Consider the following 72,089-nt stretch of genomic DNA (forward strand, 5'->3'; position numbering starts at 1 on the left):
GTAACACAATAAAATGTGGAAAAGTCCAAGGGGGGTGAATACTTTTGAGAGCCACTGTATTTATTGTGTATGTGGCAGGGTACACCCCGCCCCTGTGCATATTTTGTATTTGTGTTATTAGTAGTTCAAATGTATGTATGTATTGGTGCACAGGGTGTGGTTTTATTAGTGTTTAAAATGTATGTATTTGTGCACAGGTGCTTTAGGTCGGCAGGGAAGGATTGATTGCCTTCCCTGCCAAAGCAGTTCACGTGCAGGCTGTGTCTGGACTCGATTGAATGATTAACAAATTGTAAACATATAAAAGCAATTGCTACCCGTGCTGGTTTTACACCAGCACGATACTTGTTTGTTATGTATGTCTGTTTGTTTTGGCCATCGGGCTGTTTATTAACTGTTTTGTTTCTGTTTTATTTAAACCTTTTACTTATTAAATACGCGCACCAGCGCTTCCACCTGCAGTATTGTTGTCTGTATTTCCTGGTCTGATGTCACCCACAAGCCATCCATGTGACAATGTAAAAAAATTATTTCTAACAGAAGACTACAACTGGTCTTTTTAATCTTTTGATGTCTGGTCTAATTCTGCTTCCAGTCTTTATACTGTACTGTTACTTGACTTGACCAGTTATGCTGGTGAAAAAGTATGCGTCATAGAGTAAAGGAAACTGGTAAGTGTCAACAATAGAAGACTATGGGGGAGGGAACATCATTATACAGGGTCTGCTCCTGCTTAAAACCCCCAATCTTCCAATTTGAAGCCTGAAAGTCAGATAACCTCACACCCTGGACTGGAATAGTGGCATGTTGAGCCATGTCCAACGCATTGGAAAGGGAAACATAATTAAATGCTTAATTTTAGATCTACAGAGTTCACTCGAAGTACAATTCCTTATTTAATCCCTAATCCCTACGTACAGTACATGCATGGTTTCCTTAAAATGTTCCTTCACTTACTGTTGTGCTTCTCAACAAGGTAAAAAAACAAGAATAACTTTAGTTTGGTGTGGTTTGTGGCACAACGCAAGATAATTTATATGCTGCAGATTAGCATCTAAACACAGTTTGTACTACTGGAAAGTAGACTTTTTGCACTGGGGCAGGGGTTCTTAAACTGTGTGCAACTGTTCCAAGGGAGGCACTGCCTATCTCTACCACCATTTGTTTAGTTAAAGATGCAGCTCTCTTTCATTTAGAGCCCTGGTGTTTGAGGGCATGCTGATGTATACTGCCACATATGTGATTTAAAACAATAATTTCTATAATTGTGTAATCACCTGGATACACTATGTTAGTTGTACATAACATGTGATCCAGTGTAAAGATCTGATCACTGTTAACTAATGACTTTTCCATTTCCTTTTTATGAAGCACTATTTATTATTCTATTACAAAGCAAAGGTCGTGTAAACTTTAAACCGGACCAACAATAAAGAATGCTTATATCCTGTAAATACTCCACATAAAAAAAGAAATACCTTATTTTTGTGAGGAAATCCTTGGTTTGTTGATCTGCTTGTAATGTGGTTGAAAGGATGTGGCGATCCTGATACAGTGCTCCAATCTGTCACATGCCAGGCGATTCCGCAGCTTGTTTTTAATAACATTCATCATGGAAAACGTAGCTTCACATAAGGTTGTGTTTGAGAACATACAAAGCATTTTTAGGCTTGAAGATGCCAAACACAGGTATTTATCTCTTGGTACCTGCAGCCAAAAGTCAGCCCTCTTGTTGCTGGATTTGTAGCACTGTGCAAAGAAAGATCAGTTTGAAACTCCAGAAACTCTAACTTCACAGCTGCCTTGTTGGAATAAAATGGTTTAAGACTGGAAACCAATTCCCTCACATTGTGTTGGAAGGAGCATCCAAAAAATGTGAAAGCTGACTCAAACAGCAAAATGTCTGTGAAGCAACTGTCAAATGTATCTTCCAGCTTGGCACGCAACAAATGGGGAAAATGCATAAAGTCTTTGTTGTTTACATCATCTTTAAAAAATTGCAATTTTGCTTTGAATGCTTTTTCAACAGAAAGCATTTCCATTGGGGTTTTGTCCTTTCCCTGCAGACTAAGGTTCAAGGCATTGAAGTGAGCAGTTACATCAGTAATGAAAACTAACTAACTAAGATGAACGCAGCTTCTGGGCGAGCAAGCTGGGACCCTGACTGATCGGGGAGGCTCAGGCAGCTACCAGGCTATGAGCGACCTCAACACCACCAGTTACGACCTGGTCAAGCTGGCCATTCTCCGCTGCCTCAACATTACGGCAGAGACCCACCGGGTACAGTTCAGGGAGTACCGAAGATCCCCGGAGACACAACCCAGGGTGGTTGCGGAGCGGTTGTCCGACCATATGGTACACTGGCTGACCCCCGAGAAGAAAACCAACCTGCAAATGGAGGAAGCAGTGGTTGTGGTGCAGTTCTGCCATGTGGTCGATGCCGATACCCAGGCCTGGATACGGCGCCACAATCCTGACACCCTGGAAGCCGCCATGAAACTGGTCGAAGATTTCGAGGACTCCCTAGTCTCTGCCCGGACCGAGATACTGTCGGTTCACGCCTTTCGGAACAGCCGACCCCTACCTCTCTCAATGGCAATGTGGCAATGTGAAAACCCATGCAGTAGTCGACACAGGATGTGAGCAAACCTTAATTAGAACAGCTCTCTTGGGCAGTGTGTCATGGCGGCCATGAGGTCAGATGGCCATCTCCTGTATCCATGGAGACACGGCGGCATACCCCACCCTAAAAGCATACTTATCGGTAGGACCGATAAAACGTCACCTGGTAGTAGGGGTGGCGGAAAGGTTACCACATCCAGTTATTCTGGGCTGAGACTTAAAGAATTAATGCAAATAATGGCAGTCTCAGCCGCACACATAAACGTGGCAGAAAAAAAGAAAAAGGAACGGATTGGTGATGTGTTTCCTTTTCAAGACGACATGTTTTCTCTTATTTTCCGTCCTAGAAAAACAAATAAAGAGAGAAGGACCGCAAAATGGGAGGGAGCATCACTGAGACAAGGCTGGGGTCTGGTGGGAGAGTGCTTGAATGGTAACAAACGCCAATCAAAAGGAGTCGGAATGTAGTGTGACTGAGAGGGTGAGGTTACTGGGCCACCCAGGGCAGATGCTACTCCAGCCCCTCTCAATATACCGGACATGTGGTACTCAAGCGCGGACATAGTGTGGGGCCAACATATTGACCCGTCACTAGTGCATGCTTGGGGGCAGGTACGGTCTATTGAAGGTAAGGATGTTGATGGTGCTGGGGCGCTAGTATATCCACACTTCAGTATCAAGGGGCAGTTACTGTATAGGGTAAATCTAGCTGTGGGCACAGGACAGCCTGTAACACAATTATTGGTTTCCCCATCTTGTCGGACTGAGGTCATGAGTCTGGCGCATGATATCCCTTTTGCGGGGCACCTCGGAGCTGACAAGACAAGGGAGTGGAACCTCCTCCAACTCAACAGCAACAAGACGGAGGTCATGCTCATTGGCTCCAAATCCACTCTCTCCAAACAGCACAACCTCAACATCACCATAGATGGTTTCCCGGTCCCTTTGTCAACACAAGTCAAAAGCCTCGGTGTCACCCTCGACAGTTCCCTCTCATTCGAATTCCACATAAAAACCATCACCCGGACAGCATTCTTCCACCTCCGCAATATCTCTAGGCTCCGATCCTCACTTTCACACTCCAGCACTGAAACCCTCATCCATGCCTTTGTCACTTCTGCAACACTCTCCTCACTGGTATCCCCACCAAACTCACCAACAGACTCCAACTGGTCCAGAACTCTGCTGCCAGAATCCTCACCCGCACTAGATCAACTGAACACATCACACCAATCCTCATACACTGGATCCCTGTGCAATACCATATTGACTTTAAGATACTCCTCACCTACAAAGCCCTCCTTAACCTGGCACCCACCTACCTCTATGACCTTCTCCCAGTCTATGCCCCCTCCCGCTCCCTCCGCTCCTCCTCTGCTGGTCTCCTTGTTACCCCTCCATTCCGCCTCTCCACCATGGGTGCCCGGGCCTTTAGCTGCTCGGCACCCAGGCTCTGGAATGCACTCCCCCCACACATACCACATGTAGACACAGTCATCTCATTCAAAAAACCTCCTGAAAACACACCTCTTCCAGGAAGCCTAAATCCTAAATCCTTACCCTAAACCGGGTCCGTATCCTATTTCCAACCCTACCCCCTTAAACCCAACCCTTACCCTAAATCGGGTTCGTATCCTCTACCTAACTCCTCCCTCCTCTTTTTATCTGTCCTGTTTTGTCTTGTCTTTTGATTTTAGATTTTTAGATTTTAAATTGCACTGTTGATTGATGCACTTGATTTTATGACTTTATGGATTGCACTTGATTTTAAGTAGGCCTAAGTGGCAGAGCAGGGCTCTGCCCTTGTAAATATTGGCAGGGATGGGGTTAAATTCTCCTCCCTTCCCAGGTTTATTGTGTCAGGTGGGAATCATTAACAATCAATCAGCACCCAGCCACCTGACATAAATGGAGGACTCAGCTCCTCATTAGGGAGAAGCAAGTGTGTTTTTTGTTGCTTGCTGGTTTTTTCTTTGTGTGCTGTTTTTTTTTTTTTTTTAATTTTTGCAGTCCACTGAAGGCAAAGCTCAGCCTGGAAGATTTATTTTCTGTAAGTTTTACTTTGTGTTTTATTGTTTGCGTTTTAAAAACCTTTTGTTTGGCCCTCGTGCCTGTTTATTTTGTGTCTTTTATTTAATAAAAGTTTTTTGTTTGAACTGCAGTCTGTCTCTGGGTCTCATCCCTTGCGCCACCCTGTCACAGCCTACTTTTAATGTAAGATGTCCTTGAGTGTCCTGAAAGGTGTCTGCCAAATAAAATGTATTATTATTATTATTATTATTATTATTATTGTTAGGTAGGTCTTCATACTGATGAGTGAGATATGTAGCCACATGCCCAGACTGCCAGCGAGTAGCGCCTGGTCAGGTGCGCCCCGCCCCTTTGGTTCCACTGCCGATTATTTCCACTCCTTTTGAACGCATTGCAATAGACATAGTGGGCCCTTTGCTACCTTCTGACTCTGGGTATACGCATATATTAGTAGTGGTAGATTATGCAACGCGATACCCAGAGGCATTTCCGTTGAGGTCCACTAGTGCCGCTGCAATAGCCACCGAGTTAGTGCAGATTATGGCTAGAGTAGGGATCCCCAAGGAGATCTTGACTGATCATGGAACCAACATTCTGTCTAACACATTACAGCAGGTATAAAAAATATGTCCCGTCAGGACATCAGTTTATCATCCACATACGGACGGTTTGGTGGAACGCTTTAATCAGACCTTGAAGTCAATGCTGAGACGGTTTGTAACACAAGAGCAAAAACATTGGGCATCACTTCTTCCCTACCTCCTTTTTGCAGTGAGATAGGTGCCGCAGAGTTCAACAGGGTTCTACCCCTTCGAGCTCTTGTACAGCTGACAGCCTTGATCTGTTGAGAGGGGTTGGAGGAGCACAAAGGCTCGTCCAAAAATGTAGTGAAGCATGTGAGATGGCCCAGGACAACCTCAGATCGGCTCAGCACCGACAGCAGCAGCATTACAACAAAAATGCAGTAATTCAAACCTTTCAACCAGGAGACAAGGTAATGTTGCTACTTCCCTCATCAGAATCAAAATTGAGCGCAAAATGGCAGGGGCCATATGAAGTGATTCGGGCTATAGGGAAGGTGAATTATGAAATTAGACAGCCCTTTCGCCGTAATGAATGTGAAATTTATCATGTAAATTTATTAAAGCCCTGGCAGGCAAGGGAGGTCTTGTTTATAGCCCCAGGCAATATAGAGGAAGATTTAGGCCGATGTCCAGAGACTCCTCCTAAAGGGCTGTTTCACTTTAAAACCATGCCGTTTGGGCTACATGGTGCACCCGCTGCCTTTCAGAGACTGATGGACCAGGTTTTACGCCCACACCATGAATATGCAGCAGCGTACATTGATGACGTGGTTATTTACAGCTCCACCTGGGGAGATCATTTGGCTAGGATTGCAGCCGTCCTTCAGTCTCTATGGGTAGCCTGGCTGACAGCTAACTTGAGAAAATGTGCGTTTGTCAAGACAGACTCAATATTTGGGATTTTTAATGGGGAATGGAAGGGTGAGACCAGTGGTTACCAAAATCCAGGCTTTGGTCGACGCAGCGATCCCCAAAACCAAGACTCAGATGAGGTCACTACTGGGATTATCCGGTTATTACCGCCGCTTTATCCCCGAGTATGCCACAGTGGTTAACCCTTTAGTTGACCTCACCAAGAAGAGTGCTCCAAATTTAGTTAAATGGTCAGCTGAGTGTCAGGGGGCATTTGTTTGATTTAATTGTTTTATTGTTTGTTTAATTATCACCGGCACCTGGCAATGATTGGAAATTAGAGCCAGGTGCAGAGTATAAAAAAGAAGCAGTCAGTTTGCTCTTGGCTGCAGAGTAGAAGGACATGGGAAGGAGTACTCTGTGTCTGAGCAGTCACTTTGTAAGTAGTATATACTGTCTGTAATAAAGTGTTGTGTGTTGGAATTATATGTCAGGTAAACAGCTTAGCTGTCCTGCACGTTAGTCAGGGACCTGCATATGTGTAGTGAGTGCTCAATGAGAGCTAGGTTTTTGTTTTGTTTGTTTATTTTTGTTTTGTAATAAAAGTGCTTCACTGTGCAGTTCTGTGTCTGGGTCTATGTTTTTAAAGGGCAAACAAGCCGATAACAGAGGCAACGTTACAATATATATAAACAAATGAATGTACAAACCTGTCACATGCGATTTCCAACTCCGTCATCAGTTTTCTGAGACAAAGCTTGTCTCTTCAATAATGTTACAATTTATTTATTCTCGCATGCCAAATCAGTCTGTTTTTATTGTGCAGTTACACAGCGCTTCCAGTTTCACCTGACAAAAAATGCAGCCAAAACAAAGCAAACAAGACAAGCTATGGTAATGTAAAACAGTTAATCATTAAACAGTTGTAGATACTAACTGTGGCAAAGTGGTTTGCAGTGCGCAGGTGTAGAGGTGATGCAGTGCTCAAGAGAATGACAACAACAATGTTACTTGTGAAATTATGGTTTATTTTGTAATCCAAATTCACTTGACAACAGTAAATAATAAAGTTAACTGGCAATACACAATGATGCGTATTGCTCAGTGAAACCACGGTGTTCAGTTCTGAAATAATAAACACAGTCCTTAATACACACACAATAAATAAACACGATCACAAGTCCACAGTGAGTGCTGTAGTGCTTGTGGTACAAATACAATTAATCGTGAAACAAGTGCAGTGATGTCTGGGTTTGTGCTGGCCTTGTTAGCCGTCTAATAGCAACAAACAAGTATATATTTAGACACAACAAAACAAACAAAACACTCACGATATATAACACGGTTCTCCTTCCGGGTTAGCGTTAAAGAAAAAGATCACCTCACTATGTCCCCTTATATAGCATCAATCATGCCCCCTTAGTTAACGAGTGCAACCGCTCCTCCAATCCGCGGCTGCCACATCGTTTCCCTTCTGGGTCGATGATTTAGTGTACCGTAGCTCCACCCCCTTTCTAGATGGCCATCCAGTCCAGGGCACTCTGTTCCCTTTACACAGCGCCCTCACAGGTCGGGAGGGAGATTTATCACCAAGAATCATTCTGTCTCTGTCACAGTAACATTTTGATTTAATTTTGCTATTAGGTCGTTAACAGGGAATTTTACATACTGCTACAATACGTACCAGATTTAAAAGTATGTACTATATTTAAGTCCACGTGTCATCTCTTTTGGCAGTGATATTTTCAGAATCATATCCTTCTGAATTTAAATATTTCTTCTGTTGAAAATATAGTACTGTACCAACAAACCAATTACAGTACATCTAAATGGAAGCCTACTTATTTTAAAAGACAGTCCTTTCTGCGATGTATTTTTGACATTGTATCTTTTTTGTGTTCCCTTAAAAATGGACAAGGGTTGGAATGGGCCAAAATGAAATAATCAGGTATGCGTCACACGCGTTTTACGTCACAATTTTATAGGGTCGGTATGTGAGTGCAGACTGTACACTTATTTTTTTTTAAACGGTGTACATTTTACAGCTGTTTTTCCTGATCTAACATCTTGTCCCATGATAGCTGACTTTCATACCTTGATGACTTTTTTTTTTTTTTGGAGGGCAACATTCTTCCCCTGCAGTGCTCTCACTGAAAAATAAACACATTGCCTTGAGAGTTAGTCTGTATTTTATTTTAAAATAATAATAAAATATTGTACAGGTAATCTCATATATAAGCATTTCATTTCTATCATTATAAACATATTTGTCTATCTATGTTTTAATAGTTTCACAAATCGATGGATTGGGCATGTCCAATAAATAACTAATATCACTTCTCTTCAAATCTAGTAATAAATAAATAAATAAATAAATAAATAAATAAATAATTTTTTTTTTTTTTTTAAATATAGCGTTTAAATCTAAAAAAATATGTAAATACGGTTAATGGCAAATTAGGTTAGCAACAGTAAAAAAAAAAATTTGCCAGGGACAGTTTGTCTTGAAATGCTTATACAGTAAACTTCACGTTTATGCCAGCAAGTACATGCCTGACCACAAAGTAGACTCAGAAATAATTTTATAAATTACACAACATGATTTTCTCTAATTCGTTAATACCTTAGTGACTATGGTGTTTTTTTTTTGTTTTTTTTTTGTAACTTCACTAAATTGTTGCATTTAAATGTCAGGTTCATGTTAAGAAAGCAATATAACTTATTGGCTAATTTACAAACCACATAAATAATACCTTAAATTTAAAAGATTAATCTGTGCCTTGCCAGAGTCTCTCTGGCAGCCATTTTAGGGTTTCTTTGTAACCAATAGAAGATCAGCTTTTTCCACAGCTAGCCAAACAGAAGTGATAGGGGTGTATGTAAAGACTGTTAAAAATGTTTGTGTGTAGGTGTTAGACTTTCGCAATTAAGTTTTCAGAAACGTGCGTTTTTTAGAAATATATCCGGAGTGTTTTTAGCAAAAGAACAAACATAGGAAAAATAAATAAATAAAAACTATTTGTCCAATGGGAGAAGTATAACGGCAAAAATTCTTGTCCCTCACACAAAACTTGTTGTCCAGGGCGTCGGACTCGGACGATATGAATTGCACACACATACATACATTTTCTTCTACACAGCAGAAGAAGGGCGTTTGTCCAAAACTTGCTGAAATATATTTTTCAATCATATAAATGTTTTATGTACATGTGAAAATCCCTTTTAATATATATATATATATATATATATATTTTTTACATCTTTCATTTTTGTACACTGCAGTTACACCTCCCACATGTACGTGTCTGCATTACCATGTTTCATTACTATTTATTATACTAAGCAGTGCTCTTTGATTACGTTTTGGTTTACTGAAACTTGCATTAAGCATTTAATACTATACTAACATTGTTTGGATTATGGATCAATCTTATCATACTGCTATTTGCACTTCAGTTACTGTGGTGCAATATAGGCTTACTACTAAAATACTATACTCGTATTATTACTAGTGTGTGTTAAAATGCGAAGGATTTATATGGTGAGATGATTTTTGAATGTGTCTACCTTTAATTTTAGTCTAAATACATATTTCAAAATTACATCAGTTGTCGGAGGCTAGATATAGCATATATTTCAAATACATATATCAACGAAAGATAGGACTAGAATAGAGCAGAACGTAAAGTAATACCCTCACCTGCCCCAACACTTTTTGGTTCTGAAAGCTTGGCAAGTGAGACCAGAATGGGGTGTGGCAAGGGGTTCGCTTCTTTTTGGGCTTCATTTGAAGAATGAGGTATAATGTGTTTTTATGCAAATTAAAAGTGATTACTGCTTTTGAAGAACTTCTGTTTCATGCTTCTATTCTACTTCACCTCAATATAATGCAATGTACATTATAGATATAAATAACTTTAGCATAACAGAGGCAGAAGTGTTAAAGGGACCAGGAGCTCTTAAAATAAACAAATCCCCTGGGCCGGATGAGATCCTCCCAATAGTACTCAAAGAAATGAAAGAAGTTATTTACAAACTGTTAACAAACAGTTTCTTGACACAGGGGTTGTACCGACAGACTGGGGAATTGCAAACGTAATACCAATCCACAAAAAGGGAGACAAAACTGAACCAGGTAACTACAGACCAATAAGCTTGACTTCTATTATATGTAAACTATGGAAACTATAATAAGATCCAAAATGGAAAATTACCTATATGGTAACAGTATCCTGGGAGACAGTCAGCATGATTTTAGGAAAGGGAGATCGTGTCTAACTAACCTGCTTGATTTGAGGATGCAACATCGACAATGGATAATTGCAAAGCATACGACATGGTTTATTTAGATTTCGAGAAAGCTTTTGACAAAGTCTTGCATAAAAGATTAATTCTCAAACTGAACTGAACATAAGAACATAAGAAAGTTTACAAATGAGAGGAGGCCATTCAGCCCATCTTGCTTGTTTGGTTGTTAGTAGCTTATTGATCCCAGAATCTCATCAAGCAGCTTCTTGAAGGATCCCAGGGTGTCAGCTTCAACAACATTACTGGGGAGTTGGTTCCAGACCCTCACAATTCTCTGTGTAAAAAAGTGCCTCCTATTTTCTGTTCTGAATGCCCCTTTATCTAATCTCCATTTGTGACCCCTGGTCCTTGTTTCTTTTTTCAGGTCAAAGAAGTCCCCTGGGTTGACATTGTCTATACCTTTTAGGATTTTGAATGTTTGAATCAGATCGCCGCGTAGTCTTCTTTGTTCAAGACTGAATCGATTCAATTCTTTTAGCCTGTCTGCATACGACATGCCTTTTAAACCAGGGATAATTCTGGTTGCTCTTCTTTGCACTCTTTCTAGAGATTTAAATTCAACACTTCTCACAATATATCCAAGCATCTTGTTAGCCTTTTTTATAGCTTCCCCACATTGTCTAGATGAAGACATTTCTGAGTCAACATAAACTTCTAGGTCTTTTTCTTTCCCTTCTTCAATTTTACCATCTCCCATATGATATTTATAATGCACATTTTTATTGCCCGCATGCAATACTTTACAATTTTCTCTATTAAATGTCATTTGCCATGTGTCTGCCCAGTTCTGAATGCTGTCTAGATCATTTTGAATGACCTTTGCTGCTGCAACAGTGTTTGCCACTCCTCCTATTTTTGTGTCATTTGCAAATTTAACAAGTTTGCTTACTATTATTTGTTTATTTAGCAGACGCCTTTATCCAAGGCAACGTACAGAGACTAGGGTGTGTGAACTATGCATCAGCTGCAGAGTCACTTACAACTACGTCTCACCCGAAAGACGGAGCACAAGGAGGTTAAGTGACTTGCTCAGGGTCACACAATGAGTCAGTGGCTGAGGTGGGATTTGAACTGGGGACCTCCTGGTTACAAGCCCTTTTCTTTAACCACTGGACCACATAGCCTCCTATACTATACTATACTATACCAGAATCTAAATCATTAATGTAGATTAGGAATAGCAGAGGACCTAATACTGATCCCTGTGGTACACCACTGGTTACGTCGCTCCATTTTGAGGTTTCTCCTCTAATCAGTACTTTCTGTTTTCTACCTGTTAACCACTCCCTAATCCATGTGCATGCATTTCCTTGAATCCCTACTGCGTTCAGTTTGAGAATTAATCTTTTATGCGGGACTTTGTCAAAATCTTTCTGGAAATTTAAATAAACCATGTCGTATGCTTTGCAATTATCCATTGTCGATGTTGCATCCTCAAAAAAATCAAGCAGGTTAGTTAGACACGATCTCCCTTTCCTAAACCCATGCTGACTGTCTCCCAGGATATTGTTCCCATATACGTAATTTTCCATTTTGGATCTTATTATAGTTTCCATAAGTTTACATATAATAGAAGTCAGGCTTATTGGTCTGTAGTTACCTGCTTCTGTTTTGCCTCCCTTTAAGTGGATCGGTATTACATTTGCAATTTTCCAGTCTGTCGGTACAACCCGTGTTTAGTGACTGTTGCATGAGCTTGGTTAGCGGGTTGTAAATAACTTCTTTCATTTCTTTGAGTACTATTGGGATGATCTCATCCGGCCCAGGGGATTTGTTTATTTTAAGAGCTCCTAGTCCCTTTAACACTTCTGCCTCTACTATACTAAAGGTATTTAAAACTGGATTTATTGTTTTAAAAAACAATAAAACATAACGTTTAAAATGTTGTAATACATTTATAAAATAAAAATACCTGAGCTTTATTATGTGTACCGATGCGTACGTTTATCTCATCTCTACCAGAAAACAATCCATAATTATTAAATGACTATTGGAAATGTAATTACAGTTTTATCAGAATTAATATAGGTGGTCTGTTATTACCATTTGCTTATATTCATTCTGATAATAGTCAACAGAGTTTATGTAACATTTTATTACACTTATCCGTTTCCCGGATTTTAACATTTCACAAACTGGTTGGGAAATGTCAAATCACTTGGTCGTGGTCTTGACACAGGTCTGTAGTGAGGGATTGATTACTCTAGTCTTCTTGATCAGCTGGTATAATAATATCAACTACAACTCCCAAAAGCCTCTACTTCATCCTGGTATTTTTGTCCCTCTATATGGCTGACGTTTTTCTCTGTGTTGTACATAGACCTAAATATAAGGGGTTTTGACTTTGCACGAACATTGTATTAATTATTGAACTTGAACAATGTTTAAAAAAGCGAAGAGGGTAAACTTCAGGCGTAGAAATGAATCCGACGAGGAGGAAAAAGAAGAGGAAAAACAGTCGCCGCCGCAGCCTCAGTTGCTGCAAGAACAACCACAGCCATGCGGGGCCGACGATGAGCCTTCAGTCCGATGTGCTGTAATCAACAACCCTGAGATTATCGCACACTTTAATGTCAGCACGGATATGAACCATGGAAATGGATTTCAGACTAACACAACGAGGATGAACTTGAAGGAAAAGAAGAAAAGTAAAGAAAACAAAGATGTGCCAAAAGCGAGTTTGCTTAGCTTTCACGACGACGAAGGTAGGCGGAATCAAGCCTCTTTATTAATTCATGTGTGAGTGGGTACATTTAAAATAGGCTCCGCTAGATACAGTAGTAGAAATCTAAGTGTTTTTTTTTTTTTTTTTTAAACCGCCACTAAAATAAATACCGGTGTCGGGTCAGAAAGTAGCAGTACATCTTCAGAATGTGGTTTTTAACGAGTACTGTAAAGTGCACCTCGCATCCACGGTTAGTTACGTTTAGTAGTCCACGTTAATTTTTGCAGTTGCACATGTGACATAAAAGGCGATGGTTACAAAATACTGTACATAGTTACCGGTATATGCCTACAGTGCATGGTGCAGTTTTACGTTGCCGCAGTGTTTCGGCCAACAAGACCATGGGTGTTTTTTTTTTTTTTTTTTTTTGTAATTGTGGCTTAAGGAAATGAGTTGCTTTTTAAGACATACATTGCCACGGTTTACAAATTCTGTATGTATTGGCCAATACTTGCTGCCAAAAAATATTATGCACTCAATGCAAGTCAGAAAGAGCTGCAAGGTACAGTAGTATTTTACACATTGATGATTGTGTAAGAATGTAGCTGCATGGTACCAACAAAAGTGCAAATGGCAGGTTGTCCAGGGTATATCTCTGGGTACAACACCAAGATAACAGCCAGTCATGTGGGATACTGTCTCAAAGGTAGAAGTGAAAAATGTAGCCAAAAACATTCTGGTCATTCAGTCTTCATACAAGTGGATGCAGTGCAATCACAATAGGCTGTGTGCTCCAGTGGTTAAAGAAAAGCTTGTAACCAGGAGGTCCCCGGTTCAAATCCCACCTCAGCCACTGACTCATTGCGTGACCCTGAGCAAGTCACTTAACCTCCTTGTGCTCCGTCTTTCGGGTGAGATGCACTTGTAAGTGACTCTGCAGCTGATGCATAGTTCACACACCCTAGTCTCTGTAAGTCACCTTGGATAAAGGTGTCTGCTAAATAAATAATAGTATCAGACCATGCCTGGCATCCTTCGAGACATCTTATATCAGATCTTGCTTCCACAGGTTGACTGACAGTAAGACTAATTCAGAAACCCAACAAATGTATGCAGAATTATTATTATTATTATTATTATTATTATTATTATTATTATTATTATTATTATTATTTTAAATCAGGATTTATGGTATTAGACCTTAAATCTAGTATTCCACTTACTGCAGTCTGCTGTATGTGAAATATGTATTCACATGATTGTGGCATTTCCTGTTACATGCAACTTTGTTAGTATGCTGAATTCTGAGCCTGGGTCGTTGTATATTCCGTCCAATCGTTGAAATGAAAAAATTAAAACAGGAAATTGACTTTTTATTTTGAGCAGAGAAATAAAAAAAAAGTGTTTTTTTTCATTTTCTGATTTGAAATCTGAAATAAAAACAGACTTGAGCTTGTTTAACCATTTCAGATATTGCTTGTTGCAATCAAGTATTTGAAAAAAAAAACCCCAATGAAACAAATAGTACTCTATTTTTCAACTGATACATGGAGTATTATTTGTTTAATTCTTTTTTTAAATGTCTCTTTCTCCTGGGTTCTCAGCTTTGATTCAGGATGGCCCAGAAGTGATTGAAGTATTGCTATGGCAAAATTAGAAAAGTGAGCTCTCAGAATAAGCATTTGTAGTTGAAATTCCTCCATTCTATTAAAAAAAAAGTTGTGTCCTCTTTCATTGTAACTGGCTTATTCCCCCTTGAAAACAAACACTTCCATTTTCCAGTGTCGCACAATTGTCAATCTATCCCATTTGTTTGCTAGAAACCATGCTCATATTACCTTTCCAAGGCACAGCTGGTAGTGAGCTGACATGCATTGGAAAATGCATGTTGAGTGTAGTAGAAGAATAGACAATTGATAAATGCAATTAATTTATTTCAAATATTTGTTTTAAAGCAAAATCTTTTTTATTATATATTTAATAACCGGAAAAACACTTGATTCACATTTTGTATTTCTCTGATCAAAATCAAAAAAAGATAATGGTCAATTCCCATTTATTTTTTAGTTCAAAAAGAAAAAAACTATTGGAAGAAATATACACGGACCCACTAGTAATTGGTGTGCATTAGCACTGGCTTTGGGAGAATTCCACCAGTATGCTACATACTGCAAAAGTGACTTGTGTATTTGGAATACACCTCTAGCAATAGAGGCATATTTGGAATGTGAACGATCAAATGCAGAATATTGAGTTTATTTATTTATTATATTGTAAATAGCCTAATTGCTGAGTGTTGTACCGTTTGACCTCATGTTATTTGTCAGAGGTGCTGTAGTTTTGTTTAATAAAAAAAAAAACCCACCTCCACCACACATTTCTTATTAATCCTGTCTTGTTTTTTTAAGAGAGTAGCATTTATACTTTTGTGTACTGAGATTTTTTATGTTGTGGCTCTCGTACCCTTTATCTTTTCTACAGTTTATCCCCAATGCTATTTGGAAATGAAAGATGGAGACCGTGGCTATTAAGTTGAATCACTGTATTAGTGAAGTGGTGCATACAGCAACAGAGATCATTTAGTGGACAACAGTAATGGAGATCGGCCTAATCTTCCTTCTCTTTTCATACACATGAAGTTACATCCCACTCGCTGAAAAATCGCGCACTGTTAACTATGACCTGTTTCTGTGCTTACACAATTACTCCCTCTCCTCCTAAAGAAATGACCTCATTTAAAACAATGCAAGTGTCAGTCTTTTTTAATTTCTTTATTTTAAGTGCAAGCAGTTCAAGTCTAAAGTTTCCTTAATTATTAACTAAGAAAGTAAATCAGTCCAACTTGTGCTTGGTCATATGATGAGACATTCGTCACTGTCGTCCTGAGCGTGTGGGCGAGCCCGGTGGTTGTCTGTCTAGGAGGCAGCTCTGGAGACAGATTGAAGGAGATGTCTGCACCTTGACAAAGACCTTGTGTTGTTGGTCAGGTGCAGGGGTTTCGCTGTCGCTCGTCACTCTCGTAATTTGTGAATGTTTTTTGTAAGTGACGACAAAAAAAAGTGTAATCGTCACTAGTGACGATCGTTTCTGTTTGTACTATAAAAAAAAATCCCTTTTGTTAAAGTCACACACAACGTCTCTTTCTTCAAAAGGGATTGTTTAACCATAGAGTCATTGCTGCTGATCAGATCAGCGCCTCAGCCTCTCGATTCATTGACTCTGCAACGTTCTCATGGCGTGGTAGGCGACGTAAATGCAGTCAGCCATTCAACGCCTCAGTTTCATGTTGCTTGTCAGTTACCACGGTAATTGAAAAAATAGGAGCACGCTAAAAGAGCAATGTTCTTGTATTGACGGTGTGCTATAGACTCAAGTAAATATACAGAATGTCGTAAAAAGTCAAGCACTCACCAAGTATCTGCTGTTAAGCTTATATATTTATTATTATAACATCATAATCATAAAAAACAGTGGAGCGAATTCATGCAGAGGCATTGCGGTCACTGGCCTTCGTCAGTGCAGTAACAATTTAAATCAAGCACATACAGGTGAGACATTTATGTCTAATTCATTAATTATTCAATTATCTTTCAATAAAGCAATAACAATCAATACTTTTAGTGCCCAATTCAAATATTTGAAATAGGTGAGTAGGTTGAAACAAAAGTAACAGAGTGTTTAGTTTTAGCTGTCTTAAATTGGTGTGTAAGTAACTGGTCTCTATTAAGAGACATGCATTTAGATAAAGCTTTGTCTACCCACGTATGTTTATATCCTTTTGTCAAAAATCTTTTTTTCATTTCATTAACTTGTAATACAAAATCATCCTCAGAATCACAGATACGTCTTAATCTAAGGAATTGACTATATGGCAAATTGCGTTTCAAAGAAGGAGGATGATAACTAGAAGCATTTAAAAAACTGTTACGATCTGTGGGTTTCCTATATAAAGTCAGGCGATGCCCCACCTTCACAACTTGAAACATCTAGAAAAGTAACCATACTCGAGCTAATCTCTGAAGTAAACTTGAGTGTAGGTTTAATGTTCTTGACATATTCTTCAAACTTATTCAACTTTATCTTTAGGTCCAGTCCATATGACAAATATACCATCAATGTAATGTAACCATAACTTTAGATAAGATTTAAAAGGATTATTGTTGTAAATGTAACCGTGTTCAAATTTACCCATATATAGATTGGCATAGTTAGGCGCCATTACTGAACCCATTGCTATTCCCTGAATTTGGAGTTAATAAATATTCTCAAATCTGAAATAATTTTTATTTAAAATCAAAGAAAACAATTCTATCAAATATGAACTAGGGGGCATCACCTGAGAACCACGGTACCATGTTACCACAGTTCCCATGGTAACCTAGACCACTTTGTGAGACTGTACTAGGTGCTGCTGTAGCTTTCAGCCTCACATGATTCTTTGCAATCTGACAGCTTCTGCTGCTGCGCTTTCACGACTACAGAGAGTTCTGCTCAAACCTTTGCATCTGCAGTGAAAGCGGTAAGCTTGTGCGCTCGAATTAAAAAAACAAAACTGTTAGCCAATACTGTAAAATGTCGCAGAAGAAAATCCACTCCTTTTTTCAGCGCGGCCACAGCAAGAGTGAAATAGAACAAACAGAACAACAAGTTGTAGAAGATGAAGACTTGGATTCGGAACACCAGACAAAAAAGATCAAACAAAGTTCACAAGCGTCAGATAAAAGAAAAAGAAACAAGATGCAAAGTTTCAGCCTTATTGGAAAACTCTGTTTCTATGGGTTGTGTATAATATTCTAACAATGTTTTTTCTTTTTCTTTTTATTGTAAGACATATGTACACAAACTCAGTAAACAATTACATTTTTAATGTTATTGTATACCATAGACTGGTAGATTTTAGCTGAAGCGTTAACAAAGTTCTGAAATATTGTACTTTCATTTAGGAAACCTGAAATGAATATAGAAATAAGTTTGTTGGTTATGAAACATTGGCTTATTTGTGTGCCATTGCCATATGAAATGTTGCAAAATAATTGGAAAAAATAAATAAGTAAATCCTGGTATAAGTACTTCATAATGCATTCTGTGTCTGTAGCTTTTCAGGGCAAATAAATCTGGTTCTTGAGTTTAAGTTCTAAAAGTTTACAGCTGTAAATGGTCAATTTATTTAAACTGTAGAGATTTTTAAAATGGTTTAATTAAATTGTTTTGGTCAATACAGTGATTTCAGGTATAAAATAAAAACAGGATTCATAACACCCTTGAAGACATGAGCTGTGCGCCAGTAGTGCCTACTGAATATCTGGAGTGACTAATGTTTTTAGAAAGGATTAGTTACTGGTGACTACAAAAATCTAGAACCCAGGGGAAACCCTGGTCAGGTGCTCCCTCCTGTGGCTGGTGGAGTGTAGGCAGTTGATCAGTAGGTGGCAAGAGTCCTTCTAGAGCAGTCAAAGATGGTGGAGCTGTAGTTGCTGGAGACAGTGTTCCGTGATCCATAGGAGGAGCAAGATAAGGATTCAGGTGGTTGTTATGGAGCACGTTTTTCATGTGATCAAAAAGACAGGGGTGAACCCTGTTCTTGCATGAGTTGTAGTGTTGTGAACCCATTCAATCTGATGGAGATGGTCATCCCAATCAGTTCCTCTGTTGAACAGAAACTTTGCAAACTAGTCTTTTTATGGTACGTTTCACAAGCTTGTCGCACTGCAGGGTAGTGTTCTGCAATACCTCATTTAGGGAGTACCGATATGGTATCATGCACAGTATCATGATATTCAATACTATCACAATACTTTGGATCTTATGTCCATTACATGTTAAATGGCTGCCAAATTCCTTTTTTTGCAAGTGCAAAGTGCATAAGAGGCCAATACACAGTTAATAATGCTACAGCATGGTGGGGTGGCTGTTGTTGTTGTTGGCTTTGAGCTAAAATATATATATATATATATATATATATATATATATATATATATATATATATATATATATATATATATATATATATATATATATATATATAATATATATATATATAATTAGGGCTGTCAAGCGATTTAAAAAAAATTTATCTTAGTTAATCCTCAGTTTTAATCGCATATTAAATTGTTACAATTGAATTTAAATTTGTTTTATTACTGATGCTATTGTTTTATTATCCTTAACTGTAAATAAAATTGTTTAAAATGTATTTATTTAACCAGGAAATTTACCCATTGAGACCACCACCAAAATGTACTAGGAGCAGTAATTTAGAAATTACAAATACAACCAACACAATAAAATGTGCGGTTCAAGCTTGATCAGCAGCATACAGAGATCAGAAAACATAATACATAGGATATCTATTTTTAAATGTGATTGTGAACTGAAATAAATTATTATTTTTTAAATAAAATTATAAATATGTAGCTGTAGTAAGCACTTCTAGGAAATGAACTGTTAATTGTGAAGAGAACATACAAAAAAAAAAAAACTGTCATCATATCCAAAAACTGCAAACTAACAGTTGTTAGGCTTTACATACTACGCACAAAAAAATAAAAATAAAAAAAGGAGCAACACAGCCTAACTCATGTATTATCATGATCATACTTAGCTTGATATGGGCTTGCAGCGATCCTGCATTTCTGTCGAAACTGGTGGGTTTAATTTGTTGTTGTTATTGTCTGTAGCAAAAGAGCTGCTAGCGTATTTTGAGAGATGAAGGCGTATTCAGCACGCAGCAGACTAGATGTACTTGTGTTTGATACTGGAACTCACTTTGACAGTAGACAAGTAAGCGTCTTCCTGTCCAGTGAGTCTCAATTGGCCGAGCGCCGCCCGGGGGGGGGGGGGGGGGAGGGCTAGGTCGGCCAGGGTGTCCTCGACTCACCGCGCACCAGCAACCCCTGTAGTCTGTGCCTGTAAGCTGCGTTGTCCTCCGACGCTGTAGCGCAGGGGTGGTAGCGGTGAGCTGAGCCTAAAAATAATTGGCCATTTCCAAATTGGGGAGAAAATAATAAAAAATAATTGGCAACGACTAAAGTGATTTAAACAAAAAAAAGAAAAACCCATTCATTTTTAGTGCTTTGCTCCACTTAATGGTTCATTCCAACCCGAACCCGACCCGCTTTTGCGGGTCATCCACGGGCACCCGCAGTTACCCGACCCGATGCAGGACGCTACCGTAGGTATCGATGTACTGCGGAACACTACTGTAGGGGGTATGGTCAAGTGCGAGGTTTAGTGATGGCGTGAAACTGACACAGATCTGTGATTAAGACTAAAATGGTCGCCCTTGGTCACAATGTAAGGCTTCCGGTATTCCATGTTCATAAATGCAGCAAGACACAGATTTAGCAGACTGGTTCTGCAAGTTTGACAAATTTCATGTAATGGTCCATGACCACTAAAACATAGTGATTGTCTTTTTAGGAGATAGGAAGTTCCGCTGGGTCAGCTGCTACAATGTGGTGGACACAATGGGCCTTGTTGCCATGGTACTGGGGCTCGTGATTGGCAAGCCAAACACTTGGCAATAGGCAGAAATGTCAGAAGACATAAATGCCAGCAGCACAACTGTGTAGCTTGATCCAGTGTTCTTAGCAATGCATGCTGTCCTGATCCAGTGATGTTGAATGGCCATGAACAAACTGTAACACTTATAGAACTAAAGCTTTTGGTATGACAACCTGTAACAGATCAGATTTGGATTGAGAGTGATGGGTTCAGCGACATCACAGTGCATCTTTCATCAAGTGATGGCTGAACTGTGTCCACATTTTCCTGAGGAAAGGATGAAGCCTCCAAAATGTGTGCATCCTCCCTTGTTCAGTACGTTGAAAAATGAACTGCAAATCTGGGTCAGTTTTGGGCATCAGAGATAACAGTAGGAATGGGTGTCTGTGTAGATTTCGATTCCCTGACAGCAGGAACAGCATGCCTGGAGACTGGCATTGAGAGGTCTTCTGGACGGCAGGATAATGAGTCTGCATAGCTTACAAAAGTAATAAACACAAAACTCAAGCCTGGAAAGAAAACATCTGTTCAGGTTAACATAAGCATTAGGCCTTAATGTTTTTGATTTCTAATCACTTATAATTCTACAGATGAATTGGAAAAGGAAAATCCAGTTGCCAGTGGTTGGTCTGGTCCAGTTTACATAATAACAATAGTATCCAGTATAAGTAGTTCAGGGCTTGAATTTCATTTTTGTGTGCTGCAGCAAAAGAAAAGGCACTTTTGCATATAAAAAAAACAGTTTTACTGCATCATCATTCACACTGTTGTTGCTTTTAAAATAAGCTGCTTTCAGGAGACCTAACAGCTGTTCATCACTGTGAGACAGAGCACTCTCCATTGCTTTTGCCATTGCCTGAAATAAAGTTTTTTGCTGCAGCAGAAGAAAAAGGTATTTTTCTTTTTAACCAGCGCTCCAATTCTTTTTTTTAACTCTTTACCCTGTTTCTGCCTGTTTTTCACTGTTTTCATTTATGTATGTTTAACTATTGGAAAGTTGTGTACTGCATGCCTGTAACATATCAAATGAAAGGCCAGAAAATGTTCTTTCATATTATGTAAGTTGCAACAGGATCAGGCATACTATATGTGGTAGAGATGAGAATATATGTGTAAAAAAAAAAATACACATTTTTTCCAAAATAATCATGTTTGGTCACTGCTATATTATTGTAATCATAGATGGCTAAAAAGAAATAGAAAAAACAACAACACTGCAACATTGAACCTCAATATGAAATGAACATGGGAGGGGGGGGGGGGGGGAGCTGAGCTTCTGAGCTTTCCAACGATACCGCCCCTTTCTGTCTAGCTGCTACGGAGCAATAGGCTCAAAACGAAACCTAAGCTGTGAACTCTCACCTGATGAGAGGCGTAACTTCAGGCGATCATAGTTCCGGCTAGGAGTACTGCATACACACGTTGGCTGTGTCCCGAACCATTCCCTTGCACCCTATACCCTTTGACAAGTGTACACTTCGCGTGACGTTTTACTGACATCACAGAGTGTGCACTTGGTGAGCGAGGGAGTTGGGTGTAGGGTTGAGCTAAAAGCATTAAATGGGACGCACTTCAGTATCATCATTCAGCGTCTTTACCTTTGACTGAGCAAGAAGCTACGCAGTCTTTTGTTGTCAGATTGTAGTTTGGAAGAATGGCTGTAGAATTTACACTATTCCTATTCCAAAGAACTGTAGCAAGGATTACAGCAAGTAGGAGATGTCTTTGCCGCACTATTGCCACATCTTACGAACATGTACTTCATAATGTAGCCAAATATTTCTGTTTTTTTTAATTTGTTTTAAATAAGATATCTATTTTACTTTAAATCCAATAGGTAATATAGTTGCTTTATATTCAGCATCACTACGAAATGGCTAAAGGTTCTAAACTAATTTATTAATCACTGTGTGCAGGCATTTCTTTTCCCCGTGAAGAGGACATTGTTTGCCACACGCAGCTGGATCAGTTTTAGGGTCTCTTCCTCTGTCCCTGTATTTCGTAAAAAATAATAATAATTTTGAAATATATTGCTCGCTTATATCATCTGCTAGTTTTGTAGCTACCCATCTAGTTCATTCATTAATTAATTGATAGATAATTAATTCCAGCAATCGATAATGTACTGAAAATAATTTTTGCTGTACTTTCTGATCATATATTTAAATCATGATCATAGAAATTAATTTTATTAACTAAGCGACTCATTACAACATACATTTCACAAATAATTTGCTTGTTAAATAACTTAATTACATTTATGTGCAGCCACGTCTGCCATATTTGTGAATTGTTCCCACTTGTCTCTGCCTTTAACGCAAAGAGTTCTGGGACTTCAGCACAAAAACACTTCTGCAGAAGTCAACTGTTTTGTACACTCAGTCGAAGGGTGCAGTGAGGGGCACATAAAACACCCTTCACTCGTTCCCTAAAGAATTGGGACAACCCTTAAGATGGCGAGCACAGTACTTCTGCCCCTCAAGGGAAGGTAACGAGTGAGGAAGGGTGTGGTTTGGGACGCAGCCGCTGAATACGTCTTTGGAAAGCCCTGTACTTTTAAACAAGTCAGGTTGGCGGCTTTTACGGTGCCGGAGTAATATGTGCATAACCTTCGGTGCCCTGGCGCCCCAAAATGAATGGGGCTGAGTTAAAGAGAAAGTCACTGCTTGCAAAACACCTAGATAGACTTAATAGCGTCTTTTTTTTTTTTTTTTTTTTTTTTTTACAAAACTGTTTACTTCCTGCAGTGTACTGAGTTTCTATAATCCTAAAAGATAGCGGCCGAGAATCATGTACGAGAGAATAAAGTCGCGTGGTAGTTAAAATATCCAGCACTACTTTTATTTTAACCAGAACTACTCCGAATGCAGCTCATAGTGTTTTGTCACTGACACCCACTTCCTTATAGATTGTTGTAGCGTTTCAGCATTCTAAATAGGATGAAAAATACAGTAGCTTGGTGTCTTAAAATATCTCTGCAGGATTTTCCCGCACTGAAAATTGCAGATATGCAGGAGCAACTTCGAAAATGCGTGATTCCCGCAATCGCGCTCTGAAATTCAATCCCTGTTAGTTATTTTAAAATGGGTTGGTATAATGCAATTAAGCAGAAGAACCAAAAGAAGATGGCTTTAAACATAACAAGAAGGTTCTTTGGTGACGGCACAGCCCCATTATGAGGGATCTGTTGCCATTTGAAAAGGCATTTACATTTTACTGTGTAGTGTGTGGTTTTTTTTTTTTTATGATTTTGTGCAGCACTAGTTTTAGTTGCAAAAGAACACAAATGTTTTCCTCAATATTCCGTGAGTAATGCAGTTTGCTCCAAATTCCATGTGTGGTCTGATGGCCTTCATGCTTTGTTATCCCAGTTGAAACGGTTAATTCTGAGGCCTTTGCAATATTAATATTTTTCTCTACATATTTTTTTCAGGATTTTTTAATCTCTGGGTCACGTGCTGTATCAAGCTTTAAATTACCAGCAGGGGATTTCCCAATACAGTATATGCAGCGTGAAGGTAACAGGATTCCCACTCGCACATCTATGCTCCAGTTCAAAATAAAGTAACTCATCTTGATTTTTACTTAATATTACAGAAAGAAACTTATTTTGAAAGACTACGAGTTTAGCATAAGAGTGCATGTTTCAATACAATTGATCTTTTCACACATTTATTTTCACACATTTTAAAGGGTTGTTAGTTTGTTTTCAATTAATTATTTAGTAGATCTATTTTCCGTGACGCATTTACGACTTTCTTGAATCAGCAATAATATGCATGTTATTATATACACAGAGGTGTAGTGGTAAAAAAGAAACTGAGGTGTCTAAAAACAATAATGTTAGTAACCTTATAAACCGTTAACATTTGTTTTTTAATACATAAAAATACATACAGTATAACTAAATTATATACCATACAGTTCAGGCACCTTGTACACAAAGGCAAACCTGTTTTGTCATCTGTTTATATACCTCTTAAATGTAAAAGAATATGTGCCTAACAATTTAAAAAAATAAATAAATAAATAAATAAATAAATAAATTACAATTTGAGTGCAGGTTCATGTTATTTGTGTAAGTTTCAGTATTTAAAGTAGTGGGGTTCCGAAAAATATAGCGTTGCACGTCCCCACGTGTTGCTACAACTGTTTAAATAACAAACTTGTAATTTTCTTTTCATTGACATCCTGACAATGTTTTACACTTACAACTTTAAAGTCTGTTTCAAAACTCTTTTCAAAAGGCCTGCTCTAGTGCACTGATGGTGCAAGGATTATTTCCCACATTGTCAAACAGGTAACACAGCAATAACGATCCATGATGTGGTAAAACTTTGCTACATGTTTCTACTTTTGACATTCACAGGAATGTCTTGTTTATTTAGCGGTTTATGTTCATTGGTTTATATTTTATACAAAGTGCAATTCTTTACTCAAGGTTGTATGTATCAAATCGTATGAGATGCACTCGGTACCAAAACGTTTTGGTATCCGCAGATTTTTGATTCTTTAAGTTGCATTTGTCATGCATTCGAGCATTACATATGGCCACTTTGGTGATGCTAAAGTACCACATAGTCCTAACCTAACTGGCATTATTTTTTCATTTTTGCATTGTCTAGGATTAAATCTAGAGTAAAAGATGACAGGGTGTGCTTCCAGTGCCACTAGCTTGGAGCTGAGGGGTTATGAACTTGTGTGTGGAACTTAGATTTTTTTGTTCAGTGACACATTTGAAACTACCAAAACCTTTAAAAATGATTTGCATTTCTGAACTCCGCAGGCCCGAAAACCCCCAGGTGAATTTTTCTAGCAAAATCTGAGGCGGTCGGGCAACGGCTCTGTTTGAGTTGGTAAAATGACCCACTTTCAGAATGTCCCCCAGGGTTCGAAATTAAAACTCGCCCACCTGCCAAACACGGGTTAATTTGGTCTGTGGCAGGTAAATTTCCACATACTTGCACTCCACAGTGGGTGGGTACGTTTTTGTACACTTAACACTTTGTATGCCTGCGGCTCTGTTCCAGAGGTGCGAATTTGTGACAGACCGCTGTACCTTTAAACAGAAGCTGTTGGCAAAAACAAGAAGAAACTTGAAAAAATGATGTCACCACAATAAGCACCACAACTTCTGCTTTCGATTTGGTCTAATTTAATATATGCTGTCATTCAGCTTGTCAGATTAAGTGTCACAGGAAATTTACAGAAACAAACCCCCTCAAAGACGTATTGGTCTGGTACTACCTTTCTCTCCGTGATTACGTTTTACAAGTAAAAATGCTGCCACAGAACAGCAAAAACAGTTCAGAAAAAGTCGGTGAAAATGCTGAAAATTATTTCTGATGATGAAAATAAGATCGCCCTGGCAGTGCTGTCTATTTATGTCTTGAATTACTCCTCTTGTTTATTTTTTTATTTTTAGAATGGTAAAAAAATGCACTGCACTGACCAGTGCTGACCAAGATAGTGAGCCAGAAAAGTTGTGATCCTCAGGACAGTTTAGCTAGCGAGACAGAAAGAGATGAGGTAGGAGAGAGGAGAAAAAAAAAGAAACAAACAAAAAAAACTGTATTGTGTACAAGTGTAATCATATTTGTTCTACAGATCTACCAAATGAAGACATAAACAAACTAGGTTTTTCTTATAGTGTTGCATTATATTTGTAATGCTACACGCATCTATGTACATATCTTTTTAGGTACAGTATTCTTATTCTTTATGGCCACACTTTGTTAGAAGCTTTTCCATCTGTAATTTATACTCCATTCTATTTTATAACAAAAAAAAAACAAAACAATAATAATAGCTTAGCAAGCAATTGAATCACTGTTTCCACGTTGTACATTTTTTTGGGTAACTGCAGAAAATTATCAGACTTGCTACTGACAAGCTCATACTGTCCAGATTATATTTAGGGGTCTCTAAAACCATTTTGTTTTTGGGTTGTACAGTGAAAACATTATTGTATTTATTGAATGTATTGTATATAGTTAATTTAATTTAATTTATTATTATTTATTTCTTAGCAGACGCCCTTATCCATGGCGACTTACAGTCGTAAACAAATACATTTCAAGAATCACAGTACAAGTAATAATACAATTAAGAGCAAGATAAATACAATGACTTTGGTTCAAGCAAGTACAAGTGTGACAAAATACGATTCAATAATACAGCAGATAACAGTGTCAGTGATAGTTACATCAGGATATAATTAAATACAAAATACTACAGATTAAATATCACTTGGCAGATTACAGTACTCTGAAGTACAGGATTAAATGCAGTAAAATAGGGGACAGATAAGAGCAAGTAAAGCACATTTAAGGAAGGGTGATAAGTGTCCCAGGGGAAAAACAGAGGAGTTCTTCAGGTGCTTTCTGAAGAGGTGAGTCTTAAGGAGGCGCCAGAATGTGGTCAGGGACTGGATAGTCCTGACATCTGTAGGAAGGTCATTCCACCACTGCAGGGCATGGGTGGAGAAGGAGCGGGCTCTGGAGGCAGGGGAGCGTAAAGGAGGTAGAACCAGTCTTCTAGTGCAGGCGGAGCGGAGAGGTCGAGTGGGGGTGTAGGGAGAGATGAGGGTCTGGAGGTAGCTGGGTGCAGTCTGGTCAAGGCATCTGTAGGCTAGTACAAGAGTCTTTGAACTGGATGCGAGCGGTGATCGGGAGCCAGTGGAGTGAGCGGAGTAGTGGAGTTGCGTGGGAGAAGCGAGGCAGAGAGAACACCAGGCGAGCAGCGGAGTTCTGGATGAGCTGGAGCAGACGGGTGGCGGACACAGGGAGGCCAGCCAGGAGGGAGTTGCAGTAGTCTAGGCGGGACAGTACCAAGGCCTGGACCAGGAGCTGGGTGGCGTAGTTGGTGAGGAAGGGTTGGATTCTTCGGATGTTGCTCAGGAAGAATCTGCAAGTGCGTGCCAGAGTGGAGATGTGCTGGGAATAAGAGAGGCAGGGGTCCAGGGTGACTCCGAGGTTCTTAGCAGAGGAAGAGGGAGAGAGTGTGGTAGGTTCCAGAGGAACAGAGATAGAGAGATCAGAGGAGGAGGAGGAGGAGGAGGGAAAGAAAAGGAGGTCAGATTTAGAGAGGTTGAGTTTGAGGTGATGCGAGTGCATCCAGGAGGAGATAGCAGACAGACAGGTAGAGATACGGGAGGGGATGGTGGAGTCAGAGGTGGGGAAGGAGAGGAACATCTGAGCATCATCAGCATAGAAATGGTATGAGAAACCATATGATGTGATGAGGGGGCCCAGGGAGCGGGTGTAGAGAGAACAGGAGAGGACCCAAGACTGACCCTTGGGGGACTCCTGTTGAGAGAGGGTGAGGTGTGGAGGTTGCTCCACGCCAGGTTACCTGGTAAGTGCGGTTGGAGAGGTGGGAGGAGAACCAGGTCAGAGCAGTGCCAGAGATTCCCAGGTCAGCGAGAGAGGGAGCAGTGGTGACAGTGGCAGCAGTGTGGAGTAGTGGTTAGGGCTCTGGACTCTTGACTGGAGGGTCGTGGGTTCAATCCCTGGTAGGGGACACTGCTGCTGTACCCTTGAGCAAGGTATTTTACCTAGATTGCTCCAATAAAAACCCAACTGTATAAATTGGCAATTGTATGTAAAAAATAATGTGATATCTTGTAACAATTGTAAGTCGCCCTGGATAAGGGCGTCTGCTAAGAAATAAATAATAATAATAAAAGGATAGTAGAATAGAGTGATCGACAGTGTCAAAGGCAGCAGAAGGGTCGAGGAGAATTAGGACAAAGGAGAGAGAGGCAGCTCGGGCAGAGTTTAGTGAGTTGGTGACAGACAGGAGGGCGGTTTCAGTGGAGTGAGCAGAGCGGAAGCCAGATTGGAGAGGATCAAGCAGAGTGGTTGGACAGGAAAGCAGAGAGCTGGTGGTGTACAGTCCGCTCGGGTTTTGGAGAGGAAGGGTAGGAGGGAGACAGGATGGTAGCTCTGGAGGGAGGTGGGGTCGAGGGTAGGTTTTTTGAGGAGGGGAGTGATAGAGGCTTGTTTGAAGGCAGAGGGAAAGAGACCAGAAAGGAGAGAGGTGTTGAGAAGGGAGGAGATGAAGAGAAGTAGAGCAGGAGCAGCAGCTTGAAAGAGGTGAGTAGGGAGGGGGTCCAGGGCACACGTTGTGGGTTTGTGACCCTGGAGCAGGGAGGAGAGGTCAGAGTCTGAGAGGGGCAAGAAGGTGGAGAAGGAGGGTGAGTTAGTAGGGGATGCAGTGGGTGTAGGGGTTGGAGCAGGAGGGGGTGCGGGGGAGGGAGAGGTGTTAGAGTTTGTGGATATCTGAGATTTTAGAAGAGAAGAAGGAGGCAAAGTCATCAGAGGAGATAGAGGAGGTAGAGAATAGTTTACGTGGGTTGTAAGTGGAGGCTTGGATTACAGATTGGAAATAAGTACATTTAGCAGAGGAGAGAGTAGAGGAGAAGGAGGAGAGTGCGGTAAAGGTCTAGGGCAGCAGGGAGTTTGGTTCTCTTCCATTTCTTTTCAGCAGATCGCAGTGTGATTCTTGCTGAGCGGAGCGCAGAGGAGAGCCAGGGTTGGGGAGGGGAGGGGAGGGGACAGAGGGAGTCGAGGGAGGAGGTGAGGGAGGAGAAGAGGGTGGAGGTAGCAGAGTCTACGGAGAGTTGTGAGAAGGAGTCGATAGGAGGGAGGTGAGAGAGAGCAGTGGAGGCAAGGACAGAGGGGGAGAGAGAGCGGAGGTTACGGCGAGAGATGACAGTGGGGGTAGGAGGAGCAGGGAGAGAGGGGATAGACAGAGAAAAAGAGATGAAATAGTGATCAGAGAGGTCCAGGGGGGTGACAGAGAGGGTGGAGGGGCAGAAGGCCCTGGAGAAGGTGAGGTCCAGTTGACGGCCAGCTTTGTGGGTAGGAGGGGATGGAGAGAGACAGAAGTCGAAGGAGTGAAGGAGAGGGAGGAATCCAGCAGAGTGGCTGGGGTTGGAGAGATGGATATTGAAGTCACCTAACAGGACAGTTGGGGTAGACAGAGAGGGGAGGGAGGAGAGTAGATAGTCTCGTTCATCTAGAAAGTGAGCGAGAGGCCCAGGGGGACGGTACAGTACAATTAGCAGGAGTTGACAGGGAGAGGTTAGTTGGACTGCATGAAATTCAAAGGTATTAACAGAGAGTGAGGAGAGGTCGGAGGGGACAGAAAAGAGTAAGGAGGGAGAGAGGAGAAGACCAGTCCCACCTCCCCGTCCAGTGAGACGCGGGGTATGGAACAGGCCGTAGAGAGAGGACTGGGTAGCAGGAGTTACAGTGTTATCAGGGGACAGCCAGGTTTCAGTGAGAACAAGGAAATCGAGAGAGAGGTGGGAGGCAAAGGCAGAGATGAAATCGGCTTTGTTAGCAGAATAGTGACAGTTCCAGAGTGCACCAGAGTGTGTGCGGGAGGGGGGGGGGGAGAGGCAGAGGGATGAGGTTAGAGGGGTTGGAGGAGCAGCGGCGGCGAGAGGGCAGAGGACGAGGGCGAGAGGACAGAACAGGGATGTGAGAGACAGTCATAGCAGGACAGGCGAGACAAGTAGGTGCAGTGGGAGTGGTGGGGTGGAGGGTACAGACCTGACTAGTAGATGGCTTCTTCCAGAGCGCTGTTAGGTTCAGATCTATTCGAACAGCTTTTAAATATGCATCTATGGTCTCCCTATATATTAATTTGAACAACTTGCATTGTTGAAATATTTATTGCTGATGTTTTGTTTCTAATGTTTTGTTTGAGTACTGTTGTGTTTTAGCTGTTCTACTTTTTTTAATGCAACTGTTCGTTTTAACCATAATACAGCACCTCTGCACTTAAGCATTTGTATTTCAGATGACAAGTGTTCAGCTGATATCCCATCACACCTTTCTTCTTAAAGGCGTACAGCCTCTATTCATGAACCCCCAATATCTCTCACAAGCACCTTGGTACATATGGTTACAATATCACAACAAAAGGTGCATATATATATATATATATATAGCTATTATGTACTATATATCACCTTACAGTACAATAATATGACAAAAAATTGACAATGATAATGCACGAAAAGAATCTTAATATTTTTTTTTTAATAAAGTAGCCGACGCAAATATAGTATTAGGTGGTGGATTGCGCCGATCGCCAGCTTATTTTGACCCTCTGCATTTTTTTTTTTTTTTAGCAGTCTAACATTTTAGCCTCTCAAAGTGCTTAACACAGAAAACCCGCCCCTTCAACTCTCTGATTGGTTAAATGTTGTATCAAGATGTAACACAGCTGTCATGTGATTCCAAGATCTTTTTTTCACCCAGCAACGTGCAACTCATCTAGTCTGCTAGAAGCGCAATCAGTCCTTATTGTTAAAGGCACAGTAGCATCTGCAAGACGGGCAGATCGGGTTTTTTCAGCCGGGCGGCGACAGACACTTTGCGAGGGTGCCTGTCCGGCTGAAAAGGCCTGGGTAGAACCCTTAATAATAATAATAATAATAATAATAATAATAATAATAATAATAATAATAATAATAATAATAATAATAATAATAATTTTTTGCATGCTACAAACTCTGAAAAGAGGATTCAAATGATTGCTAGTAAACTATAATGCATCCATGTTAAAGTAAACTCTTAATTGCTATTTAAGATGAAGTTTGGTGAATGTACTATTTACTGGAATCAACTGTATCTTGAACTGACTTGTTTTAAAGCTTGAAAAAACATAGTAGGTTAATGTTTAGCAGATCCTCAGTCAGAAAGTGTGACAATAGAAAACAGCATATATATATATTTTTTTAATTATTTAAATTATTTTTAATAAAGGGTTGATGACAAACAAGCAAGAGTATTTATGCACTACATTGCTGAGGTAGAAAGAAGGCAGCTGCAAGAGAATAAAAGGTGCAAAGTTCCTGTCAGAAGGTTCAACTGATAGCGCTGTCATAGAAGAGTATATGTATGATATGTACGATTCTTCCAGAAAGGGCTGTGCAGTTTGTGTGCATGCAGTCTGTGGAGAGGGCAGATGCCCAACACATCTCAGAAGCTATATCTTCAGTCCTGAGGCAGATTGTATCAGACCCTGTTGAGACTGCTCATAAATGTTGCTTGTTTTTGCATTTTCTTTTGTTGTCATTGCCCCTGGAATGATGTTGGCCGATAAAATGTTTGTGTGGCCGGTGGATTTTTCCATCCTTTATCTAGCCATGGTGGCTAGTGCATGGAAAAGTTAATGTCAAGCCCTGGTCCCCCAATCACCAGTACAGTAAATAAAACAAACAAGTGTGTATGCAGTTAAAAATCTTTATTAAGACACTCATTACACTAATAAAAAATGTTATTAAAACCAATGAATGTAATAAGTGCAAAAAAGTAATGGAAGTGCAGAAATGTACAGTACAGGTAGGCTACATTACTGCAAATTGATTCCAGCAAAGAACTCTGTTATGCATCTGGACGGTCTGTTTTTGCAAGTATGGACGGCAAACTTGAACAGCGTTTTCTAAAGAAATTCCAATTCTGTTCTATATCTGGATGCTGCTCCGTAGCATGCTGCAGTGTTAAAAGCGCAGCACGCACATAAATAGCCATTCCGAAAAAATGTCCCTGTTCATCCAGGCGGTTCTGTTTGCACCGTAAACCACAGGCAGGTGGTGAAATCCTCTTTTCACTACCATCCATTTTATAGCAAAGCAGGACTGAAATTCTTTCCTTTTCTCTTTCCAGTCACACATGCTTGCTGTTGCGGTCAGTGCAGTAAAGCCTACACTGTGTACAGGGATTAATTAGCCAAGGTACAGTACAGGGGTAATCGCTCAGTAATGAGGTGCTAAGCTTTTACTACAGTAAAGCGCTGCCTTTTTATTGAAATCTCTGAATGGCAAGGTAACAAGGTGAAAACAGCTGATTGGTGGATTAGTAAGAGCGATTACTACAGTAGAAGTGCCTTTGTTATTTAAATCTATGTGAATGGCACATAACGACATCCAAACAGCTGAGTTTTCCTGAAATATACGGCGTTTAACACGGTATAAACAATGCCTTCATTATTGAAATCAATTGGAATGCCAAACGGTATTTGCCCGATATAAATGGCTGCCCACAGTAACCCTGGACAGTGTAAGTGGTGGATACTGTACCATAAACTGAGACTTCGGGGAAGGACATTTTAGAGTTTGTTATAAACCAGTGTTATGCTTTAAAATACTTGCATTGCTGCAATTACTGCCTGTTTTTTTTCTCATTCATGATGCTATTTGGGACAGAGAATGTTCAATGCACAGCTTTGCCCCCCCCCCCTCCAGACTTTTTGTCAAATGACGCCCCTGGGTCTTAAATTTAATAGCGAAAGAAAGTTTTAGTAATTTTATTAGCCTACAGGTGTTAATGACTGTGCTCTTTTCAGTAACTTGTTTATAAAATGTATTCAAAGCCTCCTGGCTTTGTTAGAGAAGAGAGCACAGTGCCTGTGTTCTTGCGATGTGCTAAAATAAAGTTACTGAAAGTACTTGCATATTTACGTGTTTTCTAGTGGATTGATTGGGAACAAAGCTTAAACATGCTTTTGAACGATAACATTCAAGGTTCTTTACCAGAGATTAGGGACCTCAATTTGACCAATCAGGTTAAAGGAAATCTCCAATCCATGTTCTTATTTTATATGATGATACAATTGGAACACTGTGTGTTTTTATTTTTTTGTTCTTCTCAAATCAGTTCCGACATTATTGTATGAGTTGGCATGACATAACCTCCAAGTCTGTTTTGGTAACAGTAAGCTTTACTCTCCTGGTTTACCCGATAATCCACTGTATGAAGTGCGCTTATTTGTTGTTAACCCTTTTCCTTTCTGGTTCTGTTTTTTAGATGATATTGAGGTTTTCAAGGTGAAGAAATCAAACTACAATAAAAAGATAGTGAAGCAACTAAAGAAAGAATACAAGGAAGACCTGGAAAAAGCAGGCGGCTCAAAGCAGGATCCAAGTACTGCGGGTGACGGTAAGCCCTGAATGTTGCATTATATAACCTAGTCACACTAACTAAATAGTCAAGTGAAGGGCAATCGCATGGTTTCAATGCATGGTGATCACTAAGGATACGATTTTGTCACGGAGGTCACAGAAAATGTGAAAATTGTGAATCTGAACAAAAGTCAGTGAAATCTTGGAAATTAATGTAAAACACATTTGGTTAGGCACTTCCTTTATTTCCATTTTAAAATGTAGTATGTCATGCACTGAAAATACAAATATGCGAGTATCTGTAAATTGTTTGGTTTTGTATGCATGCAGCATTTACATGTAGCTATGTAGGTCAGCGAATGATATATGTATTTTGTAGCTAAGCGAGCATGTAAATGAACACAGATCGGATGGTACCGTAAAGTCTTGGTTGTGATCTTTTATATACAGCGCTTGTTAGTTAATTTTGTTTAAACAAAAAAGAGGGCTTACATCTTTTAAAAAAAATTCAATTAATACTTACATTTTATTTCTTAACTGTTTTTCAAACAATGTAGTGTACCCAAGTAGTCTGTTGAAAATAAATACTTGCTTTCTCTAAAACTAAACATTGCTAAACAAATTACTTCAGACTGCCTGTAGCCGGGTGGTAGAAAGCCCATCTGTTTTAAATGTATTGTTTGTTTATTTTTAGAACGGGGTACCCCTCCGCCCCTGTGTTTTGCATTTGTTTTGTTTTAGTTGTATTGTTGTTGTATTTGTTTGTATTATGATTTATTAGGTGTAAATATGACTGCGAAAGCCGCGTTATTGTTTATTTGTATTTATCTAAAAATGTATTGACGGCGTAGCCGATTTGTTTGTTTTATTTTTGTATTGTTTAATAGCGTGGATGGGAAGCCCCATCCACAGTAATTAAAAACCTTGTGCAGAAGGTGGCCATCTCCCGAATTAAGTGATTAATTTGTTGCTAATCGGGAGATGGTTACCTGTATATAAATCTGCACCTCTCTACCCCCGGGGTGGGGGTGTTCGGAGAAGGAGCGATAGGAGAGAGAGCGAGTACATTTAAAAACGAAACCTAAAAAAAAGGAACCGTGAAGGCTACTGCCCAACCGGACCTTAAAGGACCTGGGTTTTGTTTATCATTTTTGTGTTCGAGATTTGTTTTGTTTACCTTTTTATTTTGCTCTGTGAGCGTAGGAATTTCTGTTAAAATATTTTATTTTACTTTTGTATTTTAATAAACGGCGCACACCGCATTATTATTTTTTTTGAAACTGCAGTACTACATATTGCCTCCTCCACCGACCACAATATGTCCTGTCAATTGGAAATCATTACACAATAACTAAGCTACATTATAAAGTCAATAACCATAAAAAGAGGTCATTAATTCCAACATCTGTTGAAGAACGTTTTGGCAACACAGCAGATTATGATCAAGACAAGAGAGTTGGATTCACATTTGAGAAAAGCACTCGTAGCAAACTACAACAAAGGAAATGGCTACAGAACAGTATCAAAAGAAATATGGAACACCAAAATCCACAATCAGAGCAATAATAAAGTACCACAGAAGAAATCCAAGGTTAACAAAGAACTTAAAGAAAGATCTAGAAGCATCAGGCATAATAGTTCAGGAAAGTACTGAACACAGGCACCTGAACACAGAGAAGAGCTGAACGCATGTATACCTCACTGCAAGCCACTTCTAAAGAAAATTCATAAAACAAACTGTCTTGCATAAACCAAGAAATATGAACAGGAATCAAAGCATTCTTCAACAAAATTCTCTGGTCCAGTGAGAATAATAGAACTTTTCCTCCAAAAATGGACCACAGTATGTTTGGAGGAAAAAAGGGGAAATGCTTTCATCATGAAGAAAACCTTGTACCTACAGTTAAACGTGGAGATGGTTTGATCATGATATGGGAGTGTTTTAGCAGTTTAGGTACTGGAGACATTCATATGTGATTGAAGATTTAATTAATGCATCTACGTATCAAAACATTCTACAAAGTACAATGATGCCATCTGCTCGTAGGCTGATTGGCAGACACATCTCAATCCAACAGAAATGCTTTGGACTGATCTGAAATAAGCTGTAGCCAAGCATGGTGTATCCAATCTGTCTGAGCTAACGGAACATGCAAGACAAAATGGGCCCAAATTTCACTAACGAGATAGAATGTACTGGTCTGAAAGATGCACTAAAAGCAACAGAAAGGCATGAAATACTAATGCAGTAATGCAAACTCTTTTAACACTAGAAGCCTCACGGTGGTCATTTTGGCAGTTTTTGGTTTTAAAATGTAATTTTCTCCAGTCATTTAAAGCCCGCCGCACACAGCCCGACTCAAGCCATCCCAACTCATCTCATCTGTGTTTGCACAGATTGTGCGATCAGTTGTGTTCAGTTTTGGTTTGACGTCACAATTGAGTTTTTCCCAACTGGGTGTTGCACACTGCTAAGACTGAATTAGACGGACCACAACTAGATCCTGGTGATTACTATGTATGCAAATGTAATTAATACTGCCCTGTACACATTTTTGTATTAACTTAGCCCAACATAGCGACCCTCATATTATGCATGGCATCGTATGCTGATTAGACGGCGGAGACAGCGCCGCGATGCAACCAAAAGAAGCACTTAGCCTATTAATTAATTGACCATTTACACCGTGCAAACATTTCAGGCAGTGTTTGACTTTTTGTATAGCTTGTCTACTACACTTTAGCCTGTGGTAAATAAAATCCAAACTGTTGATTTTTTATTTGACTTGTGTGTTTTTCTTTTCTCAGCGTGTGGATCTAGGGGCTTGTGATTTGTGACCTATTGTTGGAGATTGACACACTGGTTACTTAGCGCAGTAAGAAAATATAGGCTGCCAGTAGATTGATAATAAAAAGGTAAATTGATAATTTACCTTTGATTAGTGAACACCTAAAAAAACCTATTCAAATGTGCACATTTTGAATTTTTTAATTTGGTACAGTCAATTCAAGACTAATGTATTTTTACCTGTGGAACTAAAGCTGACAATATTCGGCCATCTTGTATGACAAGTCACATGACAAGCTACGTCACTTAAAACTTCAAATCTGAAGACATCCCGACTGAAATCTACATAATCTTGAATGACTGACAGTCTATTGTTTTCAATCAGCCTTTTGAAGGCTGGTGCCTGCTTGCCAGCTGCGCTGCTTTGGTCAGTCAATTAGCATCGGGACTAGTGAAAATAAATACCAGAGACCGTGGAGTTTTACAATGAAACAGAATATGAAATTGATGTTTGGATCAGATGGCACAGAAGTATTCCGTGAAAGCTGGCTCCCGACGGTGGCCTGTTCAGGTGTTTTACAATGTATTGGGTACTTTACAAAGAATGCACGGAGCAGAATTTACCAAGGAGAGAATATATTTTACAGTTAGCACAGGAAGCATTTCGAACAGAGAGAAACTGCCAAGCGTGTACCCACAGCTGAAGCTGGCAACCTTGCTGAGAACTGCAAGAGGCACGAATGTCAGGTTGGGAAGTGCATTAAAAATAAAACTTTGAACAGCTGTGCCCTGTGCAGAAAGGCGGCGTGGAAAAGCGAATTATCTTACTCAAGGTAAAAGAATACCATTTTGTCGAAAAACAAGAAAAAAAATTAGAGGGTTTTTTTTATAACTTCTTGTGCTGTGCGCTTCTGTAAAACGTTTTCTTCTAAGTTTATCTCTGCTTTTGCACATCTGATAATAAACCGATTGCTGTTGAAAAGTTAATGTATTGCTATCATTTCAGTTTTATAAATATGTATGCTGTAAACCGATGTCTGTTCAGATGTTTATTTACTTACAGTTTCTTGTTTTGATTTGTTAAATGAATGTGTGTGTGTACATACATAGATACTTCGGTTTTTCAGATGTTTATGTAACGTACTCAATAATAACAAAACAAAAAACAAAACTTACATCCGACTCTTTCTCCGTTCGTTATACTATTTACAGTCTTTTGAATACAGCCGTCAGAAAGACTGCTGCGGGGGTTCTAGGTATGAGTGTCTCCGGTCTTTCTAGTGTTAAATACTTTAAATAGTTTAAATAAACAAAAATAAATGTTTTTAAATAATAAAAAAAAAAAATTATAAGGATTATTTAAATTACTGGAAATTGTATTTTGCTTTTTTAATTAAGTGATTTAAAATTTATTAAATGCTTGTCCTTAATCTGTTCCTTTAGAATTATGGTAAGCATAGGGTGCCAATACTTTTGTATGTGTGTGTTATGGAATGGGTATAAATTTCACTCCCTGATTAGTGTTTTTTTTTGTTTTTTTTTTCCTCACTGAGATGGGCATTTCATTTTTAAAGAGCGGAGACCATTTACAGCAGCACAAAACATCACAGGAACCTGTTTAGAGAAAGAAAAAAACAGAAACATTATAAAATCTGATGTATTTCACTTGTATTAAAACATGTATTTATTTTTTTTTTTATAAATTTAGTCGTTGCCAATTATTTTTATTATTTTCTCCCAATTTGGAATGGCCAATTATTTTACTATGCTCAGCTCACCGCTACCACCCCTGCGCTGACTCGGGGGTGGGGTGGGGTGGGGGGTGCGGCGAAGACGAACTCACACTGTCCTCCGAAGCGTGTGCCGTCAGCCGACCGCTTTTTTCACACTGCGGACTCACCATGCAGCCACCCAAGAGCTACAGCGTCAGAGGACAACGCAGCTCTCGGGCAGCTTACAGGCAAGCTCGCAGACTCCCGGACAGATTATAGGGGTCGCTGGTGCGCGGTGAGCCGAGGATACCCTGGCCGACCTAACCCTCCCTCCCCCTGGGCGATGCTCGGCCAATTGAGCGCCGGCCCCTTGGAGCTCGCGTCCTCGGTCGGCAAAGGAATAGCCTGGACTCGAACTTGCGACGTCAAGACTATAGGACGCATCCTGCACTCTACGCAAGTGCTTTTACTGGATGCGCCACTCGGGAGCCCCTGTTAAAACATGTATTTTGCCATGTGTTTTCATATATATATGGTTTTATAACATTAAATATAAATAGGGCTTCTGTTTTTCGGGTTTTATTAATTGTATTTTTCGGTGCTTATTTTGAGCTATTTTAGAATTTTATGTAAATTATTTTTTTTTTTTCCAGGGCTTTCGTTTTTTATATACTGTATGAAATTAGTGTTTTCGGTTACTTTCCAAAATGCTTGAGCGTTTTTTTTTGTGTTTTTTTTTTTTGTGTGCGTGTCAAAATGTATAGTAACTCGACAGTACTTGCAGACTTAAGTTGTACCTTCTTTCGTTTGCTGTCTTCTATAACGAAATCCCTATGGTCATGGGATTCTGGGTTTTTTGTGTGTACGCATTTTTGTACATTTCGCCACAATTCTGTTTTAAATCCTCTGTATCTTAACTGTAATACAGCTTTAAATCCTGCTAACAAGCCTCCATCCTGATTGTAATCTCTTTTTAAATCTCGCAAGTGGAGTCTCCAATAGAAATGTAAGAATGTGCTGTCACTCAGTAGTTGGGACGGGTTTAAAGTATTTAGAATGAATCAATGATTGATACAAGTCCGGAAGGCGGGACATTGCCCAGCAGCACAGGGAAATGTATTATTATTTATTTTTTTAAATGTGAAAAGGGTAAAGTCAACGTGAATAGATTAACCATTTCCACAGTTTTTACTGTGTTTTCTGGTGTTTATTGGCTATCCAACGATTGAATTTTTTTTGTATTGGGTGTTTTATCAGTTAAAACCAAAAATCAGAAGCCCTAAATATAAAGAAACGAGTGAATAAGCAGATAACGTTTTTTTTTTTTGTTGAGAAAATGTGTCCATTTATTGCTTATAAACATTTATTATGGCATTGCAGTATTACTATGTTTGCATATAATTAGTGTTTTGTATTTAGCTCTATTCTGTTCTTGTTTTGTAAAATACTGCTTTGATTATAGGGTATTCAGTGTATATATTTACTGTTTATGTACAGACATTGATGTGCACACAATAATATAAACATTTCCACTCTACAGAAGTGGAAACGTTTATATTACTCACACTTCAATTTTTTATTTATGTATTTATTTTAAGAACTTACCACAGTAATGATGTCAGTGAAGGAAGAGCCAATGACAGAAGAGAGTGTTGCAAACAGTGACAAAGGAGAAGAAGAGATGGAAGTTGATAGCAACAATGAATCAGATGTGGATCAGAAGTCAAATCCTGCAGGGGCTTTCTCAAATGCTTTGTCCTCTCTAAACACACTACGTCCAGGTATGTTTCCTGTTATGGCAGTGTAACATGGAAATAGATTTGGGATACATTTGTTACCTATACGTTTTTATATTCTACCTAGCAGCTTAAATAAGGAATACTATCTTTTTAATTATTTGTTTTATTTCTAGGTGAAATACCAGATGCTGCATTTATCCATGCTGCCAGAAAAAGAAGACAACTAGCTCGTGAGCTTGGGGACAATGTTCCTCCTGAGACCGAACCTGGTGGCAACCGGCTTGTACGGGAAGATGAAAACGATGCCAGTGATGATGAAGACGATGATGAGAAACGAAGAATAATCTTCTCTGTGAAAGAAAAGACACAGAGACAGAAAATAGCAGAAGAAATAGGTGAGGGTTTAAAGCATTCATCAAAGACATCTCAATGGTGCATATTGATCTCCTTTGTAAAGTCATAATGCCCTTTGCTAATTTATTTTTCTTCAGTGTTTTTATTGTAAAGTTACAGTGCTGTTACTATTTCAGATTTTCGATGATCATTTTGTATTTGTTTTTATACAGGAATAGAAGGGAGTGATGATGAAGCCCTTGATGCAGGGGATCAGGATGAAGAACTGAATCGATGGGAACAGGAGCAGATCAGGAAAGGAATCAGCATTCCACAGGTAGGATTTCTGGTTTATCTGACAAGAAGAATTTTCTTCTAAAGAGATCTGAGTTTAATTAACCTTGGTCTTTGTGAATCTCTCCCGTCTTTTTGGGGTATTTTTTTTTTTTTATTGACATTATACTCCTACATCTCTGGGATGTTGCAAATTCAGTATTTAAACCATATGCCTTATACAGGAGGCCAACATTGTATTCTTATATCGATCTAATAGATAGCAATTTTCTGTTGAGTTAGCTGGATATACAATATCATCTATGGCTGTATCTGGAGCTATAGCTGCTACAATTGTGTATGATGCCAAGCCAGTCAGTCAGAACTGAGAAATACGTTCTTCCTGAACTAATATGTGTTTTTAGAATACAGACATTTTCTGTTTTGTCACTGGCACTAGCTCATTAGCCCTTCAAAGTTTATGCTATGTAGCAAGCATCTGTTTTGCCGTGTAATTTGAGCATTTAAAGCCTTGTGTCTTACATTTGTCATGTTTTTTTTCTTCTCTTGTTTATTCAAGGTTCAAGCCAGTCAGCAGGCAGATGTGAATATGTACTATCAAAGTACCTATGAAGCTGCATCCTACGTGTCATCCTATGGCCTTCCTTACTCCTACAGTTCCTATGGATCAGATGTCTCCAAGCCAGTGAAATCAGAAAATTCAGTAACATATACAGCTCCCAGTAATGGCATGATGCCTATAACTACTGATTTGGTAAAGAAACGACTTAAAGACAGGTAGGGTAGACCTACTTTCTCAAAGGTTGGCAAAACCTGTCCCTCAAGAATGTTTATTCATGAAACAAATGACACATTTATGTAACAGACATGTAACAGGTGAGAGATGCTGGGTTGGTAGGAAGCCATGGGATGCACACACAAGTTCAGAACCTGGGACAAGAGATGGTGATCATAATCAGTGGGTCTTATTCCTAAAACCTTGGTGTACAATTAAAGGCATTGCATTTTTTTGCAAATAAGTGGCCAACAATAACATTACTCATCGGTATGATTTGTCTTTTCAGAAGTGGAATAGTTAGAGCTTTTCTCCAAGCTTAGAATAATACGTTTTACAAAACCAACAAGACATTCAGATTCCATGGGTAGAATTCTTAAGGGCTTTCTGAATGTATGTAACTCTTGCCTTGAATTTTGTAAGCACTTTTTTTTTCTTATTTTTTACCCAAGGCATTGGGCATTTCACTGAGCTAAAGAACACATTTAGTATTTTTGATTGCAGTAGAATTCTAATATTCTAACATACAACATAGAAACAAATAGTCAAATATTCAATTTATGGTACATAAAAATACAAAACTGGATGCAGGTACAGTATTGTAGAGCTGGTTGTGGTGCTGTTTGTTTTTACCGGTTGTGCAAGCCACAGTTTCTGCTTATGTTGTGAAATGGTGCCATGTCACCAAAAAGGGTATTATTCTGTTTGTTCATTACAATGAGGTTGGTCTGTCTGTGAAGCAGTTTTCTCTACCTCCAGTTTGTTATTGTGCATCTGTCTGTTTGGCATGGAGAATAATCTTTGTATCATAAGTCTGACCTTTAGCGGTTATGCACAAAATTAAGAAAAAAATGCATATATATATATATAAAAAATGCATATACAAATATACTTACACTCTCATTTGTTCTTCATCGTGCATTGGTCCAATTAAACTTACAGATTCTATTTGTAATATCTCTCTGTTCTTATTCATCAGGTTAGATTCAATGAAAGGAATACACAGTAGCAATCAGAAACGCTATGAACAAATTCAACAGGAGCTAGAGTCATCCACCAGCATGATAGCGAGACTGGAAGGTTCCTCCGATGGTGGTGCTGATCAGTATAAATTCTTGCAAGAAATGCGAGGGTATGTCCGAGACTTGCTTGAGTGTTTCGGTGAAAAGGTAAGGGAGAAACAGTTTTGGCACTTATTTTCCTATAAAGCAGTACTGAGGAAAATTGACAAAAGAAATCTCAGATGCCTTACATGCCTCTCTGCGTTTGCACCACCTCTTAACTTGGTGCTTTCCAATAAAACCTTTTTTTGTTTGTTTTTAAACGGAAACAAATGTACTTTGTAATATTTTTACAAGGTCTTGGTTACTGTATTTTAATAGATTCTTCTAGTAATGTACTAATTTGGTTATATATATTTTCATATAGATACATTTTTCTTTCTTTTAATTTGGCATAAGTAAGAGACTGTCTTGGTGCTTTTTTAATGATTCATAACATTCTCTGTGTAATCCGTATGATACTCGGTTAGAAAACAGCCGTCTGTTTACCGATGGAATTAGTGATCGGTAAAAAGTAATCATTTAATAAAAAAAATACTAGGTTTGAAAAATACACACTTGTACATTTCATATGATGAACCTTTAACCATTATTTCTGATTGTCAAAGTTGGAAGAACAATACTGAAAAGATTGGTGCCCAATGAAGTAGACCACCTATAAGGTTTCTGTATCACATTATGTATCATATTTTTCAGGTACCCCTGATTCATGATCTTGAATCTGCAATGCAGCAGTTACTTAGACAGAGAGCATCCCGGCTTGTCCAAAGACGACAGGATGATATTAAAGATGAATCATCGGAATTTGCAAGCCATTCAAGTCAGTCCATCTTGAAGGTTTTTATTTTTTATTGAACAGCCTTGTTTGTTTGTAACTTTTATTAAACAAAGTGCAGTTTAAGTTTGTGCCAAATGTTTCACTGTTATTTCTGATACATGCACATGGTAAGTGAAATCTGGGCTCGAACCCAGTTGGAACTTGACCAACTGCCTTTTATTTTTTTTTATTTTTTTTTAAATGAATATTTAATAATTACCTATTTTCCTATGGTGGTATATTTGTATTGTAAAACAAATATATATTACATGTTGTATCCTGCCTAGAGCTTTTTGCTTAAGTAAGTTATTTTAGATCATACATTCCTGAACTGAGACAGTAATTATTACTGGCTTAGAATGGTCCTGCATGCTTTTATTTCATTTATTAGGTGCTTCATAAGGTTGTTCAATCCCCATATCTGCTGGCATATTGTGCTGCATAAGATATAGTTCTACCCATTGGACCTGAATGATAGCGTGTTTTTAAATAAAATACTGCTTCACTATGTTAAAGAATGGTCGTGCAAAATGCGCGTGTAATATTGTCTAGAATAGTTTTGGTTGTAATCTCTTTCTTTTTTTCCCCTGGAGTAATTTGATTATATCTGTTTCAGGCAAGGCTTTAATGGCACCAAATCTTGATTCGTTTGGTCGTGACCGTGGTGTTTATCAGGAACATGCAAAACAACGAAGAATTGCAGAAAGAGAAGCTAGAAGGTATAAACATGAATTATATCAAAAGCCATTCAAACGTTATTTAGGGACCCAAGACTGGACTGGGTTAACTGGTCTTGTGTTATTTTTCCAAGGCTGCACTAGCAGTCTGCCTCTTGAGCTTGGAAGTGTTTAAATAGTTTGGGTTATTTCATTTATGCACACCAAAACCAACTTGGGAACAGTGTGTAGGTGATTGTGAAAAGTGGATCTTATTTATTTTTGTGTGTGACTTAGGACTCGACGCAGACAGGCAAGAGAACAAAATGGCAAGAGAGCAGAGCATCACGAAGGCCTATCCAGTGATGACGAGGAAACGTCTACAGATATCACAAGCTTCAACTTGGAAAAAGGTATGAACAACAAACTGCTGTTTTAACCCTTTGTGGTCAATTTTATTCAGCGCCTGTCAGTTGCGTCAGGTCCAATTCATTTTCACACTTGCTGTTTATTTTACATTTGCTGTTTAGAAGTCATTTTATTCATATTAAAACAGGTTTATGACACTGCATATCAAGAGGACATTCAGTACTGCATCTCCAGCCCTGCCCCACTCCTTGTTTGCTGTATTTATCACATATCTCTTCATTGTCGTGCATACTGATAAATAATCTAATTTTATCACCAAACTCCTCAATAATGCTATTCAAGTCATTATTTTATTACTATAACATCTCAAAAAGCTTGGCAAATGTCTGATATTCTTTGAGCGCTGGATGCGGAAGCAGCTATCTTGTTTGTTTATGTCAGTGTTATGTCTGTGGTGAAGGGACTATGTGTATTGCTCAGATGCGCCAGTTAGTTTTTTTTCGGCTTCTATCGGTCTCTCTCGGCCATTGAAAGTGTTTTCTCCGCTTTTTCCGGAGAAAAACTGACTAGGGAGCTGTGTATGACTGGAAAGGAAAAATTGTAATGTCGGACCAGGTCTGACATAGGACCACAAAGGGTTAACATTTAGAAACAACCTGATTTGAATAGAATATAAATGACTAAACATCCCTGTAAGAGGAGCGTCTGTTTGTAAATCTGACATTTCTTTAACTGTACATGTCTCCCAAAACGTTTGACATGCTCATTTCAAATGTTACGGAAACTCCTCTGGCAAAATGTAACAGTACCATTGCTGTTAACTTTGACCTGTTACCTAATGTGGTTCCAATATTGTGCCGAAGTGTTATTTTTTCTATACTATATAAAACATAACTCATTTTGATCAGTTACAGATAATGTTAAATAAGATTTTTCCCCCTGATGTCTACCATTCATCACTGAATTTGATGTTTCAGATCGAATTTTGAAAGAATCAAAAAAAGTTTTTGAGGATGTGTTGGAGGATTTTTGTTCCATTGACAGCATTAAATCCCGGTTTGAAGTGTGGAGGAAGATGTATTTAAAATGTTACCAAGATGCCTACATTGGTCTGTGCCTCCCCAAACTATTCAACCCTCTGGTACGATTGCAGCTCATCCCTTGGAATCCTTTAATGGTAAGCAAAATGTTTGTTTGTTTGTTTGTTTGTTTGTTGTTTTTTTGTAACTATTTAGTCTTTGGTTACCATATATCAATTATAAATCAATTTGCTTTATCAAACTGCCCAATTTTCCAAAATGTCTTTTAAAAAATGAAAAATAAATAATTACAAGCAGAAGAGTAACTTAAACTCAATTTATTCCCAATAGGCAGAATGCCCTGACTTTGAGTACATGCTATGGTTTGAGTCCTTGCTTTTCTATGGCTGTGAAGAGGAAAGAGAGACACAAAAAGGCGATGTAGACATTCTTCTTCTACCAGCTATAGTTGAAAGGGTAATTGTACCCAAACTTGCAGGTGAGCTTTTAAGATTTTGTATGTAATTTAAACATTCCTGTAAAGGAAGCTTGTCGAGTTTTGACCTGTGATTTAAGATGTGACTTTGGTTTCTAGATGATAAAGACCTAATGTTTGGAGATATTGGCTGCGTTCTGGATCTCTTTTGTGGATGCACTGCCTGCGTAGATCTGCGGCACACATGACTTGCCTTGCAGTGGCATCTCAAACGTTTTTCGGGGTGCTTTGTAATTTAGTTTGTCAGTTGGTTTATTATTATAGTTTATTAACATACGCTTGCCTGTTGCTTTTTCTTCTGTTAATTTAATATGTTGATGCACGTGCATCATGACATAAGTAATAAATACATTTGTATCTATTGATTCGTCTCGGGATTGGCCTTGGCATATTGTGTTTGGTGGTCAACTCTGTCTTAAAACACTTCGGCTAAGAGAACACGGCACTTGTTTCCCCGAGGAATGTTCTCTTAACCAGAGCCAATTGTATGTTAAATACACTTAAAAATAAACAGATATGTGCAGCCGAACGTTCAACATGGCTAGCTGCATCTTGCAGCTGATCCTGCAGCTTTTAAAAGTAGCTGCGAGAGCTGGGCTACAGCTGCAAACTAAAGAGATTATCTTAAAGTAACCTGACACTGGTTCGCTATTTCTTGAAATAATAAACGATGGTACAATGTTAACTTTGCATCACAATGGTAATAAACACATGCAAATTATTTATATAAAAGTGATTGACATTACAAAAAGTACTTCAAAAATGTACTTCCATAGGTATTTTACAAAAATGTCCAAATAAAAAAAAGGACTTACTGGTGAAAAAAAAAAAAAAGAATATATATATATATATATATATATATATATATATATATATATATACATACATACATACATACATACATACATACATACATACATACATACATACATACATATAATAAAATAAAAACCTGTCAAACTTACAAAATAGCTGAAAGGGTATTTTTCGCATTTGTCTTATCTGCGATCTGCAAAAGCAACTCTGTTAATGTTTACTACAATAGCACACGTGAACAATTCAAGGGTTGTATAGGAAGTGCAGCAAGCTAGTTCTGCTGACTGCTGCAAATGACGTTAGGCAGATTAAAATATCACCAGAATACAGTCGTTGTCTTAATGTTTGGTACACAGCTGCAGTCTTTGATTTTCTTACCTACATTTCTTTACCAGTGTTGTCCAGTAAAAAGGAACCCCTTCACTGCTGCATTGCTTTAAACTCTCGCCATATCAGTGAATCAGACCACATGCTTTGACACGGAGTCTTTATAGTTGGTATATTGTACAGTTTTCTGTGATTCTATAACAGAATTCCATTCCAGGGAGTGTACAGTGAACTTTAACCGTTTCATTGTCACATTGTTGAACTTCTAGATATATCAATGATACAATCTTTTTCACACATCCATTTTACTTCCTGTTTAATACACCATTTCATTTGAGTGTGCTACCTTTTGATAACTCCCATTTCTAGTTTTTAAATGACTGGTAACAGCTGTTACCTTTTTTGCAGTTTTTATTTATTTACCTACTTGGCTAAATGTTGTATTGTTTTTAAACTTTGATACATGCTTGACTGGCCCTTCATGCAGATGCACTGTAGGCTACTTGTTAGTTTCTATATTTCTGTCAGGTTTTTCCACTTCTCCCCAGCTGTGTTTTATTTTGTTATTTTTACCCACTATACAGTATCTCAATATTAGCACTTGTCAGATGCAATAGATGCACTAAGAAAACAATATAAAGTAGGATGACAACTATACCCCATAAAGTCTTACATCATCATAATTAGAGCCCTGTGTTTTTCACAAATATGAAATTGCACAAAATAAAATGAAATGCAACATATAAAATGAAAAATCATTATAAAGCTGCTTAATAATAATAATAATAATAATAATAATAATAATAATAATAATAATAATAATACTTTTTTTATATAGTGCCTTTCATAGTGGCCCACCATCACAAAGCGCTTTACAAGATACGAGACTGTATGTAGAATGACATTTTTAAATTGGGATGGTTTATACAGAAAAATACTTTTAAATAAATGCTTGCAATCGTAGTTGTCAAGGCTCAGCCGTTACCATAGACATGGTCTGAAGGGAAATGGAAGCTCTGACTAGCACTTGCGCAGATGTATAATTTTGAAGTGAGTTGTTTGGGAATTAAAATTGTGATGGAAGAGAAGACATTTGTTTCTAAAATGCCTAAACCGCGCATAACAATTAAACAACGCTGCAAAAATATGAGCATGAGGGGATATTTGTAGCTGACGGTGACAAAATAATAATGTGCAGATTTTGTAACTGTCGGCTGGAATGGGAGTCAAAGATACCGTCGTTAAGCATTAGCTGTTTATTCCTTTTAGCGAAAATATGGCTGTTTGCTTATATTTTGTATTGGTATGCTAATTCTTTGTTTTATTTCAAGCAGTTCAGACTTTGCACTGGAGCAAATGCTGTTTTGATTTTGAATGAATTTGAATGAATGAATCTGCTTTGCTTAGTGTTTAAATACTGAGAAACCCCAAGCTTCTTGTATACTGGAGCCCTGCTTCAGTGCAATGCGATTGAAATACAGTTTCTGTTGTGTTTTTTTAATGGGTAGATTGTTGTATGTGCAATTATTATGACAGCCCCACAATAGTAGGACACTGTAAATATATATGTGTATTTTATCTTTATAAAAAGAATGGGGGACTGTACGTTACCGTTACTGCCGCTAATGAGAAATTATGGTAACTAAATTATTTTTCTGTTCGAGGTCTGTTTGTCAAAATGTTAAGTGGATAATGTTTTAATAAAAAATATGTATGTTGATAAAACATGCATACTATACTATCATTGATATACATCTATTTTAGTTTTATTAATGTGTATCTGAAATAAAACAACATTTGTGAAAAATAAAATGAAGACTTTGAAAAAATAAAAATGTCACAGGGCTCTAATCATAATGCTAGTTATTCTTAGAATTGGTAATTATTCCACCAAAGCAAGATTAAAATTGACTACAGTTGTTTGTTCAGTGCCGTCATTTCCTTATACTAGTCCACAAATTGAGTGTTTTTTTTTTTTTTATATATACTAGTATTGGCAGACCAGGTATGGGATCCTTTATCTTCCAGTCAGACTACACAGCTGGTGTCCTTTATGCAGAGACTGATCAGAGGATACCCCTCTGTTATGAACGGGGAAAACAGAAACACACAGGTATTGTTGTGTGTTGTGTTTTTTTTTTTTTTTATACTTTGCAATGGCACACCAGTTTTTTGTTTTTTTTGCAGCACAGTTTCAAAAGGGAAATGCAGCTGTGCCTACACTTAATTGTATTGTTAGTGACACCTACAATAACATAGTGGTGTTTAAACAATTGTCACCTTTATCCCATAGTTGTGGATGTGCATAGATTCTCTCAAATATCAACACACTAACTGTGATGATTCTAAGGAGCTCTTTAACAGAAATCCAGATATTATTCCCATTGTCACTGGCACTGTAGTGTAATAAGAGGTGTCATCACAATTCTAAGTTTTGTTTTGAAGATAATTCCATAATGTCCCTCTCTGACTCCTCCTAGCTCCTGCACACTAAACGGTTACATAATGAAAAAATTGTTTTACTAGATGATATATAGTATGTGAATGATCGCCTATGCTTCACCTGTTTTATGCATTATATTGTTCAGTATGTAAACCTTCATTGTTTAATGCTAAAATGCTAAAGACTTTGTTCCTATATTTAATGTGAATGATATGCATAGTAATGACCATTAACATAAAAATATCCTTTTGAGTTTGAAAAATTCTTTGAGGACTAGTCTGCTATTCAAATGAAGCAGTATTAGCCAAAGCAAATCTAAAGTATTACCTCAATTATTTAAACACAGCAGACCTAAAGAGGTTAAGAAAAATAACTCCACTCAGCACAACACACCAGCTTACTGGTCATAAGTCATATAAAATGAATGTGAGACACTGAAACTATATAGCTATAGTGGGGTTGTCTTTGCAAGTTAGTACTGGAAGAGTTAATATATCCCAGTGAAATTGTGGATCATTTTTTTCAGGAGCTGTTGAAAGCAATAGTAATGCGGACGAGAAGGACATTGGATAATGATGTTTTCATGCCACTCTATCCCAAAAAGTAAGTTTTAAGTAATTATAAAAAATAAATATTATTAAAGAATGTTTTCTAGAATTGCGTCTGCTTTAGTATTCTGTGTTAAGATTCCAACAATTCTTTTTTTCCTCTTTCAGTGTCTTGGAAAACAAGAATTCTGGACCATATTTATTTTTCCAAAGGCAATTTTGGTCCTCTATTAAGGTGAGTACAGTGGGTTCCATGGAAAATGTCCCCAGTATCGCGGTAGACGCGGTACCTGATACCACAGTGCACTGCGGTTTACCAGTCGATTGCCTTGCCCTAATTTACCATGAGTTTGGATGTTCTGTAATAAATAACTTTGTACATTGTGGAATCTTAACCAACAACAGGACAGCTGATTGCAAGTTGTGTGCAGCTACAATTTCACATGGAGGTGCCACTTCTAGTCACAATACAACAAATTTAATACATCACCTCAGAGTCTCAGACAAAGCAGCTGATTTAGCCTAAGCACTAAACCGTTCAAAGCACTTTGATCATAAAGATCCCAGGGCAAAAGAGATAACTAAACTCTTAATAGAATTTATAACTCTGGATGATCAGCCGTTTTCAATTATAGAAGGCACTGGATTTTGCCGTCTCATTGAATGTCTGGAGCCTCGTTTCAAGGTGCCCAGCAGAAAGTAGTCTAGATATCCGAGACTGCTGCCAGAACTGTACAATGCTCCTTGAAAGTGATGTATTAGCTTTAAACTTTGACAGATGTTTTGCCATGTCAATGCTAAGCTTCATTGGCCAGGGGACTGATAAGAATTACAATTTACAGAAGGCAGTACTCCAGGCCCAGGAGTTTAGTGGCTCCCACACGGCGGAGGCCATTTCAGGGGCCATTGACAAGATAATTGAAGATTCAATGGACAACAATTCATGTGATTTGTCAGAGATAAATGAAGCAACATTGCAAAGGCAATACTAGACTCTGGTTTGCCAGGTTCACCTTGTGTAGCACATTATTATTATTTATTTCTTAGCAGACGCCCTTATCCAGGGCGACTTACAATTGTTACAAGATATCACATTATACATTATTTCACATTATACAGATATCACATTATTTTACATACAATTACCCATTTATATAGTTGGGTTTTTACTGGAGCAATCTAGGTAAAGTACCTTGCTCAAGGGTACAACAGCAGTGTCCCCCACTGGGGATTGAACCCACAACTCTCCGGTCAAGAGTCCAGAGCCCTAACCACTACTCCACACTGCTGCACATACCAGATGACATAACTTTAGCAAACCCAGCAAAACCCTGATCTTGATGTTTGAAGAAGTACTGGAGGAATGCACCTGCAATGTACAAATCATATAGCGATGGAATGAACAGCAGTGTTGTGCCACAGATGGCGGCTTACCTGAGTGAGCCTCCAAGAAAATCTGAAAAACTGCATTCTTGGAATAATAGCGAATGCAGTTTTCCAAATTTGTCTGAAGCTGCAAGAAAGTTCCTTTTAAGCTCCATGTAGCAGTGTTGACAGTGAACGTTTAGTTCACATGTTGTTGATGAGAAGAGGACAAAGCAGAAATGTTGCTATTTGCACAACAGTTTACATTTTGCTTTTGCACAACAGTTTACATTTTTGTTAATTTGTATTCGTGTATACAATATTTTATATCCTGTTTTGTTGTTCTGTATAGCTGTGAATGTAAGTTTGGCAAAATTTTCATTACAAATTGTGGATGAAATAAATTAAATGCTGTGACACACTAAAATGTCAGAAGAATATGCCTGTGGCCGTAAGGATTTCGTTGTTAAAGACATCAAAGGCAAGAACACTAGTGTACTGTTGAGGTACTATACATATTGTGCCAGGACAAAACGTTTAAGAAAGTTGGAAAGTAACCAAAAAAATGATCTCATACAGGACATAAAAAGCAAAAGACCCCAAAAAACTTTCAGGGTATCTACATAAAACTCAAATAGCTAAACATAAACACTGAAAAACAAAATTAATAAACATTGAAAAACAGAAGCCCTCTGTATATATAATAGAAAAAGCCAATTAGTTTAGCATTGTATAAATTTATCTATAGACTTACTACTTTACACTGCAAGTATTATATTACGCAGTTTGACAACTTCCAAATATAAGTGACTGTGATAAATGAGAATTTATCGCATGGCTTGGATAAACCCTGAGGGTGGGCATTACATTCTCATACCACACACTACCCCATTTATTGTTGCTGTTGTTGTTATTATACAAATATTCCATGAAAAATATTTAAATAGCATTTGTTTGGGCAGATATAGATTTTTCACATAGAATTGGATATTTTACTTTTGCAAATAATTGTCAATGAAATGTATTTCATAAAAAAATATAAGTGTTTGTTAATACAGTGCTGACACCATACTCCTACAGGGAGAAACTAATCTACAACAGAAATCATCCTGTTAAGGAACAACAGTATACATATACATCATATTGGTAGTAAAAAAAAAAAAAAAAAAAAAAAAAAAAACTCTGGTGCACTCTGCTGGAAAGTACTGGTCTTACACTTCAAGCTGCACCTCCCAATAACTGTGGTATGTTTGACGTGCCTCGAGGTACCGCAAGTTAACCGTGGTACCTGGGACCTTTTCCATGGAACCCACTGTATGTTTAACTCGAGTAACATTTACTTTCAACCAAAGCTGGAGTCTTCTACAGAAAACGTTAGGTTTAAGATAATATTTGCAAGGACAGGGTAAGTTTAGCTAAGCTGCATCATTTTTGACCAGTATTTCAATGTAGCCATTTATGTGGAAGAAAACACCTGAAAAAGCATGGAACCCCCTAAACCAAAGGAAATGGTATTCCTTATGAAGCACAACTCATCTTCCTAGAGCACATGAGTTTGATTGGCTCTGTCCAAAGGTTAAGTTCTGCTTAGCTTTTCATGAAGAGGATCAGAAAGAATGACAGTGATACTGTATTTATTTCTTAAACTCTTGTGGGCACCACAGAACCAGTATTTTCCTTTTTGGTATTTAAACTAAACCGCAGTAATGAAATCTATTGAATATATGAATTACATTCTCTGTACTTTTTAAAATAAATAAGTACATAAATAAAAAACAAAGTGATCCTAATCGTGAATGTTACCTTGGTGGTGAGTGAATGCACTTTGTAAATAAGAATGTAAAGCATTGTCATTTTGAGGAATTCTTTATTGTTTGACATTTGTTATAACATTGATCTGCTTTGCCCTGTATATTCTGTTCTGTGATCTTGCTAAATGTTGAAAAGGGGAATTGATTGTTTTGATTTATTTTATTGTAGCTTCTTGGAAACATTCTGCAGTGGCATGGAATACTGTCAAATACATGTCTACGAGAGCTGGCAGTGGACAGTCTGTTGAATCGGTACATTCTTTCAGCGCTGCAAAACTCAGATCCTGGGGAAGATAGCATAACAAAAAGCCAAAGTGTAAGTTATCTGTTGTACAAAGATACTTTCTGTTGAAATTATGAAAATGTTGGGGTTGTTGAGAAGCCTGCATGTTTTTCTGTATTATTGAAACACTTTTGTTTGAAGGAAACTTCTGTTTGTTTTGTTAATCTTATAAATCTGTGGTCTTGTGTGTTGGTAGCTATTCAGAAAAACAGGGTACGTCCCATGATCCTAGCAGTTTTCAGTCCCTGTGTCATATTTACAGTACTTGAGTTACTGTATTTTGCACTAGTTCTCCCAGCCAACAAATAATTGGTATCATTGTGTGACCCTGAGCAAGTCACTTAACCTCCTTGTGCTCCGTCTTTCGGGTGAGACGTAGTTGTAAGTGACTCTGCAGCTGATGCATAGTTGACACACCCTAGTCTCTGTAAGTCGCCTTGGATAAAGGCGTCTGCTAAATAAACAAATAGTAATAATAACACAGAACAGGAATATATGGCACTTTTGGTCATGAGGATAAATCTTGTGTACTTTTGCAGGTCATCGATTGTTTTCCAAAACAGTGGTTTACAAATATCAAAGGACAACAAACCATCCCCCAGTTAGAAAACTTTTGCCGGTATCTTAAGCATTTGGCCAGTACGATCTACAGGGTCAGCATTGGGGTTTCAGATGTGGAAAAACGAAACGCAAGGCAAGTATTTACATACAGGGAGAACTTTTTTTTTTGAGTCAGTGTATTGATTTATGAGGAGGCTGTGTGGGCCAGTGGGTAAAGAAAAGGGCTTATAACCAGGAGGTCCCCGGTTCAAATCCCACCTCAGCCACTGACTCATTGTGTGACCCTGAGCAAGTCACTTAACCTCCTTGTGCTCCGTCTTTCGGGTGAGACGTATTTGTAAGTGACTCTGCAGCTGATGCATAGTTCACACACCCTAGTCTCTGTAAGTTGCCTTGGATAAAGGCGTCTGCTAAATAAACTAATAATAATAATTTATATTTCTTTTCTGCATTTTGTTTTCTGCTTTTTACCTTTTTAACTATTACATTGTATGTTCCTTTTTTGATCATCTGTAATTTATTCACACAGGCATATAATCCAAGTTAAAACATGCTTTTATTTTTTGTAGAATATATTTTGAAAGGGTGGGCTGTTGCAAGATATTTTTTTTAATTAAGGACTTGGTGTGCAAAGCCAGCTCTTGGCTAAATTCTTTAGCTCACAGCTTTTCAAATAAATGAAAAAACACATTATAAATGTGTGTATTATAAATGCAGATATGTTCTTATATTTTTTCCAATATGCATGAAATGTGGTTTTTGAAGCAAATCATAACATGCATTCTCGTTCTCTCGTAGGGAACACATAAAACAGGTGGTTAGACTTCTGGGAAGTGTTTCTGCTCTGGATCATGTGGTGGCTGTTGCAAGTGAACACGGCATAAAGGATGTGAAGGCTTTACTTGAAGGCAAATAACTCGGAATGGACCCTAAAGCCTTATATCTATACTGTGTATAAATATGTGTATATATGTATAATGGATTCTTTCAAGCCATGTTGTATTGTTACATCTAGGAATCAATTGGTGCACTGTTGTGTATAACAAACAGGATTTTTGTAAACTACTGAATTCCAGTTTTCTAAATTCTTTAGGCATGCAGTAATATTCATCCTATCTGTGGAATTACATTTGTATCAACAAGCAAAGAAATATAAACCAAGTTATAAATTCACAGCTTTTTGGGGGAACAAAGTAAAGCTTCTATTTTAATTTGCTGGTGGTGTAAAAGTTTTATCAGTCTGTTTTAATAAATGTTGCTGTTTGGAAAGATTCTGTTCTCCTAGAGTTAATAAATTGTGTACCATAGCATATTTTGGTATTTTTAAGAGTTTGGTGCAGTGGATCATTTAATAGTCAAAACTCTCTTAAACATCCACTGTATGGAAGACCACCTCACAACATAGGGATCACTTGTGAATGGCCTTTGTTCCCCATGCTAAATTACCTGTATACTGTATTAGGAATGGTTATGATTTTCCCAAACCGAACTGAAACCTACATTTACATGAACTCCCTAACCGAACAATGCTGACGAAACCGAACCAAAACCACATGTTTTATACAGTGAAGAAGTTTCATCACTAAGCTGGCTGCAGTTTTGGGAGCTCATTACACACCTTTGCTGCATATAGATGGTTCATATTATCATCCATTAATTTTAATATGGTAAGATAAATCAAAAGTTAAGACCAGACTTTGATTCACAGATTTGATTCTGACAGCCCTCAGTAAGGTATAACCTCAGCTTCATACTTTAGTATTCAGATGTTTAGAGCTGTTTTCATACGCAAACGCTTGTGTGCCCTAACATCAACCTTTTGTTAAGAAAATGCATCCTAAGAAGTGGATGTGAGTGGGTGGGTTGGGGGTCTGTTGCATTTGATACATTACTTTTCTGTAGTCCTAATAAAAATAAATAAGGATGCTAAACTGACCACAACATGTTTTTAAAGTTCATACTGCAAGTTTTTTCTTTCTTTTGTAGTATGTTTTGTAATTCATTTTCTGTCACAGAATCGCCGTTTAGCCATTTTCATTCAGCCATTTTTAGGAGTGGAGGTGGAGGGCATTCCTTTAAAAAGGGGCAGGACTGATAGTGATGTGAACGAATCACATGACAGCCTATTGCCCAGTGGTGTAAGGATGTGAGGGCAATAGTTAAATATGTTTTTGCTCCTATGATGAGGTTTTAACCAGTCACAGACCAGAATTTCCAAGCACTGATCTGTATGTGTGTGTGTGTGTGTGTGTGTATGAAAACACACTGGAAATTTGAAAAAATGCCAAGTTATCAAAAGTGCCCAGCCATTTAAAGTGGAGATATCAAAAACACAAGCCAAGTTTCAAGAAACCATTAGGGCAACCTTGCCCAGCACAAAGCAAATAGGCACAACTGTAAAACCAGTGGGGGCCAAGGTTGCCCCAAATATTTCTTCTAACTTGTATAAAAAACACAAGCTAAGTTAGAAGAAACAATTGGGGCAACCATTGCCAGCACCAAGCAAATATAGTCTTGGGGCCCAAGTCTTTGCCCCTGAGAAGAATAGAATTTTACCTGTGTAAGCCTGATGGAGGGACTCCTGTAGTTAAAAATGAGGTCAGGTGTCAGTCTCAGATCAGTGTACTTCCTACATTTCCCCCAAATTCCGCTCATTTAAATAGAATGGAGGACAATCTAAACGAGTGGTCTGAATATTACTTGTCAGAAATACATAAATCGTGTATTATTTTGTTCATAATTATATTCTGTTTTTATTTTTAAAGTGAGCCACATAGTTATGAAAGTGGTCAAATAGTGAATTTATATCATATATTGTGAACAAAATTAATTGTTTTACCCATAGTGCAAGTAAGCACATTGTATTTCATTTTTTTTATTTTTGTTTTGTTTTACTGCTATGAGGAATAACATTTTACCTGTCAGCCTGATAGAGGGACTCCTGGAGTTCTAAATTAGGTTGGGAGTCCATCTCAAATCAGTGGCAGGGCTGAGCTATGACCCTTTTTATAGAAGCAGGTACTTCCAACATTTCCCTAAAATTCCGCTCATTTAATAGAGTGAGGAGGACAATCTAAACCAGTTCTCTTTTGTTAATACATTTATTGCAATTTCTGTTTTAAAAACTAGCTGTGTAAAAAAAATATATACTGTATATTTTTAAAAAGGGTGGTCATTTTTAATTAAAATGAATTGTCAATTTATTGAATAGATTTCAGGGCTGAAGTGTATATACAGTGTAAGTGTATATAAGTATTGGGACAGAAGTCAAAATTGCTATTTTTGCTGTACACTCAAGCAATATGAAAATACAAGTAAAAGATTAATGAGGCAAAACTACAGAATGTCACCTTTTATTTCTGGTGGTTTCAAGACATACATGTTTTACCAACTAAGAATAACAGCACTTTTAGAGTTCCATCCCCCATTTTATGTGAGCATAAGTATTGGGACAATTCAACTTAAAGCAAATACAAGAATTATAAAAGCTAGTATTTAGTCTCAAATCCCTTGCATGCAATAACAGCAGTGAGTCTGCGACCCATTGACATCACCAAACTCCTGGTATCGTCCTTTGAGATGCTTTGCCAAGCCTTTACTGCAGCCATTTTCAGCTTTTGCTTGTTTTGGGGAGTTTCTGACTTCAGTCTCCTCTTCAGCAAGTGAAATGCATGTTCAATCGGATTTAAATCAGGAGATTGACTTGGCCAGTCTAAAACTTTCCACTTTTTTCCCCTGATGAACTCCTTGGTTGTGTTTGCAGTGTGTTTTGGGTCATTGTCCTGTTGCATTGTGAAGCGCTGCCCAATGAGTCTGGTGGCATTTTCTTGTACATTGGTAGCCAAGATGCTTCTGTACACTTCTGAAGTCATTCTGCTGCTGCCATCATTCGTTACATCATCAATAAAGATGAGTGAGCCCGTTCCAGAGGCAGCCATGCATGCCTATGCCATGACACTACCTCCACCATGCTTCACAGATGAGGTGGTATGCTTTGGATCATCTGCATTTCCTTTTTTTTTTCTCCACACTTTTGCCTTCCCATCACTTTGATAAAGGTTCATCTTCGTCTCATCTGTCCATAAAACTTTTCCAAAACTACTGGCTCATCTCTACTTTTTAGCACATTCTAATCTGGCCTTTCTGTTTTTGGTGCTGATCAGAGGTTTGCATCTTGCAGTGTAGTCTTTGTAATTCTGCTGCCGAAGTCTTCTGCGAACAGTAGATTGTGACACTTTCACCCCAGCATTCTGGAGGTTGTTGGCGATTTCACCGACACTTATTGTAGGGTTGTTTTTCACAGCTCTGGTCATTTTTCTGTCATCAACTGCTGTTGTTTTCCTTGGCCGACCTGGTCGTTGCCGATTGGTGAAGACACCAGTGGTTTCTTTCTTTTTCAGGACATTCCACACTGTTGATTTGGCTATGGCCAACTTTTGTGCTGTGGTTCTAATTGAGTTCCTTTTTTCTTTTAGCATCCAAATCACTTGCTTTTCTTTCATAGACAGCTCCATAGTCTTCATGTTGGATTATGCCTACTGACACCAAATGCAGACTCCAAAGGCAAAAGCAAAGGGTAGAACTGAAGCTACACATTCACAGCTCTTTTATGTGTGAACAATCAGTGCAACAGGAAACACCTGTGAGCCAATTTCCCAATACTTATGCTCACATAAAATGGAGGATGGAACTCCTGTTATGTTTTACCAACTGTTATTCTTAGTTGGTAAAACATGTATGTCTTGAAACCACCAGAAATAAAAGGTGACATTCTGTACTTTTGCCTCATATTAATCTTTTACTGGTATTTTCATATTGCTTGAGTGTACAGCAAAAATAGCAATTTTGACTTCACTGTCCCAATACTTATGGAGTGCACTGTATATCAGTTACTGATCAGAGTTGGAATCTTTCTCTTCATCAGATTCTGAGTCATTGACAAAAAATTTAACTTTCACAGGATTCAGTGCATGCTAGTCTGTTCCTAGTGCAACTGCAGTTACTTTTGCACTCAGATTTCTTGCACCCACATGCAACTAATTGTAAAAGTGTATCGGGAGCTGCATGTGTCATTAATGTTGGCACTATCATACAAGTGACATCCCTGTGCCAGCCATGACCAATGGCTTATGGTATATCTGCTGTAATGCTTTCGTGGTTGGGCCACCAAAGCATTACGCCAGATGTATGTCTGATAGTTTGCCCTCATTGCATGCTGTTGTAGACTGTCTAGTGTTGAGGGTAGAAGTTCATTTGTATTTTGTTTTTTGCAGAACTTCTTGTAGCACAACAGATTCACACCACCAACAGGCTCGTCCCCATACAGAGTTGTTATGAGACTCTCCACAGCATTGAAAGCGTCCAGTGATAACTCAACAGTTTGGCCCAAGCTTTTTATTTCAACAAGAGCAAGATTTTGAGAAACAGTTTTGAGTGGCTTTATTTTCCCAATTCCTGCCAGCGCACTTGTAGGATCACACCTTGTGATAGCATGCAGTGCAGGGAGCATATCACACAGGTCTGGACCACATGTTTTTGAAATGGTATGTGTGGGAATCAAGTGGTGATTGTCCTTTACACCAGTCCTTAGCCAAAGTTCCTTACTAGCCAGTTGTGATGCAAAATACACACAAATAATTTCTACATCTGATTCTGGAGACCACAAGACAAGTCGTGGGCAGCAGTGCCACATGACCTGCATTTAAGAAGAGACGTGTATCTGCTTCCTCGTATAGAATAAAGTCCTGTAACACAGACTTTGCTATTAGTTTGTTTTTAAAACCAGCTGCGATAACTAACTCCCTTCCCAGGTTCCAGTGTTGTACTTGCTACATGACACCACATGTCTGATAGAAAAGCTGCAAAGTTCTCTTTGTTGCATGGATTGCTGTATAACTTGTGTAGGGTCATAGGTATGTTGCTGCACAGACTGGATTTTTATTAAACTGCTGTATTCTGAACCTTGCCTTCTATTTTGTTCCCCTGCTTTTATTGAGTCCTCATGATCATGTCGATCAAAAACTACATCCAGTAGAACACAGCTTGGATCTTGCAATTTGGCAAGTAGGCTCTCTAGAAGTTTCTTTGCAAGCTCACCAAATGTAATTCCAGTGGTTCCCTTGACGATCTGCAACAGTCCCATGCCATCTGCCAACCAGCATGTACAGTAGGTGTATCAGCTTGAGGAAGCTTTGTCATACATTTCACTGTCTTTTCTAGTTACTTCATCAGATTTGCTTTGTTTACACATTTTTTTTAAGGTGCCATCTAAATGAACTAGTGACACAGGGAGCTCATACTTAAAACTTCAGGTCAATCACTTGACTGTGCTAAGTCTGCTAAATGACTCACGGTCTGCTTTGTAAGACTTGTTTTCTCTGCCCCGCAAGGTATTTTAACAGTTTAACAGTCATAGATAAGAACGTCTTTAGTTTAAGTTTGGGTAGTGTCTCAAATAAACCCACTGTGCAAATTTCCAGCCTTTAACAAATTTGTCTCTCTGTAATATTCCTAAATTATTTGCATTAGAAGTTCATTGAAAACCTCTTCTGGTGCAATAGCACCTGTTACAATATTTAACAAAGCTCCTTCATCATTTGGAAGGGATTGGTAGACAGATTATACAACACTGTCAAGATTTTCTGAACATCCAGTTCATCTCGTTTGATATGCATTGGACCTGCTGCTTTGTGTCCATGAGTAGCAGCATCTTCCTTTAGGACACACAGTGCTTTCAGGGCTATTGTGATGGATGAGCGTTCATACACTGTGACGATCCATCGCTTTACAGCCTCTGGCTTTAAGCTTAATCCAATTATTCAACCTCTTGTTTTACTGTTCCTGTTCAGAGTTTGTTCTAGAGCCATATCAGTCCATATTTGATTACATTTCTGCTTAGAACAGCAAACAGCGTGGTTGTCCAGTAAAAGCTGATGATAAACTTCAGGTGCAGTATTTTGAAGTAGATTGTCTGCAACATAAACTGTTGCCCAGCGGGCATAATGTGTGCGATCATGAGCAAAAAAGTAGTGCTCTGTCTAACTGCTAATCAGTTTCTACACAGGCCATGTATTGTAGGTCAGCAAGAATGGCATTTTCATCAAATTCGAGGCACAGTCAACTTTGCTGCTTGACCCACTTCCCAAAGTCTTTCTAACGCAGACGTTGCATTGCTTCAGAAGCAAGCTTGTGAGCTCTAACTCCTCTATTATAAACTGTGCCCCTAAGCACAGCTGCAGCTCTGCTACTTCCATAAACTGAATCTAAAAACAAGTCCTCCAATCCACTCTCTTCTACATATCATCCAATACAGGCAAGGAATATCATGGCACTATGTGTATTCCTGGAGTCACAAAACCATATCAGCAAACTCTTCTGGGCGACCTAATTTGAATTTCCTTAGCTTTGCAGTAGATTGCCTCATCAAAAGTGATGACTGTATTATTTTGGTCCAACTGCTTTGTCATCTTATGAACATTTGTCATAACAGTGTATACTGTACTATATTCCGTTGGGGATAAGAACATAAGAACATAAGAAAGTTTACAAACGAGAGGAGGCCATTCAGCCCATCTTGCTTGTTTTGTTGATAGTAGCTTATTGATCCCAAAATCTCATCAAGCAGCTTCTTGAAGGATCCCAGGGTGTCAGCTTCAACAACATTACTGGGGAGTTGGTTCCAGACCCTCACAATTCTCTGTGTAAAAAAGTGCCTCCTATTTTTTGTTCTGAATGCCCCTTTATATAATCTCCATTTGTGACCCCTGGTCCTTGTTTCTTTTTTCAGGTCAAAGAAGTCCCCTGGGTCAACATTATCTCTACCTTTTAGGATTTTGAATGTTGTTTGTACCGATGTGGATGACTAATACCAGGTGGTCTCCTGTTCGTTCTAGGAGCCTGTCCACGTTCTCAGTGATGTGCTTGACAGAGGCTCCTGGAAGGCAGCACACTGTTGTAGTAAGGGGGTCCAAACTGCGAACTGAACTTGCTGTGTTACTCAATATGGAGTCCCCAACAATCATGACCTCCCTTCTTTTTGCTGCCTGACCAGCACTGTTTATAGGGTCCTGGATGTTGTTTCTTTCATTCTCTTGATGTTGGTTTTGGTCATCTAAATGTTGAAGTGGCTCAAATTTGTTGGATGTCTGTTTCTTTTTTTCCCTGCTTCTGCCTATCTGAACCCAGCTGTTTCGACTCTCTTCCATCTCCCTGGTGGGTTTCAGTCTGCTAGGGGTGCAGACTTCCATGAATTGTGGGTGTGTCAGCTCCTCAAGCTCCTGTTGCTGTCACATTTCCTCCAGCTCCTTTTCTAGCAGGCTTAATCGCTGAAGCAAGTCCTGGATGGTGCGGCACTTTACACAAACTTGGTTGAGCTCTTGTTGGGTTTTCTCGGATTTCCCACATCATGCAGTTGTCACAGATTACTGGCTTGAAGACCTTTTTTTTTTGGAAGTTTAGTTTAGCTTCTGCTGCTGTCAACCTGCTTTCAAACTGCTTCTAACTGCGTTGTTCTTGTCCACGACTGTACTTCTCCCACGAAGTCGCTTCCACACACTGTCGCTGGGAAGACTGCCTGCCTTTTGTTTATTTGTGCTGCTGGCTCCGCCCCTCCCCCGTGTCTCAGAACGCCGTGGAATCTGAATCAGCTGCTCCGAGTTTCAGCTTGCTATCAGAAAAATACACGCAGCTGTAATGCTTTAAGCTGCAATGTTTTCTGATTAAAGCAACTTCAGATTTAAAGATGTAATTCCTCCTTTCTGCTTCTAACTGCGTTGTACTTGTCCACGACTGTACTTCTCCCACGATGTCGCTTCCACACACTCAATGTCGCTTCCACACGCACTGGTGTGCAGACAACAGGGGGCAGTAACGTATCAGTTATTGAAGACGTGACTGGATATTTTGGCATTAAAGCTGCTCCATCCATGAATGGCTTGTGTTGTTGTGGTTTGGCAAAATCTCAACTTCAAATGACTTCACTGGACAAAGACGTGCAAGCATCCATCTTAAATCGACAATTACAGCATGTTCACTGCAGGAAGATCCTCCTAAGAACCATTTTTTGTGAATTTGACATTTTAATGGGTAGAGTGGGAAACATTTGCCACTTCACAGACAGCCAGGTTTACAATGAGATTCCCGACGCCATTGCACAGAACCAGAATTCCCAGGAGCCAGGTGGGTGACAGAACTTAAACTGGATGCACTTTCTCCCTTGCGCTGGTACAGCACTATGCTGGTGGCATGAGTTGTATGCTTGCTGTCTAATGTCTCTTCATTACGGTCAATATTGTCAGCTGCAGCTTGTAAAAGAAATACCTGGCTTAATGTTGGATGGAATGATAATTTCTCCCTGGTTGTTGCATTCAGTCAGGCACACTGATTCTACCCTCTTCTATGTACTATAGGAAACAGTGTGACCAAGACAATGTAACAAGGAAAGAAGAGTTTTTGAGCCTGTCATGCTGTGTACAGCTCCAGCAAGCCCTATGTGCTTTGGTGTTTGTGCCTCAGATGAATTGAAGGTGATGTCCTGGCCAACAGAAAGGATGACATGATGTGTAGATTCACTAGTGGCATTAATACGGGCTGAAGTTATTGCTTCTTTTCCACTATCTTTTTCAAACAGCCACTTCAGGAACATACACGTACTGTCAGATAACATGCCTGCAGCTTGTTACCTGGCTTAAAGGAACATGGGAAGGCTTAAGTCCTTTAACTCTTTGCAGATCAGCCCTTATAATCTGAGCTGTGTGATACAGTGTACAACTGGGTCCAACATCTTCAAAATCCATGTACAGGTTATGCATTCAATTTTTGTTTCAAATTATCAGCTACGTTTATGGCATGATTTATAGTAAAACGCACTGCTAACACTTAGGGTATTATTGTTCCTGTGAGCTTGCAGAAATAAAATGTGGTCGTGACAGGCTAGCTGCAGGGAGGACTTCAGGCCAGAAAGAAACACACAGACAGACGGTACTGGGCTTGAAACAGAGACGCAATGGCTGCGCTCAGTGCGTTTAATAAACAAACAAAAGGTTTTAAACAGAAAAACAGAAGACAGGACACGGCACTTTACGCCAAAATAAATAGACAAACAAAACAGATTAACATTAACAAACGGTGGACAGACAGACACACAAACACGGTGAGTAGGAATAAACAAACAAGTATCGTGCTGGTCCTACCAGCACGCAATAGCAATTGTTATCTTTTTATTTCTTCTTCTCTCTCTCCCGTTCACTACTCACCGAGCACACAACCCCGAGTGAATGAAACGTGCATCTATATATACTGTTGTGCCGGGATTCAATTACTAATTAATTATTCACTTGAATCCCAGCACGTGAATTAATTATATGCAACCTCATGCTCACATATTAAATACTGTAAATGCACATGAAGTGATGTGCAATCCTCGTGCTTAAATACAACTAAACATTTTAAATAACTCGTGCTGCACACACCCATTTATATCCCATGCAGCCAACTACAATACACCAACATTAACACACGCAACATACAACACAGAAATGCACACAGGGGCAGGGCACATTGCCACATATACCCCGCCCCCTTGTGCGCAGCACACATGGCCTCAACGGCCACCTCCCCCCTTAAAAGCCCAAAAGTCCAGCACAAAGTCCTGGGCCAGAACCGGAGGCTTCAAGGGGCCTACAGGTCATAAGGCTGTCAGCAGCAATGCTGACAGCGGGGTGGCATACTCCTGCCACTCTTCTGCTGCTGGTGGCAATGCCGGCAGATTTCCAGCTGACAGCGGAAATGCTGTCAGCAGAGACATTAATAGTCCCCAGTCTGGCTCCTCCAGCCGGGGTAGTCCTGGCAGCGGAAAGGCTGCTTGGGGGGTGTCCTGACCTCCCCCCTTCTTTGTAGCCGGTAGCTCCCTCTTCCGGGGCTCTGGCCACAGTATCTCCTGCAGCGCAAGTGCTGCAGTGGGAGCAGGTCTCCTGATCTCCCCCACGATCTCCGGCAGCGAAACTGCTGCTGGGGTTGGTGGTCTCCAGGCCTCCTCCCCCTTCTTCGTTGCCAGCAGCTCCCCTTGATGGGGTTCCGGCCACAGTACTTCGTGCTGCGATGCGGAGCAACAGGCAGCCCCAGGCGATGCGGAGCACCAGGCAGCCCCGGGCGATGCGGAGCACCAGGCAGCCCCGGGCAATGCAAGGCAGGCATCCTTGGACGAAGTGAGGCTGGCATCCTTGGGCGAAGCGAGGCTGGCATCCTTGGGCGGTGCGAGGCTGGCATCCTTGGGCAGTGCGAAACTCAGCTGCAGCTCCTCTTGTGGTGGAGGTGGAAGCAGCAAGCAGTCCTCCCATGTTGGGGAAGGCGGAACCAGCAGGTATTCACCCTTTCCTGGTGGAGGTGGGGTGGGTAAGCAGTCCTCCCACAACGGTGGAGGCGGAACCAGCAGGTATTCACCCTCTGCTGGTGGAGGAGGCAGAGGCAGCTCCTGCTGCTCTGCTCCTGCCGGTGGAGGTGATGGAAACAGAGGCAGCTCCTGGTGGTGGCAGAGGCAGAGGCAGCTCCTGCTGCTCTCCTCCTGGTGGTGAAGGTGGTGGAGGCAGAGGCAGCTCTGCTCCTGGTGGAGGTGGCGGAGGCAGAGGCAGCTCCTGCTGCTCTGCTCCAAGTGGCGGAAGCGGTGGAGGTGGGAGCAGCGTGTAGTCTCCTGGCGACGGAGGTGGGAGCAGCGTGTAGTCTCCTGGCGACGGAGGTGGGAGCAGCGTGTAGTCTCCCCCTCTTGCAGGGGACTGGTGCGGCTCTGCCTCGGAAGGGGAAACCAACAGGCATTCTTCCTCTGCTGGTTGTGATGGGGAAACCAGCAGGCATTCTTCCTCTGCTGGTTGTGATGGGGAAACCAACAGGCATTCTTCCTCTGCTGGTTGTGATGGGGAAACCAACAGGCATTCTTCCTCACGCAACATACAACATAGAAATGCACACAGGGGCGGGGCACATTGCCACAGGTCACCATAATAAATTTCAAGCCACTGCTATTCTACAGGCCCGGAGGCTTGCCGGGTCAAAAAAAGGCAACTGCCGGGCCTACAAATTTGGAAAAAAAAAATCATAATTGCACATTTATTTTAGCGGAACAGACTCTGCAAAGCTCCTGCGCCGCCTTGCCTCACCTCCCCTCCCCACCCCCTACATAACATGGCGTATTTGGTGTTTACGTCATGTGAATAACCCTGTCGTTGTACAAAACATGATTGGCTGTGAAATTACGGCCAATGCCAGAAGTGGCCAATTATCGCATCGAAATATGATTGGGTGAGGAATGATACACAATGCAAGAAGCAGATTATCGTTTACAGGCACTCGGGTAAATTTCAGCTAGCGCAAGTAGCCTAAATTAGTTTGATTCCAGATCAAGCAATTACATTACAAAATATAATTTGTTGCTTATTAATATTTTAACGTTTGCATCACCTACAGTGTAACTTTAATGATGACAAATATCGTGAGCAAATTAGTACAAAATGTTGGTTAGATCATGTTATTACTAGATCACCAATAGGTAGCTAGCTAGCTAAGTTACTAATATTTGGGGAAATGTTGAAGCTACATCACGTATACTGAGATAAATGATACAATTTTTCAAAATTATTACATACTGACATTTAATTAGAATTAGGCCAGACGGTCTGAAAGTAATTAATGCGCGTCTTGCTCACATACCCTTCGCATTCAGGGCCGGTTACATTTAACTAGTAAAATATAGCAATAACAAAAACATTGTCAATGTAAAAAAACAAGTTAGAACAATGCAACAGACGTTTAAAACGGTGATATCAAACACAAAAGCCCAAGTTAGGAGAAGGAATTGGGGTAACCTTGTCAAGCATCAAGCAAATAGGCACAATTGGAAAGGTGCTGGGGCCCAACATTCACACAATTGTTGCTTCTAACTTGGCTTCTTTTTTTGATCGCTCCACTTTACATTGAAATGCTCATTCCCTTATCAGCTGGGTTGTAACCAGAATAAAGATGCTGAGACACATAAGTGTCAAGGAAAGTGCTCAACACAGACTGAAGTGTTCTTGGCACTACTACAGAGAGAAAGACAGACAGGGAATGGGAGAGGCGTCATCACAGGCGCAGACAAGTATGCTTTGGGAAGACACACGGACAACATGCAGGTAAGGCACAGGTAGATGAGGGCACACATGGACAGACATTTAGCTAATGTTAATGGAAGCTAATTGGTAATTCCTGTTGTCCACAGTAATTTTGCTCTTCTGCACAGCAGTAAACTTAGCATTGTGTCACTTTGTAACGGTCCCGTCTGGTTTGGTTTCCCAAAGCATAAGTTGGATTGCAATCATTCTTCCTGCTGATTGAATAAGTTCACGTTTCACGATTGGAGAAGTTTTGCATTGCCTACATTTGCTACCAGGAATCATTGCCCATTTGTCATTTCTATAAATGAGTTCTTCCAAACACATGGACTCTGTACCAGCAGGTACATGTTGTGGATAAACATGCAACACCTCTCGGTTTGATGAGCAGTAGTTACATTTAGTACATAGAATGTCATGACTTATTGTGACTGAAACCATGCAAGATACTTGAGGACAAATTTCAGACAATTTGGTGAGAAACTCTGCAACATGTTGCTGCTCACCTCTATTGAAAGGTTCTCCTAAGAAGTGACAAATACCCACAGCAGTTAGAGACGCAGTGGATGGCAAGTGATCATATTTCTGAACAAAGCTCCTGATAGCCTCTTGTTGACTGTGTTTAATGAATCCTTCAGAGGTTGCAAGTGGAAAAGGCACTGCAATGTTGCATTTGCATAGCATGAGGTGAAATTGGGGTTGCTCAAGCCTCTGCATGGATATGTAAGTGCAAGTGTTCTCTTAGAAGATTGTGGCTTTTGCTGTTCCTGAACATTAATGATGGCTCAGTGAATGAAATGCACATGATCTTTTACCTTGTGTCCCTTGTGCGTGTTTGTCTCCTTCAAGCTTATCAACTTCGGACAATAAATCCCTCTGAGCCGATGGTACTCTTCAACTGCAGTTTGACATGTGTAAATGCAGGTGGGGTCAAAGTTGATACAGTAGATACCACTTAGGAAGTAACTCTGGAAAATGCAACAAAACTTTGTCCATATGAGAAAATTGAGTTACCAAGATCCATCATAACTGTTTTTAGAGTCATACCCTGGCATTTGTGAATGGTGATTGCATGAGCAGCAATGACTGGGAACTGCTCTTGAACAAAGTAGACTCTATCCATGATTTCAAACTTTGAGCGTAAACATTGAAAGGTATGGGGGACTCGATTGTTAAATTTGATGGTTATAGTTTTGACCATACTTGTGTTTTCCAGATAGTAGGAAACAGCTTGAAGCTTCCCTATTGCCCCATTGATGAGACTAGTGGCAATGTCAATGTTCTTGCAAATTTGCTTAATACAAATGCAAATGTGATACATTTACTATCAAACTAAATACAAATGAAAATATGTGACAAATGCTAAACGGACTTCAAATACTTTCCCATACAACAAATGTTAATTTATTAACATGAATTTGGCAGAGGCCTTTATCCAAGGTGACATACAAGGAAAACAGTTTATATAATAACAACATAAACACAGTAATCACGTAGTTCATAATAATTAACAGGTATGTACCAATATAGGAAGCAAGTTACATAAAACAGTGTTTCCCAATCTTGGTCCTGAGGACCCAGTGCTTGCTGATTTTTGTTCCAAATGAACTTTAAATTACTGAATTGAACCCTCATTTGAATGATTAATTTGTCTAATCAGATCATTTGACTTATTTGCAGCTCTTAAATGGCTGGCTGCACAGGCCTCAATTAGCACTAATCTAACTCAGGTAAGGTAGTCCAAGATTAGTGCTGATCAGGGTTTGTGAAAGCAGCCAAAAGAGTTGGATATTTCAAGTTATTTCTAACATTGCATTAAGTCACTAATTGTTAGTTCAATTGGGGGATCAATTTAATAATTGAGAACTCAGTTGGAACACAAACAGCAGACACAGTGGGTCCGCAGGACCAGGTTTGTGAAAAACTTACATAAATGATGAGATATATGTATATATTTATATATGTGTGTATTGCGCAATTATTATTTTTACTTGTTTTGATTGTTATGTGTAATAAACATGAAGTTCTAAAAAGTGTCCTTTAGTTTGCTTCTTTCAGGTTGATCAACTTTACCAGCAATACTGAAAAGTATATCTAAAATATTATGCGCATTATTATTGAAAAGTATTTAAATGCATTTGAAATTGAAATATTATGAAGCTTTCCCATGATTTTAAATTCAAATGCAAATTCTTATATTTTACCCATCCATTCTCATTAACCACTTACTCCTTTACAGGGTTGCAGTGAGCCGGAGCCTAACCCAGCATACACAGTGTGCAAGGCAAGACTACACCCTGGACAGGATGCCAGTCCATTGCAGGGCACCACACACACTCACAGGCGGCAATTTAGAGTGACCAATCAACCTGGACAGCATGTCTTTGGACTCTGGGAGGAAACCAGAGTACCCAGAGGAATCCCACGCGAACACAGGGAGAACCTGCAAACTCCACACAGACAGTACCCTAGGCTGGATTTGAACCTTGGACCCTGGTGCTGTGAGGCAGCAGTGCTAACCACTGCACTGTACCACCCTTCTTATATTTCATAATATACAAATACCAAGTCAAATGCAAATAGTACAGCAGATTGCATTTAAATGATGTATTTTTTAGCAGACACCCTTATCCAGGGCAACTTACAATTGTCACAATTATATAACATTATGTTTAAATACAATTACCCATTTATCCAGTTGTTTATACTGAATCTAGGTAAAATACCTTGCTCAGGGTATTTTAATCTACTATTTGTTATTGTAAACAAGTAAAACTTCAAAGTACTTGGGATTGCCAGGTAGTCTCCCATCCAAGGACTAACCAGACATGCATATTACACCGTGTAACAATTATTATTATTTTTTTTTGGTTCCTGGGTAGTAAGTGTTATTTCCTAATTGCTTATGCCTCAAAAGTATAGAAAATGGCTATTATTCCCCACAAACTTTGCTTTTGTGACCAGGACAGTGATATTTTGAAATTTACCTATTTTCCAGAACATTCCAGATAGATTCAGTGCTGAGTAAACTTGGAGTAACTTCTAGAACTTTCTAAAACTTTCCAGTAATATAAATAGTAGTATAAATACAGGTGCCTTAAGCCCACCAGTTCAGTTTAGTTCCAGCTGCCTAAGCGGATACATATCTGCATTTTTCTGAGATGGCATCAAGAGGCTGCAATGGTGGTATTCCTGATGGGTCTCCAAGGCGGTTTTACCAAGTTTCCCTGCTATCTTTGCCTTTGGGACAGCAGGGACACCAAGGCGCACTACCACAGGCGGGACTGACCACAGCGGACCGAGTTCTCTGTGGGGAGAAACAACGTCAAGTGGGAGCCACTGGTGGACCCCTGGAAGGTGCTGATGCCACCACTGCACATCAAATTGGGCCTTATGAAACAATTTGTCAGAGCTCTAGATAAGGAGTCGGCAGCCTTCAAGTACCTTCATGACTTCTTCCCTAAGCTGTCTGAGGCAAAGGTCAAAGCTGGTGTCTTCGTCGGACCACAGATAAAGAAGATCCTGGAATGCAATGAATTCCCCAAGAAGCTCACTAGTAAGGAGAAAGCGGCTTGGAACAGCTTTCTTGCAGTGGTTCGGGGCTTCCTGGGCAATCACAAGGCCGAAAACTATGTGGAGCTGGTTGAGACTCTGGTGAAGAACTACGGCACAATGGGCTGTAGGATGTCCCTCAAAGTCCATATCCTTGATGCTCATCTTGATAAATTCAAGGAGAACATGGCAGCGTACTCGGAGGAGCAAGGCGAGCGCTTCCACCAGGATATACTGGACTTTGAACGCCGCTACCAAGGACAGTATAAGGAGAACATGATGGGAGACTACATTTGGGGGCTGATTTGTGAAAGTGATTTACAGTATAATTGTAAATCTCGAAAAACTACTCACTTCTAAATCTTTTGTAGTCATTTTTGTATTACTTTAGTATAAATACATGTTAATTTGGATTCATATGTTGTTTTTTAAATAAATTTCAAAATATCACTGTCCTGGTCACAAAAGCAAAGTTTGTGGGGAATAATAGCCATTTTCTATACTTTTGAGGCATAAGCAACTAGGAAATAACACTTACTACCCAGGAACAAAAATTGTGTTACATAGTGTTATTATTATTTAGCAGACACACTTATCTACATACAATTACCCATTTATACAGTCAGGTTTTTAACTGGACCAATCTAGGTAAAGCAGCAAAGGTGCAGCGGGCTAAGGCCATGTACCTTTCAAGGCTGTCCTGTTGCAAGTTCAAACAACGGTATTTTTTTTTTTGTCTGATATGTGCTGTTTTAACACATAAATACATTGTTTAATATAAGTGGTGTGGATATCAAACATTTTTACCTTAGTTTGACGACGTATATCTTATTGTGTATAAGAGGTATTTTACGTTTTTTTTCACATTTGATGTAAGAAAGTTTCAGACTTTTGGTACTGATACAGATGGTAAGTGATTTAGTTTTGCTGCTGCAACATGGTGAAAACAGCAAAACTCATGGAGCTGTAAAGAGACTGTCGGTAGTTTCAAACAAGTTTTTCTAACTTGTACGAGGAACTACCGTTCCTCTCAATACTAGTTTAATGAATCCAGGAAAATGGGCCAGTGCGCCAAAAAGCTGAAAATTAATTTACAAACCATTTCTTAAAAACATAACTACCAACTAATCCTAACTTTCCCGCCGCACCACATATTTGTTGTACAGTCAGAATCTGAGACTACATAATGAAGTGCTGTGTTGGTGGTACTTGTTCCCGCGAAATGGCAAATCTTTTACAAATCTGATTTTCTACAACTAAGCAACCAATAAGCCAAAAGGAAAGCTCTGAAATCAATAAACCATAAAGAAAGTAATTATGGAAACAAAATGAAGACGAACATCTGGCTTCATTATGACAGTGAAAAGAAATGAACGTTCTGCCTTGTTTGGTGTCAGTTTTTCAGACTTGCAGATAAAACAGCAGCTTTATTTGGTGTGAATTCAACATTTTGTTTACATCACATCCAGTCTCACAGTAAGATGTCCCGATGGATACCCAGATATGCGATCGAATTGTCTAACTTTTTGATTTGGGATCCGATGTGTTCAGGTCAAAAATGCCATTCACAATCTTTCCAGGACTCGTTGGTATCACTCAGCAAGATTGGCGCTGATTTGGAAGAAGCTACACAAGCGACAACGCTCTGAGAAGGATGGTTATTATTTTGTATTATGAATATTGTTTTAATAGTGTTTATTA

The 72,089-nt window shown here is 39.2% G+C and overlaps 1 protein-coding gene across 1 annotated transcript; it reads left to right on the top strand.

The window, feature by feature from the left end:
- The first annotated feature begins 12,663 nt into the window (after positions 1 to 12,663).
- On the top strand, positions 12,664 to 54,966 carry LOC117407309 (PAX3- and PAX7-binding protein 1-like). Its single transcript, XM_034012168.3, has 18 exons — positions 12,664 to 13,102; positions 33,390 to 33,521; positions 39,583 to 39,765; positions 39,897 to 40,118; positions 40,290 to 40,393; positions 40,910 to 41,127; positions 42,105 to 42,294; positions 42,883 to 43,006; positions 43,620 to 43,722; positions 43,957 to 44,072; positions 45,006 to 45,205; positions 45,399 to 45,546; positions 48,678 to 48,799; positions 49,656 to 49,732; positions 49,846 to 49,912; positions 53,023 to 53,169; positions 53,676 to 53,830; positions 54,496 to 54,966. The coding sequence occupies exons 1-18, from the start codon at positions 12,778 to 12,780 to the stop codon at positions 54,611 to 54,613; spliced, it is 2,751 nt and encodes a 916-aa protein (XP_033868059.3). The 5' UTR covers positions 12,664 to 12,777; the 3' UTR covers positions 54,614 to 54,966.
- The last annotated feature ends 17,123 nt before the right edge of the window (positions 54,967 to 72,089 follow it).

This window comes from Acipenser ruthenus, chromosome 8, assembly GCF_902713425.1.
Source record: "Acipenser ruthenus chromosome 8, fAciRut3.2 maternal haplotype, whole genome shotgun sequence".
NCBI lineage: Eukaryota > Metazoa > Chordata > Actinopteri > Acipenseriformes > Acipenseridae > Acipenser > Acipenser ruthenus.

What these genes read in the sequence shown, in the direction of transcription:
- LOC117407309 (XM_034012168.3), top strand. Translation starts at nt 12,778, where the DNA reads ATGTTTAAAAAAGCGAAGAGGGTAAACTTCAGGCGTAGAAATGAATCC. An exon ending in GAAAATAGCAGAAGAAATAG is followed by an intron (nt 40,119 to 40,289) that starts GTGAGGGTTTAA and finishes GTTTTTATACAG; the next exon opens with GAATAGAAGGGAGTGATGAT. An exon ending in TTGAGTGTTTCGGTGAAAAG is followed by an intron (nt 42,295 to 42,882) that starts GTAAGGGAGAAA and finishes CATATTTTTCAG; the next exon opens with GTACCCCTGATTCATGATCT.